General features: G+C 45.2%; 1 protein-coding gene across 3 annotated transcripts; it reads right to left on the bottom strand.

Moving 5' to 3' along the window:
• Nucleotides 1–23,344: 23,344 nt before the first annotated feature.
• Nucleotides 23,345–50,303, bottom strand: LOC144495577 (uncharacterized). Of its 3 annotated transcripts, none has more exons than XM_078215712.1 (8): nucleotides 43,250–43,709; nucleotides 40,934–41,073; nucleotides 38,954–39,027; nucleotides 38,030–38,113; nucleotides 33,541–33,634; nucleotides 30,501–30,675; nucleotides 28,743–28,837; nucleotides 23,345–27,089 (listed from the first exon to the last, which is right to left on the bottom strand). In XM_078215712.1, exons 3-8 carry the CDS (start codon nucleotides 39,025–39,027, stop codon nucleotides 26,943–26,945), a joined length of 669 nt encoding a protein of 222 aa, XP_078071838.1. In that variant the 5' UTR covers nucleotides 40,934–41,073; nucleotides 43,250–43,709; the 3' UTR covers nucleotides 23,345–26,942. The 3 variants fall into 3 exon arrangements, with proteins under 3 accessions (XP_078071838.1, XP_078071839.1, XP_078071837.1); XM_078215713.1 differs by lacking the exon at nucleotides 43,250–43,709 and adding an exon at nucleotides 41,781–41,833; XM_078215711.1 differs by lacking the exons at nucleotides 38,954–39,027; nucleotides 43,250–43,709 and adding an exon at nucleotides 50,166–50,303.
• Nucleotides 50,304–62,008: the final 11,705 nt, after the last annotated feature.

The following is a 62,008-nucleotide window of genomic DNA, read 5'->3' as shown; positions in this document are numbered from 1 at the left end:
TTTTTTAAAAATCCACAATATATTGCAGATTCCCCAGCCCCGGTAGGGGGATCACGTCGTTAGAGGTCGCAATCTCAGCTTCTCTCTGCCTTCCATTTGACACGTTTCACTAGTTACATATTCTGGATTTAGGATTTCACCGACGCATAAATTAAATTGCCCCTTTTGCCTCGTCCTGGCTGGATAAAAATCCCACGCCTGCACAGACTGTGCCTGGAAATTGCTGTGCGCTGATTTTCCTCACAGAGGGTCACGATCCGCTTTTCACCCGTCCCGCTACTTAGCGCCGACTCCCCATTTATCTGTGTGCAGCTACACCGCCGAGAGAGGGAGAGACGAACAGACACTAACCCGCCAGCAAAACACTAACCCGCCAGCAAAACACTAACCCACTAACAAAACACTAACCCACTAACAAAATACTCACCCACTAACAAAACACTAACCCACTAACAAAATACTCACCCACTAACAAAACACTAACCCGCCAGCAAAACACTAACCCGCCAGCAAAACACTAACCCACTAACAAAATACTAACCCGCCAGCAAAACACTAACCCACTAACAAAATACTAACCCGCCAGCAAAACACTAACCCGCCAGCAAAACACTAACCCACTAACAAAACACTAACCCACTAACAAAACACTAACCCACTAACAAAACACTAACCCACTAACAAAATACTCACCCACTAACAAAACACTAACCCGCCAGCATAAAAACAAACTCACTAACAAAACACTAACCCACTAACAAAATACTCACCCACTAACAAAACACTAACCCACTAACAAAATACTCACCCACTAACAAAACACTAACCCACTAACAAAACACTAACCCACTAACAAAACACTAACCCACTAACAAAATACTCACCCACTAACAAAACACTAACCCGCCAGCAAAACACTAACCCGCCAGCAAAACACTAACCCACTAACAAAATACTAACCCGCCAGCAAAACACTAACCCACTAACAAAATACTAACCCGCCAGCAAAACACTAACCCACTAACAAAATACTCACCCACTAACAAAACACTAACCCACTAACAAAACACTAACCCACTAACAAAATACTCACCCACTAACAAAACACTAACCCGCCAGCAAAACACTAACCCGCCAGCAAAACACTAACCCACTAACAAAACACTAACCCACTAACAAAACACTAACCCACTAACAAAATACTCACCCACTAACAAAACACTAACCCACTAACAAAATACTCACCCACTAACAAAACACTAACCCACTAACAAAACACTAACCCACTAACAAAATACTCACCCACTAACAAAACACTAACCCGCCAGCAAAACACTAACCCGCCAGCAAAACACTAACCCACTAACAAAACACTAACCCACTAACCCGCCAGCATAAAAACAAACTCACTAACAAAACACAAACCCACGAACAAAACACAAACATAACACTAACCCACTAACAAGCACTAACAGAACTCTAACCCAACAGCAAAACACAAACCCAATATCAAAACACAGACCCAACAGCAAACAATGTTAACACTGATCCCAGTCACAGCTCTTTAAGACACCTTTGCCCTCCTGATCCCAGAGATTTCACAGCTCTTAAATACACCCTCCCCCCCCCCCCCCTCGATCCCAGCCACAGCTCCCAAATTTTAAGTTTAAAGTTTATTTATTAGTGTCACAAGTATCTTACATTAACACTTTAGAGAGAGTGCAGAGGAGGTTTACCAGGATGTCGCCTGGTATGGAAGGGCTTAGTTATGAGGAGAGATTGGGTAAACTGGGGTTGTTCTCACTGGAAAGACGGAGGGTGAGGGGTGACCTAATAGAGGTGTATAAAATTATGAAAGGCATAGATAGGGTGAACGGTGGGAAGCTTTTTCCCAGGTCGGTGGTGACGTTCACGAGGGGTCATAGGTTCAAGGTGAGCGGGGGGAGGTTTAACACAGATATCAGAAGGATGTATTTTACACAGAGGGTGGTGGGGGCCTGGAATGCGCTGCCGGGCAAGGTGGTGGAGACGGACACACTGGGAACGTTTAAGACTTATCTAGATAGCCACATGAACGGAGTGGGAATGGAGGGATACAAAAGAATGGTCTAGTTTGGAGCAGGGAGCGGCGCGGGCTTGGAGGGCCAAAGGGCCTGTTCCTGTGCTGTATTGTTCTTTGTTCTTTGTTCTTAACACTGCAATGAAGTTACTGTGAAAATCCCATAGTCGCCATACTCTGGTGCCTGTTTGGGTATACTGAGGGAGAATTTAGCACGGCCAATGCACCTAACCAGCACGTCTTTTGGACAGTGGGAGGAAACTAGAGCACCCAAACACGGGGAGAACGTGCAGACTCAGCACAGTCACCCAAGCCAGGAATCAAGCCTGGCGCTGTGAGATAGCAGTGCTAACCACCGTGCCACCCCCTCCTCCGTGGTCCCAGCCAGTTCACAGCTCTTAAAGACATCCTGCCCCCAATTGAGCAAATCCTCTCGCCTCTCTGTACATCGATGACCTTCGTCTGGTCAGGGAGAATGAGGAGGTGATAGAGAGGATTTACAGGCAGGTGGTCACACCGGGACCACGGGAGGCAGACAAGTGGGTCACGGTTAGGAAGGGGAAGGGGAAAGGTCAGGTACTAGAGAGTACCCCAGTGGCTGTGCCCCTTAACAATAACTACTCCTGTTTGAGTGCTGTTGGAGGGGAGCAGCCTACCTGGGGGAAGCAACAGTGGCCGTGACTCCGGCACAGAGTCCGGCCCTGTAGCTCAGAAAGGTAGGGAAAGGAGGGGGAAGGCAGTAGTGATAGGGGACTCTATCATGAGGGGGTCGGACAGGCAATTCTGTGGACGCAGACAAGAAACTCGGATGGTAGTTTGCCTCCCTGGTGCCAGGATCCGGGATGTTTCTGATCGCATCCAAGATACCCTGAAGTGGGAGGGAGAAGAACCAGAGGTCGTGGTACATATTGGTACCAATGACATAGGTAGGAAAAGGGAAGAGGTCCTGAAAGGAGAATATAGGGAGTTGGGAAGGGAGTTGAGAAGAAGGACCGCAAAGGTAGTAATCTCGGGATTGCTGCCTGTGCCACGCGACAGTGAGAGTAGGAATGGAATGAGGTGGAGGATAAATGCGTGGCTGAGGGATTGGAGCAGGGGGCAGGGATTCAGGTTTCTGGATCATTGGGGCCTCTTTTGGTGCAGGTGTGACCTGTACAATAAGGACCGGTTGCACTTGAATCCCAGGGGGACCAATATCCTGGCGGGGAGGTTTGCTAAGGCTACTGGGGAGAGTTTAAACTAGAATGGTTGGGGGGTGGGAATCAAATTGAAGTGACTGGGAGAGAGGAGGTTAGCTCACAAATAGGGAAACCATGCCGACAGTGTGAGGGGGAGGATAGGCAGGTGATAGAGAAGGGGAGCGCTCAGACCGAAGGTTTGAGATGTGTCTATTTTTACGCAAGGAGTGTTGTGAACAAAGTGGATGAGCTTAGAGCGTGGATCACTACTTGGAAATATGATGTGGTGGCCATTACAGAGACTTGGATGACTCAGGGACAGGACTGGTTACTTCAAGTGCCGGGTTTCAGATGTTTCAGAAGGGACAGGGAGGGAGGCAAAAGAGGTGGGGGAGTGGCACTGTTGATCAGAGATATTGTCACGGCTGCAGAAAAGATGGGCACCATGGAGGGATTGTCTACAGAGTCTCTGTGGGTGGAGGTTAGGAACAGGAAGGGGTCAATAACTTTACTGGGTGTTTTCTATAGGCCGCCCAATAGTAACAGGGATATTGAGGAGCAGATAGGGAAACAGATCCTGGTTGTCGTGATGGGAGATTTTAATTTCCCAAATATTGATTGGAATCTCCCTCAAGTAAGGGGTGTAGATGGGGAGGAGTTTGTTCGGTGTGTTCAGGAGGGTTTCTTGACACAGTATGTAGATAAGCCTACAAGAGGAGAGGCTGTACTTGATGTGGTATTGGGAAATGAACCTGGGCAGGTGTCAGATCTCTCAGTGGGAGAGCATTTTGGAGATAGTGATCATAATTCTATCTCCTTTACAATAGTATTGGAGAGAGATAGGATCAGACAAGTTAGAAAAGTGTTTAATTGGAGTAAGGGGAATTATGAGGCTATCAGGCGGGAAATTGGAGGCTTAAATTGGAAAGAGGTTTTCTCAGGAAAATGTACGGAAGAAATGTGGCAAACTTTCAGGGAATATTTGTTCTGCATAGCAACGTTCCAATGGGACAGGGAAGTTATGGTAGGTTACAGGAACCGTGGTGTACAAAGGTTGTAATGAATCTAGTCAAGAAGAAAAGAAAAGCTTACAAAAGGTTCAGGGAGCTAGGTAATGTTAGAGATCTTGAAGAGTATACGGCTAATAGGAAGGATCTTAAGAAGGAAATTAGGAGAGCCAGAAGGGGTCATGAGAAGGCCTTGGCAGGCAGGATTAAGGAAAACCACAAGGCATTCTACAAGTATGTGAAGAGCAAGAGGATAAAACATGAAAGAATAGGACCTATCAAGTGTGGCGGTGGGAAAGTTTGTATGGAACCTTAAAAAATAACAGAGGTACTTCATGAATATTTTACTTCAGTATTCACTGTGGAAAAGGATCTTGGTGGTTGTAGTGCAGACTTGCAGTGGACTGAAAAGCTTGAGCATGTAGGTATTAAGAAAGAGGATGTGTTGGAGCTTTTGAAAAGCATCAAGTTAGATAAGTCGCCGGGTCCGGATGAGATGTACCCCAGGCTACTGTGGGAGGCAAGGGAGGAGATTGCTGAGCCTCTGGCGATGATCTTTGCATCATCAATGGAGACGGGAAAGGTTCCGGAGGATTGGAGGATTGCGGATGTTGTTCCTTTATTCAAGAAAGGGAGTAGAGATAGCCCTGGAAATTATAGACCAGTATGTCTAACCTCAGTGGTTGGTAAGTTGATGGAGAAGATCCTGAGGGGCAGGATTTATGAACATTTGGAGAGGTATAATATGATTCAGAATAGTCAGCATGGCTTTGTCAAAGGCAGATCATGCCTTACGAGCCTGATTGAATTTTTTGAGGATGTGACTAAACACATTGATGAAGGAAGAGCAGTAGATGTAGTATATATGGACTTCAGCAAGGCATTTGATAAGGTGCCCCATGCAAGGCTTATTGAGAAAGTGAGGGGGCATGGGATCCAAGGGGACATTGCTTTGTGGATCCAGAACTGGCTTGCCCACAGAAGGCAAAGAGTGGTTATGGATGGGTCATATTCTGCATGGAGGTCGGTCATCAGTGGAGTGCCCCAGGGATCTGTTCTGGGACCCTTACTCTTTGTGATTTTTATAAATGACCTGGATGAGGAAGTGGAGGAATGGGTTTGTAAGTTTGCTGATGACACAAAGGTTGGAGGTGTGGATAGTGTGGAGGGATGTCAGAAGTTGCAGCGAGACATTGATAGGATGCAAGACTGGGCGGAGAAGTGGCAGATGGAGTTTAGCCCAGATAAGTGTGAGGTGGTTCATTTTGGCAGGTCAAATAGGATGGCGGAATATAATATTAATGGTAGGACTCTTGGCAGAGTGGAAGATCAGAATGGTCTTGGGGTCCGAGTTCATAGGACGCTCAAAGCAGCTGTGCCGGTTGAGGCTGTGGTTAAGAAGGCGTATGGTGTACTGGCCTTCATCAACCGAGGAATTGAGTTTAGGAGTCGTGAGATAATGTTGCAGCTATATAAGACCCTGGTCAGACCACACTTGGAGTACTGTGCTCAGTTCTGGTTGCCTCATGACAGGAAGGATGTGGAAACCATAGAAAGGGTGCAGAGGAGATTTACAAGGATGTTGCCTGGGTTGGGGAGCATGCCTTATGAGGATAGGTTGAGTGAGCTCAGCCTTTTCTCCTTGGAGAGACGAAGGATGAGGGGTGACCTGATAGAGGTGTATAAGATGTTGAGAGGTATTGATCGAGTGGGTAGTCAGAGGCTTTTTCCCAGGGCTGAAATGGCTGCTACGAGAGGACATAAGTTTAAGGTGCTGGGGAGCAGGTACAGAGGAGATGTCAGGGGTAAGTTTTTCACTCAGAGGGTGGTGGGTGCGTGGAATGGGCTGCCAGCAACGGTGGTGGAGGCGGATTTGATAGGGTCTTTTAAGAGACTTTTAGATAAGTACATGGAACTTAGTAAGATAGAGGGTTATAGGTAAGCCTAGTAATCGCTAAGGTCGGGACACGTTCGGCACAACTTTGTGGGCTGAAGGGCCTGTATTGTGCTGTAGTTTTTCTATGTTCCTATGTTTCTATCAAATCACCAACAGACTTCAAAAAAAAACCCCCACTGTACTTCTGAAAACTTGAAAAAGGAGAAATAAGTCAAAAGCACTTACACTGCAGTTTGGTTGGTTGTGTCTTTAAATAGCCCAGGGGTCCCTTGTGCAGCGAAAGGCATGTTCTGCTGAGAGTGATCAGCACAAGTGCAGTCACAGTTACACAGCCCTGCAGGGAATCAGCTGGACAGGTACCGTTCGAGCCAGGTTCAGGAGTGGCAAGCAATTCGACTCACACCATTTTTGCTTGTCGGGGTTTCTGTAACGCCAGTGGCACCACAGAGGCCAATTATCCGGCCAAACAGTCTGTTTTCATTTTTTTGAGTCAACCTTTTGGATTAAAAATCCCTGTGTCTATAATTCTAATCCAGTTCCTCGAAACTTCCATTACCCATTCGGGTGGTTTGAGGGCAGCACAGTGGCACATTGGTTAGCACTGCTGCCTCACAGCGCCAGGGACCCAGGCTGGGTTCTGGCCTTGGGTCACTGTCTGTGTGGCGTCTCCACATTCTCCCCGTGTCTGTGTGGGTTTCCTCCAGGTGCTCCGGTTTCCTCCCACAGTCCAAAGACAAAGTTAAAGTTTATTTATTAGTCACCAGTAGGCTTACGTTCACACTGCAACAAAGTTACTGTGAAAATCCCCTAGTCGCCACACTCCGGCGCCTGTTCGGGTACACTGAGGGAGAATTTAGCACGGTCAATGCACCTAATCAGCACATCTTTCGGACTGTGGGAGGAAACCGGAGCACCCGGAGGAAATCCATGCAGACACAGGGAGAATGTGCAAACTCCACACAGACAGTGACCCAAGCCAGGAATCGAACACAGGTCCCTGGCACTGAGAGACAGCAGTGCTAACCACTGTGCTACCGTGCTGGTTAGGTGTATTGGCCATGCTGAATTCTCCCTCAGTGTACCCGAACAGGCACCGCAGTGTGGTGACTAGGGAATTTTCACAGTAACTTCATTGCAGTGTTAATGTAAGCCTACTTGTGGCACTAATAAATAAACTTGAAACTTTAAAGCTCCATGTCTTGTATCAGTGCTCACATGGTTCCCATCCTCTGCCTGGCCTACCGTGTTCGCACATTGCACTCACTTCCACTCACAATTCCACTCCAGATAATAGGTGTTGTTGTAAGGACCCTTATGGGTCCTAACAATGCCTGACCTTTACTGCAATGTTCTTCCTTTGAGTCTGACTCAGGTTTCCAATGTTACTGTTCCGGTATGTTAATGACTGTATTGGTGCCAATTTCTGGTCTTTACAGCTGGAACATTCCATTGGGGAATTAGCTCAAATAATAGAGCGCTCGCTTTGCATGTGAGAGGTAGTGGGATTGATGCCCACATTCTCCATTTTGATTTTAGGGTGGCATGTTGGCACAGTGGTTATCACTGCTGCCTCACAGCGCCAGGGACCCAGGTTCGATTCCCGACTTGAGTCACTGTCTGTACAGAGTTTACACGTTCGCCCCATGTCTGCATGGGTTTCCTCCGGGTGCTCCAGTTTCCTCCCACAGTCTGGTTCAGTGCATTGGTCTGAACAGGCGCCGGACTGAGGCGACTGGGGGAATTTCACAGTAACTTCTTTGCAATGTTAATGTAAGCCTTACTTGTGACAAATAAATAAACTTTGACTTAACTTTTACTTCCAGTTTCCACCCTTCCCTCTCCTTCACATGGTCCATCTCCGACTTGTCTTCCCTTCCTCGATTTCTGTCTCCATTTATTTGATTTGATTTGATTTGTTATTATCACATATTATCTGGAGTAAGGGGAAATATGAAGCCATCAGGCAGGAGATTAGAGGCGTAAATTGGAAGGAGGCATTCTCGAGGAAAAGTACTGAAGTAAGGTGGCAGATTTTCAAGGAATGTTTGTCTGGAGTTCTGCATGACAATGTTCCGATGAGACAGGGAGGTGCTGGTAGGTTACGGGAACTGTGGTGCACGAAAGCTGCGCTGAACCTAGTGAGAAAGAAAAGGAAAGCATACAAAAGGTTCAGAGAGCGAGGCGATGATAGGGATCTAGATGAGTATATGGCTTGTAGGAAGGGACTTAAGAAAGAAATTAAGTGAGCCAGAAGAGGTTACGAGAAGGCCTTGGCAGATAAGATTAAGGAGAACCCTAAGGCATTCTATAAATATGTGAAGAGTAAAAGGATGAGATGTGAAGGAATAGGACCTATAAAAGGTGAAGGTGAGAAAGTCTGTACAGAACCGAAAGAAATAGCAGAGGTGCTTAATGAATATTTTACCTCGGTATTCACGGTGGAAAAAGACCTGGGTGGTTGTACTACAGGATTGAGGTGGACTGAAAAGATTGAGTATGTGGACATTAAGAAAGAGGATGTGTTGGAAATTTTGAATAGCATCAAGATAGATAAGTCGCCGGGACCGGATGGGATGTACCCCAGATCACTGTGGGAGGCGAGGGAAGAGATTGCAGAGCCTCTGGCGATGATCTTTGCATCGTCGATGGAGACGGGAGAGGTTCCGGAGGATTGGAGGATTGCGGATGTGGTTCCTATATTCAAGAAAGGGAACAGGATAGCCCAGGAAATTACCGACCGGTGAGTCTAACCTCAGTGGTTGGTAAGTTGATGGAGAAGATCCTGAGGGACAGGATTTATGAACATTTAGAGAAGTTTAGTATGCTTAAAAGTAGTCAGCACGGCTTTGTCAAAGGCAAATCGTACCTTACGAGCCTGGTGGAGTTCTTTGAAAATGTGACTAAACACATTGACGAAGGAAAAGCAGTAGATGTGGTTTACATGGACTTCAGCAAGGCGTTCGATAAGGTCCCCCATGCAAGACTTCTCGAGAAAGTGAGAGGGCATGGGATCCAAAGGGCTGTTGCCTTGTGGATTCAGAACTGGCTTGCCTGCAGAAGGCAGAGAGTGGTTGTAGATGGGTCTTTTTCTGAAAGGAGGTCGGTCACCAGTGGAGTGCCCCAGGGATCTGTTCTGGGACCCTTGCTGTTTGTCATTTTCATAAATGACCTGGATGAGGAAATGGAGGGATGGGTTGGTAAGTTTGCTGACGACACGAAGGTTGGTGATGTTGTGGATAGGTTGGAGGGGTGTCAGAAGCTGCATAGATAGGACATAGATAGGTTGCAAGACTGGGCGGAGAAGTGGCAGATGGACTTCAACCCGGATAAATGTGTAGTGGTCCATTTTGGCAGGTCAAATGGGATGAAAGAATATAATATCAAGAGTAAGACTCTTCACAGTGTAGAGGATCAGAAGGACCTTGGGGTCCGGGTCCATAGGACTCTAAAATCGGCCTCGCAGGTAGAGGAGGTGGTTAAGAAGGTGTATGGTGTTCTGGCCTTCATCAATCAAGGGATTGAGTTTAGGAGTTGGGAGATAATGATGCAGCTTTATAAGACCCTTGTCAGACCCCACTTGGAGTACTGTGCTCAGTTCTGGTCGCCTCATTACAGGAGGGATGTGGAAATGATTGAAAGGGTGCAGAGAAGATTTACAAGGATGTTGCCTGGATTGGTTGGCATGCCTTATGAGGATAGGCTGAGGGAGCTCGGTCTTTTCTCCTTGGAGAGACGAAGGATGAGAGGTGACCTGATAGAGGTGTACAAGATGTTGAGAGGTATAGATCGGGTGGATTCTCGGAGGCTTTTTCCCAGGGCTGAAATGGCTGCTACGAGAGGACACAGGTTTAAGGTGCTGGGGAGTAGGTACAGAGGAGATGTCAGGGGTACGTTTTTCACTCAGTGGGCGGTGGGTGAGTGGAATCGGCTGCCGTCAGTGGTGGTGGAGGCAAACTCGATAGGGTCTTTTAAGAGACTTCTGGATGAGTACATGGGGCTTAATACGATTGAGGGTTATAGGTAAGCCTATATATAAGCCTAGGTAGGTAGGGACATGACCGGCGCAACTTGTGGGCCGAAGGGCCTGTTTGTGCTGTATTTTTTCTATCTTCTATGTTCTATGTATTAGTATACAGTGAAAAGTATTGTTTCTTGCACGAGGTACAGACAAAGCATACCAAACATCGAGAAGGAAAGGAGAGAGTGCAGAATGTAGTGTTACAGTCATAGCTAGGGTGTAGAGAAAGATCAACTCAGTGCAAGGTAGGTGCATTCAAAAGTCTGATGGCATCAGTGAAGAAGCTGTTCTTGAGTCAGTTGGTACATGACCTCAGACTTTTGTATCTTTTTCCCAATGGAAGAAGGTGGAAGAGAGAATGTCCGGGGTGCGTGGGATCCTTGATTATGCTGGCTGCTTTTCCGAGACAGTGGGAAGTGTAGACAGAGTGAATGAATGGGAGGTTTGTTTGCGTGATGGACTGGGCTACATTCACAATCCTTTGTAATTTCTTGCAGTCTTGATGTGATGTTAGTGTATCTTGAATAAATGTTTATTTTTGAATCAGTTGTTCTCTGCAGTTGTAAGCATTCCTTTTCAGTTTTATTTTGCTCATTGCTGCGGGGTTGTCTACTAGATGTCCTTTTATTGCTACTTCAATGGCTTAAAAATATATTTTTACTCTGGGATCTTTTATGACCTTGTATTGTGAGAGGGAAGATTGATTAACAAGTCAAAGCTAGGTGGTTCCCCCAGGAAAAAAAAAATCTAAGGTTTGATTTTCAGTTTTAGTTTAGAAGGGGGTGGACATTAAGCTGGAAAGCAGTGTTTCTCGCTCTCTCCCAGGTTTTGGAAATTCTGCTAATGGCTGGAAGCAAGGTTCCTGGTCTTCCTGGAGGAGAAGAACTGCTGTTGGTGGTTGGTCAGCCGAAAGTCTCTCTCTCCCTGGTGTTTTGGGAAGCTGTTCTGACTTCAAGCTGCTTTGGGAAAGGTTGAATAGAGCAGGTGAATTGGCTGGACAACATTTAAAAGTGGCACAGCACGTGATGAGACCGGAAGCGGATAAAAAATTAAAAATTTGTAGTTTTGCTAGTGAGGATAAAGTCTTAGTATTGCTACCAATGGTAGGTGAACCTTTAAAAGCAAGGTATAGTGGGTCTTATCAAATTGACAGGAAAGTCAGTGAAGTGAATTATTTGATAAGAATGCCAGATAGAAGGAAAACTCACAGAGTGTGTCATGTGAATGTGCTTAAAAGGTATTTTGATAGGGAAGGAGAGCGGAAAGAGAAGGTTTTAATGGTTATAACTCAGAGTGAAAAACTGAATCCAGATGACTCTGAATTTGACATTCCTCAAATTAAATTGGATAACGAGGACATTATTAGAAATTGGGATAAATTATAGAGTTATCTTCCAGAGGAAAATCGAACTGGCCTGAAAGAGTTACTAATATCACGTGGACAGGTATGTGGGAATAACTTGGGAAGTACTAAAATAATTAGGAGTGGGATAGTTGTAGAAAGTGCTGTTCCAATTAAACAATATCGTTGCAAACATGACTTTCAAACTGAACGTAAATTGCAGGACTGTCAAAAACAGCTCATCATCTATGCAAAGAAAAGTGTGGATGAATCAACAGTCATGCGTAAAAAAAGGAAATTGAGGAGTGGAAGTATTGTACTAATGTGGATCAAAGAAAGGACAACAATCAGGCTCAGGAATCAGGCTGTTTGCCAAAATTGTACCATCATCTAAAATGGACTGCTGGCATAATGATTCTGTACAGTGTGCAGAAATGTGGACATCCAGTGAAATTGTACTGTACACAGATGGTGTTCAAATACATGATGTGGAGACGCTGGCGTTGGACTGGGGTAAACTCAGTAAGAAGTCTAACAACACCAGGTTAAAGTCCAACAGGTTTATTTGGTAGCAAATGCCACTAGCTTTCGGAGCGTGCTGCTCCTTCATCAGGTGGAGTGGGAGATGTGCTCAAAAACAGGGCATACAGAGACACAAACTCAATTTACCGAATAATTATCCTGTAAATTGAGTTTGTGTCTCTGTATGCCCTGTTTGTGAGCACATCTACTCCACCTGACGAAGGAGCAGCACGCTCCGAAAGCTAGTGGCATTTGCTACCAAATAAACCTGTTCAAATACATTACAGTGGTTTTCACATCAGCGTAATTGCCAAAGTGATCTTTGGAGTCATGGTTAAAATGGGCTCTGTCACCAAGGAAGACAATCTGCCATGTTTCTTTGCCAAAGATTGTGCAGAAAGTAATGGTGCAGATTGCAGATCTAGAGCAAACAAAGGAGTCGAATTGCTTGACAGAAGAGGAGCTAAGGCCAATTAGCAAGAAAGGGGACAGAGCTAAAGTGACTGTTCTGAATGGCCCTGACTATACACGAACAACGTGTTATCCTGCTGATCCTGCCTAGTTCTCCGAGTTCGTTGCTGGAACTAACTTATCATCGTAACAACAGAAGTGAATTCTAATTTGGAACCAATGCAGGATTAAGGATTGAAGGAGAATTTTGGAGATGAAGCAGTATGTCACAAATGTGATAAAAAGAGTGTTCGATGGTGGAAGACAAGAATTGAAATGTACTATATTACTGTTATGTTTGTATGTTTTGATATTGTAAACTGCATGTACACTTATTTTAGAGTACTAGTAGTATGAAAGTGAAAGGGTTTGAAAAATTAAACCATCTTTGAATGTTGTTTGTTCATTTTTTTCTTAATGGGGGAAGTGTGATGTTAATGTACCTTTGAGAATTTCTTTTTGAATCATGTTCCCTGCAGTTGTAAGCAGACCTTTTCAGTTTTTTTTCCTCATTGTTTCGGGTCGTCTGCTAGAAGTCCTTTTATTGCTACGTCAATGGCTTAAATGGGGTTTTGTTTATTTTTACTCTGGGATCTTTTATGACCTTGCATTGTGAGGTGGAGGTTTGATTGACAAGTCAAAGTCAGGTGGTTCCTCCCCAGGATAAAAATTCTAAGGATTCATTTTCAATTTTAGTTTAGAAGGGGGTGGACATCAAGCTGGAAAGCAGGGTTTCTCACTCTCTCCCTGGTTTTGGAAATTCTGCTGTCGGCTGGAAGCAAGGTTCCTGGCCCTCCTGGAGTAGAAAATCTGCTATTGGTGGTTGGCCAGCCTAAAGTCTCTCTCTCCCTGGTGTTTGGGAAGATGTTCTGACTTCAATCTGTTCTGGGTGTATATCCAGGGGACTGCTAGAAGCAACAAGACTGGGAAGTCAGAGTTTCAATTCTCCACCCAAAGAACATTTCAGCATCACATGAGCTTTTGTACTTTCTGTACTGAACCTGTGGAAAGGGTTTATAGATAGAGATGCTTTGTTTGATTGGAATGTTTTAGATATATTTGTTAAGGGTCATACAATATCACAGTTGCTTTGTTATCATTTGTAATTGGTAAAAGTTATTGCTAAGTTTCTTTTTATACATGTTAACTGTATACTTACATAAACTTTATTTGATAAAAGCTCCCTAGTGGGTCAGGTGAATCATATCTGAAGTGGAGCATCTCATGCTTACCCTAGCCAAATTCAAATTGCAAAACTTATGATCCAGGCAGACTTCATAAAATACTCTGGAGTTTCTGACCTGAATTATAACATTGGTCAGAGCAGGAGCCATACCAAGCTGTGATACAACCAGAATGAATGCTTTCTAGGGTGCATCTGTAAAAGTTGGTGATAGTCGTAGTGGACATGCCAAATTTCCTTAGTCTCCTGAGAAAGTAGAGGCGTTGGTGGGCCAGACTATTGACCAATACTGCCCACTGACTACCACAGACTGATTCCAGGGATGGCAGGACTGACATATGAGGAGATATTAAACCGGTTAGGATTATACTCACTGGAGTTTAGAAGAACGAGGGGGGGGATCCAATAGACACCTATAAAATTCTAACAGGATTAGACAGGGTAGATGCAGGGAAGATGTTTCAATTCTGGGGGAGTTCAGAATGCAGGGTCATGGATATGGGTTAGATCATTTAGGACTGAGATGAGGAGAAATTTCTTCACCAGAGGCTGGTGAATGTGTTGAATGTGTGACACAGCAAGGAGCTGAGGCCAAAACATTGTTTTCAAGGAGTTAGGTCTAGCTCTTGCATGATCAGCTGGTAGATAAATTCCAACATAAATAAACGAACCTCCCTGATTTTCAATTTGAACGTTCACAAATTAAGGAAATTATCAGTTTGAAAGTTTATTTATTAGTGTCACAAGTAGGCTTACATTAACACTGCAATGAAGTTACTGTGAAAATCCCCTACTTGCCTCACTCCGGCGCCTGTTCGGGTACACTGAGGGAGAATTTAGCATAACCAATACACCTAACCAGCACGTCTTTTGGACTGTGGGAGGAAACTGGAGCACCCGGAGGAAACCCACACAGACACGGGGAGAACATGCAGACTCCACACAGACAGTGACCAAAACCGTCCTTGCTTGTGGCTGGGATTCTCCGGTGTAGCTGGGAGTGAATGGAGTTTTGTCTGGGATGCCATATTCTCCATTGTCACTGACAGCGGGGCGGGGGGACGGACGAGATCGGAGAATCCCGCCTGCTATGAGCAACATCTCACCAACAACATGACTGTGACACCGCGCCTACCTCTAAGAAAAGAATCTCTCGATGCAGGAAGGAACTGATGACAGGGACACTTGTAGGTCTTTGTCCACTGACAGGCTCTCCCTCCTTTTGTTTTCTACAGAAGCCAGTGTTGAGAACGCTAACTCCCGCAGGACGGTGTGGGAAATGGTAAGGACACTGCAAAAGAATGGTCTGAGATAAATGGATATTCTTGTCCCAAAGCAATCAAAATGTATCCAGCGGCGTTTCTGCAAACCTCAGTTTCAGTGTACGATCCATCCTGAGCAAATTCCTCTTGTTCTTTTAATGACAGTGGCCGGGAATTGGAGCAGGCGAGGGGCAGAGCATGGAAAGGTCCATGACCTCAAGCGGGACTTTATAGTTTTTGGATGAGCGAGGCCATAAAATCCCGCCCAGTGCCTTTGATGATCCAAAAGAAAGTGAATAAAATGGATCAAAGTGTTCCATGCTCAGTAAGAAGTCTCACAACACCAGGTTAAAGTCCAACAGGTTTATATGGAATCACGAGCTTTTGGAGCGCTGCCCCTTCATGAGGTGATGAAGACTTCCCGCATTTTGGAATTGCGAGCATACGATAAGAGCTTGAGGTTGACTCTTAACTGCCCTCTGAAATGGCCCAGTAAGCCACTCATTTCAAGGGCAATTAGGGATGGGCAGTAGATGTTTGCCCAGCCAGTGACGCCCACATCCCATGAATGAATAAAAAAACTTGGAAAATGTCCTTGTGGTCTGTGACACATTTTCAATCTTCGCCTGCATTCACTTCCTTGTAACACATTCCAGCGTATGTAATAAGAAGCAGAAAATTCTGGATAAACTCAGCATCTGCGGAGAGAGAAACAGAGTTAACACTTCAAGTCCGTGTGACACATCTTCAGAGTGTGTATGTGGTTAGTTTTAAGCAAGTCTGAAGTAACAGTTAAATCCAGTGGCTCATTCCCTCCGCTGTGGACTTCTGGGGCAGGGTGGAGTTTGACATTATCGGATTACATTATTCATTTTCTGAGATTGTGGTTTATTCTTCTCCGTCCTCAAAAGCAGCGACAGTTAATGAACTGAAAATAAACTATCAATCCTGCACGCTATACCAAGTGTTACCTTGTTGGTACATATATTAGCTTGACTTGTGTCCCTGCATTCAAATATTTTAAATCCTGTTATGGCATTTAAGTCTTTATTCTCTTTAGCATTTTAGAAAGTTCTTCCAAACCTTTGGCTATAATGCTGGCTATAAATTCTGCACTGCGATTGGAGCTGTGCTTATAAACCCTTTGTTTTCTTTGAAGGGACACAACAATTTCACGCTTATATTTAATGTGACGCTGCATGGGTTTCCTCCGGGTGCTCCGGTTTCCACCCACAGTCCAAAGATGTGAGGGTTAGGTGGATTGGCCATGCTAAAATGACCCTGGTGTCAGGGGGATTAGCAAGGTAAATGTGTGGGGTTGCGGGAATGGGGCCTGAGTGGGATTGTGGTCGGTACAGACTCGATGGGCCAAATGGCCTCCTTCTGTACTGTAGGGATTCTATGATAATGGCAGAATTTGAATTCTGCCATTCAATAAAAATCTGGAATTAAAGGTCAAGAGGTGACAATGAAACCATAGTTAATTGTCGTAAAAACCCATCTGGTTCACTAATGTCCTTTAGGGAAGGAAAGCATTAAGTCTCTACAGTGCAGAAAGAGGCCATTCGGCCCATCGAGTTCACATCGACTCTCTGGAAGAGCATCTTACCCAGACCCACCCGATCCCTGTAACCCCATGCATTTACCATGGCCAATCCAGCTAACCTACACAAGTTGGGACACTAAGGAGTAATTTAGCTTGGACAATCCACCGAACCAGCACATCCTACTTCTTATGTTCTTATCGGTAAGGGAATTAAGGGTTATGGGGATCAGGCGGGTAAGTGGTACTGATCCACGTCAGATCAGCCATGATCTTATTGAATGGCGGGGCAGGCTCGAGGGGCTAGATGGCCTACTCCTGCTCCTATTTCTTATGTTCTTATGTTCTTATCTGCTGTTTGTCATTTTCATAAATGACCTGGATGAGGAAGTGGAGGGATGGGTTGATACGTTTGCCGACGACACAAAGGTTGGTGGGGTTGTGGATAGTCTGGAGGGATGTCAGAAGTTACAGAGGGACATAGATAGGATGCAAGACTGGGCGGACAACTGGCAGCTGGACTTCAACCCAAATAAATGCATTGTGGTCCATTTTGGCAGGTCAAATGGAATGAAGGAGTACAATATAAAGGGAAAGACTCTCAGTACGGTAGAGGATCAGAAGGACCTTGGGGTCCGGGTCCATAGGACTCTAAAATCGGCCCCACAGGTGGAGAAGGTGGTTAAGAAGGCATATGGTGCGCTGGCCTTTATCAATCGAGGGATTGAGTTTAGGAGTCCGGGGATAATGATGCAGCTGTATAAGACCCTCGTCAGACCCCACTTACCCCTAACATCTCCCCTGTACCTACCCCCCAGCACCTTAAACCTGTGTCCTCTCGTAGCAGACATTTCCACCCTGGGAAATAACCTCTGAGAGTCCACCCGATCTATGCCTCTCAACATCTTATACATCTCTATTAGGTCTCCTCTCATCCTTCGTCTCTCCAAGGAGAAAAGACCGAGCTCCCTCAGTCTATCCTCATAAGGCATGCCATTCAATCCAGGCAACATCCTTGTAAATCTCCTCTGCACCCTTTCAATCTTTTCCACATCCTTCCTGTAATGAGGCGACCAGAACTGAGCACAGTACTCCAAGTGGGGTCTGACGAGGGTCTTATATAGCTGCATCATTATCCCCAGACTCCTAAACTCAATCCCTCGATTGATAAAGGCCAGCACACCATATGCCTTCTTAACCACCTCCTCCACCTGCGGGGCCGATTTTAGAGTCCTATGGACCCGGACCCCAAGGTCCTTCTGATCCTCTACAGTACTAAGAGTCTTTCCCTTTATATTGTACTCCTTCATCCCATTCGACCTGCCAAAATGGACCACTATGCATTTATCTGGGTTGAAGTCCATCTGCCACTTCTCCGCCCAGTCTTGCATCCTATCTATGTCCCTCTGTAACTTCTGACATTCCTCCAGACTATCCACAACCCCACCAACCTTCGTGTCGTCGGCAAACTTACCAACCCATCCCTCCACTTCCTCATCCAGGTCATTTATGAAAATGACAAACAGCAAGGGTCCCAGAACAGATCCCTGGGGCACACCACTGGTGACCGACCTCCAATTAGAAATTTATATAGTAGCATTATGTGAGACCTTGTCAAAAACCTTCTGAATGTCTAAATAAATCACATCCACTGGTTCTCCTTGGTCAACTTTACTAGTTACATCCTCAAAGAATTTCAATAGATTTGTCAAGCATGATTTCCCTTGGGTAAATTCACTCTGACTTTATCTGATTATATCACTGCTTCAAAATGCCGAGTTATGAAATCCTTGATAATAGACTCTAGCAACTTCCCCAGTATCAACATTAGGCTCATTGGACTATAGTTCATTGTTTTCTCTCTACCTTCTTTTTTGAATAGCGGGCTTACATTAGCTACTCTCCAATCCGTAGGAACCAGTCTAGAGTCCAAGGGATTTTGGAAAATTAGCACTAATGGATCTACTATTTTCAGAGTGTTGTGGAGGATATGCCCCTGTCTACATCAACGGGGACAAAGTAGAAATGGTTGAGAGCTTCAAGTTTCTAGGTGTCCAGATCACCAACAACATGTCCTGGTCCCTCCATGCCAATGCTATAGTTAAGAAAGCTCACCAACGTCTCTACTTTCTCAGAAGACTAAGGAAATTTGGCATGTCAGCTACGACTCTCACCAACTTTTACAGATGCACACTGGAAAGTATTCTTTCAGTGTGTATCACAGCTTGGTGTGGCTCCTGCTCTGTCCAAGACCGCAAAAAACTACAAAGGGTCTGAATGAAGCACAGCCCATCACGCAAACCAGCCTCCCATCCATCAACTCTGTCTATACTTCCCGCTGCCTCAGAAAAGGATCCCACGTGCCCCAGAGATACTCTCTTCCGCCTTCTTCCATCGGGAAAAAGATACAAAAGTCTGAAGATACGTATCAACCGACTCAAGAACAGCTTCTTCCCTGCTATCACCAGACTTTTGAATGGACCTACCTCATATTAAGTTGATCTTTCTCTCCACCCTAGCTATGACTGTAACACTACGTTCTACGCTCACTCTTTTCCTTCTCTATGAACAGTATGTTTTGTCTGTATAGCGTGCAAGAAACAATAATTTTCACTGTATACCCAATACATGTGACAATAATAAATCAAGTCAAACCACTTCTTTAAATACTCTGGGATGAAGATTATCAGGACCTGGAGATTTATTCACCTTCAACCTATCAATTTCTCCAAAACCATTTCTTTACTAATGCTGATTTCCTTCATCTCCTCACTAAAACTTGTTTCTCTCAGAAGTTCTATTATTCATGTCTTCCTTTGTGAAGACTGAAGCAAAGTATGAATTTAATTCCTCAGCCATGTATTCCCCATTACAAAGTCTCCCATTTCTGACTGTAAATGGCCTACCTTCGTTTTAGTCAATCTTTTTCTATTTACATAGAAACTTTTACACTTTTTATGTTCCCCGCTAGCTTACTTTCAAACTCTATTTTTCTCTTAATCAATTCCTTGGTCCTCCTTTGCTGAAATTTAAACTGCTCTCAACCCTCAGGCCTATTGCTTTTTCTTGTCAATTTGTATGCTTCTTCCTTGAGTCTGAAACCATCTCTAATTTCTTGTAAGCAATGGTTTGGCCACAATTCCCCTACCACTCTTGCACCAAACAGGAATACCAGCACAGTTATCTTTATTGAGATTCAGGACCCTGGTCTCAGAATCAACTACATCACTATCCACCTTGACAAAGAATTCCCCCATATTGTGGTCACTCGTCCCCAAGGGTTCTCATCAGCAAGATTCACAGCTGGTCCAAATATACTACATCTACTGATTCCCCTTTGTCCACCCTGCTTGTCACATCCTCAAAGAACTCAAATAGGTTTTTCATTAACAATTTCCCTTTCATAGAAGCTGAGGAACAAGACATATGAAAACACTAGCCTACCATTCCTCTGCCAAACATAAAAAAACTTGCATCAATTTACCTTTCACAACATCCCAAAATGTTGTGAACCTTATGAAGTACTTCCTGAAGCATAGATACTGGGACATATAGCAACCAGATTGTGCACAGCAAGATCTCCAGATTGCAATGAAATGCATAGGTGTTAATTCAGGGATAAATGCTGGTCAGAAAAGCCTTAGAAATCCTCAGCTCTTCTTCAATACTGTCATGAGATCTTTTATGTCCACCTGAGAGAGCAGATAAGGTCTTGGTTCATCATCATTTGAGAAAGACAGCATCTCAGACAGTGCAGCACTCTCACTCAAGTTCCAGCCAACATCACATGCTCAAATCTCTAGAGCAGGATTTCTGACTTGGAGTTGAGATTGATAGCACTGGATCAAGGCTGACATATTTGCCTGTTTGAGAGCAGATTTCCACTCCATCCGACGAAGGAGCAGCGCTCCGAAAGCTAATGGCATTTGCTACCAAATAAACCTGTTGGACTTTAACCTGGTGTTGTTAAAACTCTTACTGTGTTCACTCCAGTCCAACGCCGGCATCTCCACATCATATTTGCCTAGTCCCAGCACATTAATCTAATTTAGATAAATCAGCCTCACTGGGAACCCTTGTACACCTTTTCATATTGCCTCAAATTTGATTAATTTTCTTTTATAACGTTCTCAATTTCATCAATAAAAATAAGAAACAAAACATCAAGCACAGAGCCCCAGAGAACTACACTTTGAACCTTTACTGTAAATAACCATTTTTTACTTACACAACTGAAACTACTTCTCAATCCATCTCACCATTTCTTCAATAAAACCAAGAATCTCACAAATTAAACTTAAATTGGGTTGTGTGGTTGCATCTAAAGTGCAACCATAAAAGCTAATAGCATTTAGAATATTCTGTTCAATTCTGGTCACCACACTACCAGAAGGATGTGGATGCTTTAGAGTGCTTTGGACAGAAGAGGTTTACCAGGATATTGCTTGGTCTGAAGGGTATTAGCTTTGAGGAGAGATTGGATAAACTTGGCTTGTTCTTGCTGGAACGACGGAGGTTGAGGGGTGACCTGATTGAGGACTACAAGATTGAGAGGAATGAACAGGGTGGATAGTCAGATGCTCTTTCCTAGGGTAGGAAAGTCAAGTATTAGGGGGCATAGGTTTAAGATGCATGGGGAAAAGTTTAGAGGAGATGTGCGAGCACGTGTTTTACACAGAGGATGGTGAATGTCTGGAACGCGCTGCCTGGGGAGGCGGTGGGAGCAGGTATGATAGCGGCATTTAAGGGACGACGACTAGACAAATACATGAATAGGATGGCAATGGAAGGATACGGACTCTGTAAGTGCATATGGTTTAGTTTAAGCAGGCATCGTGATCGGTGCAGGCTTGGAGGGCCAAAGGGCCAGTTCCTGTGCTGTACTTTTCTTTGTTCTATCAGATTTGATCTATCACTCTGTCAAGCTCAGCCACACTATTGTGGGAATGTGAAATGGAAGCCAAGTGCCGTTGATAATTGTAGAATAAGAAGGCAATATCGTTAACTTTGAATCAGAAGGCTTGGGTCAAATCCCACACCATAGATGTTTAGATAATCTAGGATGACACCCAGTGCAGTCCTGGGTAAGTGAAGCACTGTTGGAGGTGCCATCATTTGGATAAGGCATTGTTCGTCCTCTTGGATCAACATAAAAGATCCCATGGCACTTTTCAAATTGGAGCAGGGGAGTTCTCCCGACATATATTTCTCTCAGCTAACACCATTAAGCAGGTTATCAGGTTAGTTAACTTTTTGCCTTTTCCTTGGAGCTTTTTGTGCCCAAATTGGCTGCATTTGCCCACATTTTACAAGTGACTACACTTTAGAAGAGACATCCTGAGTTTGTGAAAGGTGCACTAAAAATGCAAATTCTGTCCCTTTCATAGAAGAGAGAAAAGAGGTTCCTCTCTCTGCGACAGGATCCTAGATTTCCTAACCCACGGACCCCAATCAGTAAGGACAAGCAATGACACCTCCTCCACGATCATCCTCAACATCGGTGCCCTGCCAGGCTAAGTCCTTAGCCCCTTATTATACTCCCTATACACCTATGACTATGTGGCCAAATTCTCCTCCAATTCGATTTTCAAGTTTGCTGATGACACCGCTGTAGTGGGTCGAGTCTCAAACAATGAAATGGAGTGCAGGAAAGAGATAGAGAATCTGGTGAACTGGTGCGACAATTATCTCTCCCTCAATGTCAATAAAACGAAGGAGATAGTCATCGACCTCAAGAAGCATAAAGGAGAACATGCCCCTGTCTACATCAATGGGGATGAAGTGGAAATGGTCATCAACTTCAAATTTCTAGGTATCCAGGTCACCAACTACCTGTCCTGGTCCCCCCATGCCAACACTATAGTTAAGAAAGCCCACCAACACCTCTACTTTCTCAGGTGACTAAGGAAATTTGGCATGTCTGCTACAACTCTTTAACCAAGTTTTACGGGTGTAGCACAGAAAGCATCCTTTCTGGTTGTATCACAGCTTGGTATGGCTCCTGCTCTGTCCAAGACCGCAAGAAACCACAAAGGGTCATGAACGAAGCCCAGTCCAATCCGTAAATCAGCCTCCCATCCATTGACTCTGTCTACACTTCCCGCTGCCTCAGAAAAACAGCCAGCATAATTAAGGACCCCGCACACCCCGGACATTCTTCTTCCACCTCCATCCGGAAAAAGACATTAAAGTCTGAGGTCACGTGCCAACCGACTCAAGAACAGCTTCTTCCCTGCTGTCATCAGACTTTTGAATGGACCTACCCGTATTAAGTTGATCTTTCTCTACACCCTAGCTATGACTGCAACACTATATTCTGCACTCGCTCCTTTCCTTCTCTATGTGCGGGTATGCTTTGTCTGCATAGCATGCAAGAAACAATACTATTCACTGTATACAAATACACGTGACAATAATAAATCAAATGCCTCACTAGGTGACAGCTATTCCGGTGGCACAGTAGCACAGTGGTTAGCACTGCTGCCTCACAGCGCTAAGGACCTAGGTTTGATTCCCGGCTTGGGTCATGTCTGTGTGGAGTTTGCACGTTCTCCCCATGTCTAAGTTTCCTCCCACAGACCAAAAATGTGCAGGTTAGGTGGATTGGCTATGCTAAATTGTCCCTTAGTGTTAGGGGTACTCACTAGGGTAAATGTATGGGGTTATGGGGATAGGGCCTGGATGGGATTGTGGTCAGTGCAGACTCGATGGGCCGAATGGCCTTCTTATGCACTGTAGGGATTCTATGATTCTCGCGTTTGCTATCTTTTGCATTTTTAAGCTGGAGTTAGAAGGCATGTAATGTTGAGAATACGGCAATAATGAACTTGACTATTTCAATTGAAAAATAGGAAGTAACATGTTTTCTACATAAAACATAACAAATAATTAAATATTTTATTAGAAAAACACAAAATTCTTCCAAATTTGCTGTAGACTGCATATAGAGACATCACAAGTCACACCCTAGAGTTGAGATGATTGGGTAATTCACTCATCAATCACTCCTGGACAATTCACAGTGTAAGTGACTGGGATTGATTCAGTTCATGTCATTTGCATTGTCGAACTATCCTCCACGCACTGCATGTTGCTGGAGAAATAATCCTTGTGTCGGGTGATTCTGCTGCAGAATCGGTTCTGTTTGCTGTTGTGCGTAAAGACTCTTTAAATGGATAAATAAATTAATGAATAAATAGATGCTGTTTGCTATAAAACAGATTCAGCCTGCTTAAGTCTTGCCTGCATCCAACTCATTTCCTGATTCTGTTTGTTTAGTTTGGTTCCTCTACATACTTCCCTACAAGAGCGGGAAATGTAGTCACATGCTTTTACCAATGTTTCAATGAAGTACCCAACCACAAGCCAGCATAATTATGGACCTCCACGCACCCCGGACATTCTCTCTTCCACCTTCTTCCGTCGGGAAAAAGATACAAAAGTCTGAGGTCACTTACCAACCGGTTCAAGAACAGATTCTTCCCTGCTGCTGTCAGACTTTTGAACTCACCTGCCACGCACTAAGTTGATCTTTTTCTACACCCTAGCTATGACTGTAACATTACATTCTGCACTCTCTCATTTCCTTCTCTATGAACAGTATGCTTTGTCTGTATAATGCGCAAGAAACAATACTTTTCACTGCTAATACATGTGACAATAATAAATCAAATCAAAGTGGATAAATTGTCTCCTCCTCCAATATGGAGAAAGATTTAGTTTGTGTTTGGTGTCCACTTGTATTCCAGCCATTGGTGTAATTGTTCTTACTGCTCGATGGAGGGGTACAAGTTAGCAAGAAATGAGCTGAAAAAGAGGCTTAGGAGAGCTAGGAGGGGGCATGAGAAGTCCTTGGCGGGTCGGATCAAGGAAAACCCCAAGGCCTTTTACTCTTATGTGAGGAATAAAAGAATGACCAGGGTGAGGCTGGGGCCGGTCAAGGACGGCAGTGGGAATTTGTGTATGGAGTCAGAAGAGATAGGAGAGGTGATGAATGAATACTTTTCTTCGGTGTTCACCAAGGAGAGGGGCCATGTTTTTGAGGAAGAGAGGGTGTCACAGGCTGATAGGCTGGAGGAAGTATATGTTCGGAGGGAAGATGTCCTAGCAATTTTGAATAAACTGAAAGTTGATAAGTCCCCTGGGCCTGATGAAATATATCCTAGGATTCTTTGGGAGGCAAGGGATGAGAGAGCAGAGCCTTTGGCTTTTATCTTTGCGTCCTCACTGTCCACGGGGGTGGTGCCAGAGGACTGGAGAGTGGCGAATGTTGTTCCTCTGTTTAAGAAAGGGAATAGAAATGACCCTGGTAATTATAGGCCGGTGAGTCTTACTTCGGTGGTCGGTAAGTTGATGGAAAGTCCTTATGATAGGATTTACGACCATTTAGAAAGATGCAGCTTAATCCGGGATAGTCAGCACGGATTTGTGAAGGGCAAGTCTTGCCTCACAAATTTGATAGAATTTTTTGAGGAGGTAACTAAGTGTGTAGATGAAGGTAGTGCAGTTGATGTCATATACATGGATTTTAGTAAGGCGTTTGATAAAGTCCCCCACGGTCGGCTTATGAAGAAAGTAAGGATGTGTGGGATAGAGGGATGTTTGGCCAACTGGATAGGTAACTGGCTATCTAACAGAAGACAGAGGGTGGTGGTGGATGGAAAATTTTCGGACTGGAAACCGGTTACCAGCGGAGTGCCACAGGGATCAGTGCTTGGTCCTCTGCTATTTGTAATTCTTATAAATGACTTGGAGGAGGGGGCTGAAGGGTGGATCAGTAAATTTGCTGATGACACCAAGATTGGTGGGGTAGTGGATGAGGTGGAGGGCTGTTGTAAGGCATTTGATAAAGTCCCCCACGGTCGGCTTATGAAGAAAGTAAGGATGTGTGGGATAGAGGGAAGTTTGGCCGATTGGATAGGTAACTGGCTATCTAACAGATATAGATAGGATGCAAAGAGATATAGGTAGGATGCAGAACTGGGCTGAAAAATGGCAAATGGAGTTTAACCCTGACAAATGCGAGGTGATTCATTTTGGTAGGACAAATTTAAATGTGGATTACAGGGTCAAAGGTAGGGTTCTGAAGAATGTGGAGGAACAGAGAGATCTTGGGGTTCATGTCCATAGATCTCTGAAGGTTGCCACACAAGTGGATAGAGCCGTGAAGAAGGCCTATAGTGTGTTGGCGTTCATTAACAGGGGGTTTGAGTTTAAGAGCCGTGGGGTTATGCTGCAACTGTACAGGACCTTGGTGAGACCACATTTGGAATATTGTGTGCAGTTCTGGTCACCTCACTACAAGAAGGATGTGGAGACATTGGAAAGAGTGCAAAGGAGATTTACCAGGATGCTGCCTGGTTTGGAGGGTAGGTCTTATGAGGAAAGGTTGAGGGAACTTGGGCTTTTCTCTTTGGAGCAGAGGAGGTTGAGAGGAGACTTGATAGACGTTTATAAGATGATGAGGGGGATGGATAGAGTGAACGTTCAAAGAGTATTTCCTCAGGTGAATGGAGCAGTAACTAGGGGGCATAACTATAGGGTTCATGGTGGGAGATATAGGAAGGATGTCCGAGGTGGGTTTTTTACTCAGAGAGTGGTTGGGGTATGGAATGGACTGCCTGCAGGGATAGTGGAGTCAGAAACTTTAGGAACATTTAAGAAGCTATTGGATAGGCACATGGAGTACTTTGGGATGTTAGGGAGGAAATAGCTTGATCTGGGTTTCAGACAAAGCTCGGCACAACATCGTGGGCCGAAGGGCCTGTTCTGTGCTGTACTGTTCTATGTTCTATAACCCTATGCTACTCACCTTCCCCCACAACAATCGGGAGAAAATTGGGATTCGAGTATAAATTGCACTCAGTTTCTTCTCAAATTAATTTGCACAAGTAAAGTCTACCATGAACTAATTCATTTGGGCAAGGGTTTAAAATTTCATACTTTTGAACTGCGGTAAAAATAAATCCCTTGCAATATTTAAGAGTGGTAACTTGGTAAAATTGGCTTTGTATTAATTATTTTAAATCAGTGTTTATCCACCACCTGTGGGTCAGCCAAGCTTTAAAAAAAAATAAACAAAACTGTTTCCTAGTTAGATTGGGGTGGCCAGCTCCTTAGTAAATTCAAATAAAACATTCTGACCCTTTCCAAATATGCTTATTACTATCCTTGTACCCAAAAGATCATCTTGGATTCTGGAGCTTCCTCAAAGGCTTGTGAGCGATTGTGATTTGCGGAAACTCCCACTGGTGACTAATGCAACGAGGGGCACGGCCAGATTTCTGGATAGCAACGGCTGCTAACTACAATTTGTGCTTAAATTTCTCGATCTTTTGCATCTTGGTACTGGGTGAGTCACGCTGAAAACAACAGAGCAGCAATACCAAGCTCTTAACTTAGAAATGGAAAAATTCTAAAAATATGATCATTCTTGTACATGAAAAAGAGCTGATCTCAGGCGCAATGAACTCATTCCCTTTTCAGTCTACGGCCACTGGACGCAATGCTTGTGGAAACGGAAGTCCATATTTTTGACACATTTTTCGTAGGCACTTTTCATACTCTTTATTCAGTTTAGCAGATTCTTGCAGAGCGTACTTTAAATCTTCAATTTCTTCAAAGAAACCCTATAATAAACATACAATCATCAAATTAGTATGATGTAGTAACCATAAAATCACATTCAAACGTATGTCGTAACATTTATTGCACTTTACATGAAGGAACAAAAGACTATCCAATAGCGAAATGCCAGCATAATACTGCTTTGAATATTCAATGGGACTATATCCTGACTCCACGTTGGATGAAATGTAAAGGAAACTCTATAGGGATCAATGTGCACTGAAATTTGATCAGTATTCATAAATAGGTAACGAACTCTAACCCCACAAAATCTCCTTGCCCCATTGAATGCAATAAAATCCTGGCAATTTATCACAACATCTAGATTACAAAGAGAGGTATTACTGGATTAGATGCAGTGTTAAATGCTCAACAGGGTACTTATTTCATCACGCACACCTCCAGGACGGCACGGTGGCACAGTGGTTAGCGCTGCTGCCTCACAGCTCCAGGGACCCGGGTTCAATTCCGGCCTCGGGTCACTCTCTGTGTGGTGTCTGCACTTTCTCCCCGTGTCTGAGTGGGTTTCCTCCGGGTGCTCCGGTTTCCTCCCACAGTCCAAAGATGTGCAGGTTTGGTTGATTGGCCATGCTAAATTGACCCGAGTGTCAGGGGGATTGACAGGGTAAATGTGTGGGGTTAGGGGAATAGGGCCTGGGTGGGATGTGGTCGGTGCAGACTTGATGGGCCGAATGGCCTCCTTCTGCACTGTAGGGATTCTCTCTCTCTCTCTGAAAGCAGTCAGCCAAAAGTTGCTTTTCAAAGTTGAGAAGCTTAGGAATGCAGAAAACAATGGAAGGGTTAAGTTAGTGATTCCATGATGCCAAGCTTGTGTTCTAAGAACAAAAGTATAAAAGTTGGAGTGTTATGGTAAGGTTATATAAGGCATTGGTGAGGCCGAATTTGGAGTATTGTGTACAGTTTTGGTCACCTAGTTACAGGAAGGATGTAAATAAGATTGAAAGAGTGCAGAGAAGGTTCACAAGGATGTTGCCGGGACTTGAGAAGCTGAGTTACAGAGAGAGATTGAATAGGTTGGGACTTTATTCCCTGGAGCGTAGAATATTGAGGGGAGATTTGATAGAGGTGTACAAGATTTTGATGGGTATAGATAGAGTGAATGCAAGCAGGCTTTTTCCGCTGAGGCTCGGGGAGAAAAAAACCAGAGGGCATGGGTTAAGGGTGAAAGGAGAAAAGTTTAAAGGGAATATTAGGGGGGGCTTCTTCACGCAGAGAGTGGTGGGAGTGTGGAATGAGCTGCCGGATAAAGTGGTAAATGCAGGGTCACTTTTAACATTTAAGAAAAACTTGGACGGGTTCATGGATGAGAGGGGTGTGGAGGGATATGGTCCAAGTGCAGGTCAGTGGGTCTAGGCATAAAATGGTTCGGCACAGACAAGAAGGGCCAAAAGGCCTGTTTCTGAGCTGTAATTTTCTATGGTTCTAAGGCAGGGAAATATAATGGTTAGTTATACAGACTGCAGGAGCACTAGATCACGGAGAGCTGGAACGGTGGTCATTGCACATGTATGGATTGGTACAAAGCCCTGTACATGCACCATTGATCAATCTAATTATTAAAATAAATTAACCAGACATGGAAGATGGCTAAGCTAAATACTGCTTACAACAAGTCACGAGTAAAACAACAATACCTTGTCCAATCCAGCCAGCTCATTTTTCAGGTTTCTTCTCTCCTTTGTGAGTTTATCCTTTTCCTTTTGCAGCCTTTCTATCTCAAACAACAACTCTGCAGAAAACCACAAAAATTACAGAATTGCAAATGTGAAAATAACAACATGCTGAAACAGGCTATAATGTTTTTTTTTGTCATCAGTAGAAGTCTTTGTTGATGGTTTCAAGCACATTGATTGTATTTTTTTGTGGTGTCCATTTTGTAATTGTTTTGCTCTGTTCTTTCACTGGTAGCTGTCAATCCACAGAGCATGAGAGCAAATCCACTCCGAGATGGTCAAGGAAACACAACAGCATCCCATGAATGAGTCTCCCTCAGATCACTTCTCTGAACATCCATGTCTGACCACTTCTTGGAGCTCCGCTATGGCAAAGTTGGGATTGGGAATTCAGAAATGGGAAAATTTAATTTTATATCCCACTTTAGTTTCTAAACTTTTGTAGAAGGTGAAGTATATCAGAGTTGAATGAAAAAACACAATGTCAACATCAGCCCCTCATTCACAAGCTAGCTTCACATGAAACTTTAGCCCAAAAGACGTGCTGGTTAGGTGCATCGGCCGTGCTAAATTTTCCCTTAGTGTACCCGAACAGGCGCTGGAGTGCGACGACTAGGGAATTTTCACAGTAACTCCATTGCAGTGTTAATGTAAGCCTACTTGTGACACTCAGAAATAAACTTTAAAACAATATGTCTTTAACTCCACAACCTCTTGAAGTGGAGCTGCCGGTGTTGGACTGGGGTGGACAAGATGAGAAGTCACACGACACCAGATTTCAAATAAACCTGTTGGACTATAACCTGGTGTCATGTGACCTCACATCTCAACCTCTCGAAGACAACATTTCCAATTCCCAAGCTATATATCCTTCTAAACTGTTTGAATACTAGAGCCCATTTACAGTAGATCTGTGTTCATGTAAAATGTTAAGAACTGGTTTCAAAACATCCCAAAATGTTGTTTCTTTTAGGCAAAAAAGGGAATTCCATCCCCCCCTTGTGTAGTAGATTCATTCACATCTCAGAGATTGTAGACAGTGTTCTAACAGAATGCACCACTCGTAAGTGGAAAAAATGGGGACATATGAATGGATACATTTTCTGTAACTTTAAGTTACTGCTGTTAATAAGGGAGAAATGATATAGAACCGTCCCTCAGGTGAAAGGGGGGGGGAATCAGACACACATCTTACAGGATGGACCTTGATAGGCTAAACAATTTTATTTCATTCCACCGTTTGTTATGCTTTCATGGAATATTAAATCTGCAAGTCAGCACATATTACACTGTGGCCTTAGAAAAGTTCAATACAGCTTGTTCAGTGGATTAATGTACTTCTGAGCTACATAGATCAGAAGAGGTCCAAGGCTCAGTCCATGGTCTGTGCTAAGTTAGTTGATCTCAGCCTAGATGATAATATGGTACAAATGGCCTCAGTGTCTCTGAAGCTTGAGGTTGGGGAAGGGGTTGGTGGATGGGATGGGATTCGCAGCTAGACTTCCCATTCCTGATCACCAGACAAATGAATCCCGTCAGAAGATGTGGATGTCATCAGGCAAGGTCAGGAGGGGGGCCTGGTCTGTGATACTTCCTTCCCCTTTTCACAGTCGGAAAGTTTGCCGGATGAAGAATGGCCACTTGAGCCAGTGCATGAGGAACCACATCTCAATATGAGTTAACATCCGCAAGAAGATAAACATTCAGTTAAAGTCTCACCAATGTGAATGCAGTCAGGTGAGCAACATTTCCTGCCCCCAGACCTGTGTTTGTGAGATGCAGAGTCTGCTGTCAGAGTCCTTCGCCTCCTCCGCGTGGGAGTGTGTTCACATTCCAGTTGCTGAATCCTTTGCTTTGATGTCACAAGCTGTAATTCTAACTCATGAATGTTCATCTGGAAGGTGCAAGAGTGAAGAACCAAAACATTTTTTAAGATGTCTAAACCGTAAGTATAATTGAGGGATCTAGGTAATTGTGACTAAAAGGTAAGCTTTCTGTCTACAGAATATCATTTTACGTTTCTTCAATTGCAACACACTTCAGATCAAAATCACAAAAAATAAAAATAATGCAGGTTTTTAAATGCAAACCATTTCCAGGATCAGAAATTGTCTGATACATGTTTAAGCTGAAACTGTTATGATCCAATCTGGTGTTAATACTGGACAAGTCATATCCTCGGGTAGAACCTGGCTTGACAGATGCCAGAAACCGTGGAGGGCAGTCACTGAACACATTCACAGGAGTCTGGTGGAGCAGTTTTTACACAAGGAATAAAACATTCATTGAGAAAAAAGAACTATATTAACAAGGTTGGAAAGATTTAAATACAAACACCAGTAAATGATCAAATCACACTGCTCCTTTATACCTTTACAAATGCATACAAATCTGTAAAAATAACACAATTTACAATATCTATCTTACACTCTAATACTCATGGTAAGTATGTGGTACTTGTAAACCAGTAGGCGAACTGTGACCAGACACACCACACTCTAAACCAAATGATAAAAGTTACGAAAGCAGGTTGAAAGGATTTCTTGTTATCCTCCCCAGACAGGAACCAACTGAACTCTGTCTTTCTCATAAAGGTTTCCAATCTCCACACTCGAAGAGATTGCCTTCTCTCCCAAATGATGCTTCCACACGGACAACTTCAAGGATCCACCTCCAGAGTTTCAGCTTCACCTCCCGATGTTCCTTTCCCTTGGATCTCCGCTTATACCCAAGATTCATTTTCCATGCACACTCTCAGGTTATTAGGCAGTGCCAAGAAGAACACTACTGCTCCAAAGATACTTCTGTTCTCTTGGCCCACAGCGCAAAGTTACCAGCATTTTGGCTGCCTCCTCGGATCTTCAGGCTTCGCCTTAGCACTCTTTGCTCCAACTCTGCTCTTTGCAGCTCTTTCTCTTTAATTTAGAGCCTTTTCCTCTGCTCCTTACTTTTAACCTCACTCAACAGGGCCTGTTTCCTGTCCTTGTCCCTTAACTAGACTGTTGCCTTTTTCTTTCACTCCCTGGTTTGGGGCCTTCTCCCTGTCCGCCTCATGAGTCTTGTTCCTTGGGTCACACTCTCTACAATGGCACTTGCCTTACAGATCACCTGACCTTTTTTGCACACTGTTCACTCTTGTTCTTTTTCTTCTTCTGCGCAGGCACAGGGCTGGTCTCTGATCTGAAGTTGTAAAAGAAGTGAACTGTGTATGTGCACATGGCGGGTCCCCGGATTGGAGACAAGACATTAACAAACTGGGCATGTGCGGCCATTCTCTGACCAGCACGTGCGTGAAATCAATGAACTGGGCATGTGCGATCATTCTTTGGCCAGTGCATGTGCAGTAGTCCCAAGAACGTGAAGAAACACTATGTGCACGTGAGGTCATTCTACGGCCGGCATATGTGCAGAGACCCAGAGGCCTGCTGGGAACTGGAGTTTCCAGGCTCTGAATTCCCGACATAAGGCAAGTCTTGTTTTTTCATCGGAAACTTCATCACAAAACTTATTACTTGTTTGTCTGGTTTACTGTTTTCACAATGTTTTTAATGATATATATTCAGATGCCAAGCCATTAAATGTATATTAGACATATTTTGTACCTTTTCTTTTGTATGATGGATTGGCACCCCGAGCCGAAATCAACAGATGTATATATACTTTTAATTTCTTTTAAACTAAACTTCAAAAGAACTTCAATTGTCTTTCTGAGGCTGACTTCCTGAGAGAAAACAGTTATTCTGAAAGCAATATAAAGCAGGCCAGAGATCACCTGTGGTGCAGTCGACTATAATTTGCCACTCAGGTTTAGTCTGAGACTGAGTTTCTGGTAGTTTAGTCTGACAGATAGCACAGGAGAATGCTTTTATTTTCAATTTTCCATGCAACTAGAATTGTCAGTGTTTTTTTGTTGTAAATTTACTATTTATATTTGAAACCCGTTCATTTATCTGGTTAATAGTCAGTTAACCTGCCCAATAGGCTGACAGGCTATGATCTGAAGAGATAACAACATAGTGGTCAAACTACAATGACAGAAGCCTTCTGCTTGACCACTAGGTTCACTACATTTACCCAGATACAAGATGAATTAAAGCATGCTCTCGGCAACTTCCACACCCAAAGCCCCGGCCTATCCAATTTTGGCTTCAGTGCAACCCAGATTTTATTTGCTCAACATCGATGGGTTTGCCTTCAGCTTTTAGGCCATTAACTCTGGAATTTCCTATCGAAAGCTTTCTGTTTCTCCACCTCTCTCTCTGCTTTTAAAGCCCTCCTTAAAATCTACCTCTTTGAGCAAGCGTTTGGTGACATGTCCCAGTATCTCGGTGTAATATATTCTTTGAAAACACCTTGGGACATCTTACTACTTCATAGGCATGATGTAATCGCAAGCCGTTACTGAGTGAGGGCTCACAGGAATGGTGTGTGATGTTTAACCTGAATAAAGTGCTCTAATGTGAACAGATAACTGAGGCACAAGAAAAGAAAACCTCTAAGTTTCCTTGAATGGGTCAATTTTTTTATCCATAAGCAAAACAAAAGGCGAGCTTAAATAAGCTTGCAGCCCTGTTTTAGATCAAATCCAGTACAGACCCCAAATGCCTTCCACTTAACTCACAGACACTGAACCTAGGTTACTCTTACAGATCAAGTGTTGTCAATTCTAATTCATTCTAAACCAACAATATTTCACGTATACACATCTACTCAACAAAGCAGAAATGAAACAGTCCTAACACAAAAATACCAAACTTACAGTGAGTTTAGAGATGGTTTCACTCTGTTCCTTGTTGGTTTTAATTTCTTTATCGTAACGTTTCTGTAAGGTATTGTACATCTGTAGCAGTCGACTAGATAAACAAAAACAACAGATTTAGTTCCAGAACATGGAAACATAGAAAATAGGAGTAGGTTATTCAGCCGTTCGAGTCTGCTCAGCCATTCAATATGATCACTGGCATGTGGGAGTCTTTTAAGGAACAGTTGTTAGGGCTGCAGGACAGGCATGTGCCTGTAAAAAAGAAGGATAGGAAGGATAGGATTCAAGAACCGTGGATAACCAGGGAAATTGAGGGATTGGTCAAAAAGAAAAGAGTGGCGTACGTTAGGTCCAGGCAGCTAAAAACGGAGGGAGCTCTGGAGGAATACAAAGAAAGTAGGAAAGAACTCAAATGAGGAATTAGAAGGGCAAAAAGGGGTCACGAAATATCCTTGGCAGACAGGATTAAGGAGAATCCCAAGGCATTTTATTCATACGTTAGGAACAAAAGGGTTGTCAGGGAAAAAAATCGGACCTCTCAGGGACAAAAGTGGGGAATTATGCTTAGAGCCCAAAGAAGTAGGGGAGATCCTAAATGAATACTTTGCATCGGTATTCACAAAGGAGAGGGATGTGTTGACTGGGAGTGTCTCGGAGGTGAGTGTTGACCCGTTAGAGAAAATCTCCATTACAAGGGAGGAAGTGTTAGGTTTTTTAGGGAATATAAAGACTGACAAATCCCCAGGGCCTGATGGAATCTATCCAAGGCTGCTCAGGGAGACGAGAGATGAAATCGCTGGGCCTCTGACGCAATTCTTTGTCTCGTCACTGGACACAGGTGAGGTCCGAGGATTGGAGGATAGCTAATGTGGTCCCATTATTTAAGAAGGGTAGGAAGGATAACCCGGGAAATTATAGGCCGGTGAGCTTGACGTCCATGGTAGGGAAGCTGTTGGAGAGGATTCTTAGAGATAGGATGTATGCGCATTTAGAAAGGAATAAACTCATTAACGTTAGTCAGCATGGTTTTGTGAGAGGGAGGTCCTGCCTCATTAACCTGGTGGAGTTTTTTGAAGAAGTGACTAGAATGGTTGACGAGGGAAGGGCCGTGGATGTCATCTATATGGACTTTAGTAAAGCGTTTGACAAAGATTGGTGCAAAAGGTTGGATCTCATGGGATAAAGAGGGAGGTGGCTAGATGGGTGGAGAACTGGCTTGGTCACAGAAGACAGAGGGTGGTAGTGGAAGGGTCTTTTTCCGGCTGGATGCCTGTGACTAGTGGTGTTCCGCAGGGCTCTGTATTGGGACCTCTGCTGTTTGTGATTTACATAAACGATCTGGAAGAAGGTGTAACTGGGGTGATCAGTAAGTTTGCAGACGACACAAAAATGGCTGGACTTGCAGATAGTGAGGAACATTGTCAGAGGCTACAGAAGGATATAGAAAGGCTGGAAATTTGGACAAAGAAATGGCAGATGGAGTTCAATCCAGATAAATGCAAAGTGATGCATTTTGATAGAACTAACGTAGGGGGGAGCTATACGATAAATGGCAGAACCATAAAGGGTGTAGATACGCAGAGGGACCTGGGTGTGCAAGTCCACAGATCCTTGAAGGTGACGTCACAGGTGGAGAAGGTAGTGAATAAGGCATATGGCATGCTTGCCTTTATAGGACGGGGCATAGAGTATAAAAGTTGGGGTCTGATGTTGCAGTTGTATAGAACGTTGGTTCGGCCACATTTGGAATACTGCGCCGAGTTCTGGTCGCCACACTACCAGAAGGACGTGGAGGCTTTAGAGAGAGTGCAGAGGAGGTTTACCAGGATTTTGCCTGGTATGGAAGGGCTTAGTTATGAGGAGAGATTGGGTAAACTGGGGTTGTTCTCACTGGAAAGATGGAGGATGAGGGGTGACCTAATAGAGGTGTATAAAATTATGAAAGGCATAGATAGGGTGAACGGTGGGAAGCTTTTTCCCAGGTCGGTGGTGACGTTCACGAAGGATCATAGGTTCAAGGTGAGGAGGGGAAGGTTTAACACGGATATCAGAAGGACGTATTTTACACAGAGGGTGGTGGGGGCCTGGAATGCGCTGCCAGGCAAGGTGGTGGAGGCAGACACACTGGGAACATTTAAGACTTATCTAGATAGCCATATGAACGGAGTGGGAATGGAGGGATACAAAAGAATGGTCTAGTTGGGACCAGGGAGCGGCGCGGGCTTGGAGAGCCAAAGGGCCTGTTCCTGTGCTGTATTGTTCTTTGTATCACAGCTGACCCTCTATCCCAACGCCATACCCCTGCTCTCTCTCTCTATCTCCCTTGACACCTGTAGAGTCTAGAAATCTATTTATTTCCTTCTTAAATGTATTCAGTGACTTGTCTCTACAGCCTTCTTTAATAGAGAATTCCACAGGTTCACTGCCCTGAGTGAAAAGGTTTCTCCTCATCTTAGTCCTAAATGGCTTACTTGAGGCTGTGAAACCTTGTTCTAGGTCCCCAGCCAGAGGAAACAATATCCCTGAAACCAGTCTGCCCAATCCTGTCATAATTTTATACATTTCAATGAGATCCACTCTCATTCTTCTAAACTCCAGTGAATACAGGCTTAGTCAACCCAATCTCTCCTCATACGACAATCCTATCATCCCATGAATCAGTCTTGCTTCACTCCCTCTATGGCAAGTATATCCTTTCTTAGATAAGGAGACCAAAACTGCACACAATCCTCCAGGTGTGGTCTCACCAAGGCCACATACAGCTGCAGTAAGACTTGTTTCTGTGAGAAAGTCCTCTTGCAATGAGGGCCAGCATACCATTTCCCTTCCTGCCCGCTTGCTTTCAGTGACTGATGTACGAGGACATCCAAAAGGATCACCATTTCTGAAATAACGCATTGGATTACCCTGAGGGCAGTAAGATTCAGCAATGTAATATGGAACTGGTGTCACATGTTGGCACACTAGGTAGGACTGGCGGGATATTGTCAATAGATTGCCAGATTCTTTGTTTTAATTCTACAACAGATTAACATGGGCTACTTGGAGAGTGCCATAACCATGGGGCTATCCACGTTTGTTCCAGTAGTTTGTGTGTATCCTAACGTTCCCATGACACAACTCAAACAGGTAGCTCACCAGCTCTCCTGACCAACACCTCATGCAGTTCATTGGCCATTCATAGAATAGAAGAGTATCATAGAATCCCTACCGTGCAGGAGGCGGCCATTCGGCCCATCAAGCCTGCACCGACAACAATCCCACCCAGGCCCTATCCCCATAGCCCCAAGTATTTACCCTAGCTAGCCCCCCTGACACGAAGGGGCAATTTAGCATGGCCAATCAACCTAACCAGCACATCTTTGGAGTGTGTGAGGAAACCAGAGCACCCAGAGGAAACCCATGCAGACATGGGGAGAAAGTGCAAACTCCACGCAGACTGTGACCCGAGGCCGGAATTGAATCCGAGTCCCTGGCGCTGTGAGGCAGCACTGCAAACCACTGTGCCACCGTGCCATCCTTAAGTCATCTCATTGCTGAGATGCTGGTGGTGTGAAATAGCTGCAGTATTTCCCTAGTCACAACTCTTCAAGATAGCTAAATATGTTTTCAGTAATTTGAGACACTACTGAGGGACCATGCAACACAATGGGTGGAATTTTAGGAGATTGATTCTAAGTGTCCAGCTAGTGTGAAAATGGGAGAGTTCCTGATTCATTTTTTGGGTGCGTTTTCACGCCCAATCTTATGCACTTAGTCATTGAAAAAAATGGTCTAGACAGTTTCTAGTTGCTGCAGGCAGTGGGCTGGGCTTAATTCGTCAGCCAGCTCTCCACATCATCTCATTTTTCCTCAATGACTACTTGTCTGGAACCAACGATCACTTAAACAGGACCTCATGGGCATAGATCCAGATAGACTTCCATTTATTTAGTGACTATCAGCGTTAGTTCTATAAAGGTTTGGCCTTTCTCTTAGAAATTTCTTCCAAATTCAGAGACCAATAAAAAATTGTCACTGTGATTTATTGAGGCAGGAGCAAACAAGGTTACTGAGGACGAGGTGATGATGGTGGTGGTTGGGGCAAGGAAAATAAATGCTGGGTTACAACATGAATTTGGAGCAGTTGTGGCCTGACATAATGGTCAAAACTCCTTTAATGCTTTAATTCTTTTTGCTTCAAGTTCATTTGCTCTAATTTGAGACAAAGTTTCGTTATCTCTTTCTGCTCAAGGCATAACTATCTTTGAAAATGATGTGGAGATGCCGGCATTGGACTGGGGAAGGTACAGGAAGTAGTCTCACAACACCAGGTTAAAGTCCAACAGGTTTATTTGATAACACGAGCTTTCTGAGCGTTGCCCCTTCATCATGTTGAATGGGCAGTGCTCCGAAAGCTCGTGCTACCAAATAAACCTGCTGGACTTTAACCTGGTGTTGTGAGACTTCTTATTGTATCTTTGAAAACAACAACTAAAATACGTACTTGCTCCTTTCATCGGTTTTTGAAATGCTGCTCTCTTTGACACCTGTTCTGTGCCATGGTTGAGGTTCTGTCTGTATTTGAGCACTTGAAAAACATTCAAAATTGTGACAATTAGTATTTGTTTGTAATGTCTTTGACATCAATTTACCAATTATCCCCAACAATTATTACAGTAAGCCTGTACCCAACCTTCTTCCATTAACACTTGTAAACAGCTAGTAACTAGTGCACACAAGTAGAGGTGATATACCCTCTAATTCATGTTGTATGAATATATTCTCGGTCTATTCCTACTAAATTTGGCATTGTAGAGTGCTCTGTGCGAGAACTCAAGGTAGACAAGCTGTCCCTTGTCACTTTAGGCACTTACATATTTTGTTGAACCTAAATTTTACGAAAGGATTAAAAAGGAAATTGCTGCAACATCATTAGTTGCAGACTCAAGACCTTCAGCTGAGAGGTTAACTATAATGTCAACTAAACGTCATTTAAAGCAATCAATAACTTTTTTTATTCATTCATGAGATGTGGGTGTCACTAACTAGGCCAGCATTTATTGGCCATCCCTAGTTGCCCTTGAACTGAGTGCCTTGCCAGGTCATTTCAGAGGGCATTTAAGAGTCAACCTCATTGCTGTGGATCTGAAGTCACATGTAGGCCAGACCAGGTAAGGATGGCATGAGTGAACCAGATGGGTTTTTATGACAATCGACAATGGTTTCATGGTCCGCATTATACCTTTAATTCCAGATTGTTACTGAATTCAAATTTCACCATCTGCAGTGGTGGGATTCGAACTGCATTTCCAGAACTTTACCCTGGGTCTCTGGATTACTGGTCCAGTGACAATATCATTACAGCCACAGCTTCCCCGAAATATGAAAGCACTGCTTGGCAGCGAGAAATAACAGAACAAAAACAAACCTGTGGATCCAGTCAACAGTAAATGTAAGCCAAAAACAGAAAATGCTGGAAAATCTCAGCAGGTCTGACAGCATCTGTGGAGACAGAGTACAGTTGATGTTTCAAGTCAGGATGACCCTTCATCAGAGCTCCAATTCATTCACTGGATGTGGGCATCACTGGTAAGGCCAGCATTTATTGCCCATCCCTAATTGCTCTTGAGAAGGTGGTGGTGAGTGACTTGCTAGGCAGTTATGAGACAAGTACAGTGTGTAGATCTGGAATCATACACAGGCAGCGGACCAGCTAAGAACGGCAGGTTTCCTTCTCTAAAGGACATCAGGGGGTATTTCTGATGATTTTGCAGTTATTTTGTTTTGCAGCTAATTTGATGAATTAGCCACCATTACCGATACTAGCTTTACTCCAGGTTTATTTAACTGAGTTTAAATTTGAGTATTGCTGCAAAAAAGAGACATGCTGTTGATGCTTTATGTCTTGTACTCATCAGGACAAGATGTAAGAATGTCAAATTTCAAAGGGAACAACAATTTAAGCTACATGAGGAAAAGGGGTGCTGATTGGTTGGCAGTCAGCTCTGAGAAGTCAAGATGTTGCCATGGTGAATGCGCCAGGAAGCTATTGTTCTTCCACCTTGCTGGGAAATCTCTTTGTCCCCTGCTGTTGTGTTCTCCAGGGTGTGGCAGGTGACATTCATCAACTTTAGCAGTTGTACAGTAAATGGTGCTCGAGCCATTGACTTGTTAAAGTAATATACTCGCACAGTAGCATCCCTGTTCTGATGTGAATAACATGAGTCCAGAACCAGGGGGTCACAGTCTGAGGATTCGGGGTAGACCATTTAGGACGGAGGTGAGGAGACATTTCTTCACCCAAAGAGTGGTGAGCCTGTGGAATTTATTACCACAGGAAGTAGTTGATGCCAAAACATTGAATGTATTCAAGAGGCGGCTGGATATAGCACTTGGGGCGAATGGAATCAAAGGTTATGGGGAGAAAGCAGGATTAGGCTATTGAGTTGGACGATCAGCCATGATCGTGATGAATGGCGGAGCAGGCTCGAAGGGCCAAATGGCCTCCTCCTGCTCCTATCATCTATGTTTCTATGTAACTCCAGGCTGTTTCTGCTATCAGGTCTTTGCTGTTGTGTGGTTACGTTTATCAAAATCCATCTGGTTTACATATTACAAAGAAATGTTTTTTGTCACAATGCTTTTGTTTATTCAAAAAAGGTGTCACATCTGGACATATTCCTTTTGTCTGCAGAGGGCAGGATATTAATTTATGTAGCTCCTAGCAAGAAAAGCTCAGAACATAATGTCTAACATTAGATGTGATCCCACAATTGGGCAGCATTTGCTGAAAAATCCCAGATTCACAGAATCATAGAGTGCAGAAGAGGCCCTTCAGCCCATCAAGTCTACACTGACATGTGAGAAACACCTGAACTCCCACCTAACCCCATCTGCCAGCACTTGCCCCATAGCCTTGAATGTTATGACATGTCAAGTGCTCATCCAGATATTTTTTAAGGGATGTGAGGCAACCCACCTCTATCAGTCCCCAGGCAGCGCATTCCAGACCATCACCACCCTCTGGGTAAAAAAGGTTTTCCCTCACATCCCCTCTAAACCTCCTTCCCCTCACCTTGAACCTCATGTCCCCTTGTGACTGACCCTTCAACTAAGGGGAGCAACTGCTCCTTATCCACTCTGTCCATGTTCCTCATAATCTTGTACACCTCGATCAGGCCGCCCCCTCAGTCTTCTCTGCTCCAACGAAAACAACCCAAGCCTATCCAACCTCTTTTCATAGCTTCAATGTTTGCAAAGAATTACACTAACAACCAAGTTAAAATTATCAGTCAGGATTGCAATGTAGCTCACTTTCGCTCACTAGAAGGCAATGCTGTGGGATTCCTAAGTACTGTATGTTTGCGCAGCTTCAGGAAGCGCTAAGTTTTTCTTGGATGACACTTACTCTCTGGTAGTTACAAAGTCCCTCATCAGCTGTTGCATTTGCAGTTTTCCCTGGATCTCTGAAAGTTCACTCTCCAACTGCTCATTCTTCAGCCGAAGTTTCTTCAACTTTCTCTGTGCGTGCTCATTTTCCGCACAAAGCTGCAGAAACACGTGGAAGCGGAATTAGCACGGTTCACAAATAACATTCCTAAAACTCATTTCTAATGACTCCTTTGTGACCTTTCTATTATCAGGGAAAGGAATCTGCACTTTTCAGCTGTGTATTTGTACCTTCTTATTTATCTTTATGAAAGTATCTAATTTTTCTTCTCACTTAATCCGCATCTCCCCGAGCTACATCCTGCCTCTGACTGAGATGACGGGCAAGTCTACTCCTGTAGCTCTTCATTGATGGCATCTTGAGACAACTCATTGAAAATTAATAGCCATGGGACACCTCTCACTCTCAACTCTCCTACTTTTGTAAGGTTAGTGATTCAGCATTAGGGGCCAATTAAATCTGTGGTTTGTTTTCCTCCACCATAACTTAACATTAGTGCTCTAACATTCTGCCAGCGCCATTTTACTCAACCAACCCCCACAAATTTAAACACATCCTCAGTTTTAAAGTTAACAAATGATCTCGGATCAGTTGTTGTTTGTGGAAGAGAGTTCCCAATTTCTGTCTTTGTTCATTTGAGGCCATTTGACCCTTTGAGTATTTCCTAATTTTACCCCTAGGTGAAGTGAGAATGCCTGCCCTTGATGCAGCTTCAAGGCAGCATTTGACCAAGTGTGGCATCGAGGAGCCCGAGCAAAACTAGAGTCAATGGAAATCAGAGGGAAACTCTGCCAGTTAGCTTTACCTAGTGCAGAGAAAAATGGTTGTGGTTGTTGGATGTCAATCAACGCAATCCCAGGACATCACTGCAGGAGATCCTCAAGCGTAGTGTCCTAGGCTCAACAATCTTCAATTACTTTCCTTCCAACATAATGTCAGAAGTGAGGATGGTCACTGAATAATGTTGAGCAATATTCTTGACTCCTCAGATTCCATGTCCATATGCAGCGAGACCGAAACAACATCCAGGCTTAGGCTGATAAGTAGCCAGTAACATTTGTGCCACACAAGCGCCAGGCAATGACCATTGCAAAAAAAAGACAATCTAACCATCTCTCCTTGACATTCAATGGCATTACCATCACTGAATCCCCCATTATCGCCATCCTGGGGGGTTACCATTGGTCCAGTTCAGTTTCTGGTCAGCCATTTCAATACTGTGAGTATACCGTGGGCAGCACGGTGGCACAGTATACAGCGCCAGGGACCCGGGTTCGATTCCCGGCTTGGGTCATTGTCTGTGTGGAGTTTGCACATTCTCCCCGTGTCTGCGTGGGTTTCCTCCGGGCGTTCCGGTTTCCTCCCACATTCTGAAAGACGTGCTGGTTAGGTGCATTGACCCAAACAGGCGTCAGAATGTGGTAACTAGGGGAATTTCACAGTAACTTCATTGCAGTGTTAATGTAAGCCTTACTTGTGACTAATAAACAAACTTTTATTTTATAAGGTCAGGTCAGAGGCTAGCAATTCTGCGGCGAGCAATTTACATAGAACATAGAAAAATTACAGCACAAACAGGCCCTTCGGCCCACAAGTTGCGCCGGTCATGTCCCTACCTACCTAGGCTTATATATAGGCTTACCTATAACCCTCAATCCTATTAAGTCCCACGCACTCATCCAGAAGTCTCTTAAAAGACCCTATCGAGTTTGCCTCCACCACCATGACGGCAGCCGATTCCACTCACCCACCACCCTCTGAGTGAAAAACTTACGCCTGACATCTCCTCTGTACCTACTCCCCAGCACCTTAAACCTGTGTCCTCTTGTAGCAGCCATTTCAGCCCTGGGAAAAAGCCTCCGAGAATCCACCCGATATATACCTCTCAACATCTTGTACACCTCTATCAGGCCACCTTTCATCTTCCATCTCTCCAAGGAGAAAAGACTGAGCTCCCTCACCTATCCTCATAAGGCATTCCACCCAATCCAGGCAACACCCTTGTAAATCTTCTCTGCACCCTTTCAATAATTTCTACATCCTTCCTGTAATGAGGTGACCAGAACTGAGCACAGTACTCTAAGTGGAGTCTGACGAGGGTCTTATATAGCTGCATCGTTATCTCCCGACTCCTAAATGCAATCCCTCGATTGATAAAGGCCAGCACACCATACGCCTTCTTAACCACCTCCTCTACCTGCGAGGCCGATTTAAGAGTCCTATGGACCCGGACCCCAAGGTCCTTCTGATCCTCTACACGGCTAAGAGTCTTACCTCCTGTCTCCCCAAAGCCTGTCCACCATTTACAAGGCTTGAGTCAGGAGTGTGATGGAATACTCTTCACTTGCCTGGATATGTGCAGCTCCAACATAAGGAACTCAATTGGCACTCCATCCACCACCTTAAAACGTCACTCCTTCCACCATCAATGCACAGTGGCTGCAGTTTGTACCATTTCCAAGATGCACTGCAGCAACTCACCAAGGCTCCTTTGACAGCACCTTCCAAACCTTTGACTTCCACCAACCAAGGGTGCAAGGGCAGTGGTCGCGTAGCAACACCACCCAAGTTCCCCTCTGCACACTATACTGACTTGAAACTATATCGTCATTCCTTCACTGTCACCTGGTCAAAACCCTTCCTATCTTTATTGTGGGCATAACTAAACCACATGGACTGCAGTGGCTCAAACTGGCAGCTCACCACCATCTTCTCAAGGGCAATTAGGGATGGGCAATAAATGCTGGCCTGGCCAGCGACACCCACATCCTGTGAATGAATACATTTTTTAACAATCTGGCTGTAAACTTTAGACTAGACCCCTAGTCCTAGATTCTCAAAGCAGTAGAAATAGTTTCTATCTATCCAATCTATTCCCGTAATAGCATAAAAACCTTGATTAAATCACTCCTTATCTTTCTAAATTCTGGGCATAGCAAGCAGAGTTTATGCAATCCCTTCAGGGATCGTTCTAGTAAATCTACGTTCCAATGAAAGCCAATTGGATGATTTTTTACTTGATTGAACACAATAATTTTGCTGTCTTCAATATTTTTATAACTAATAAGGAAAATTTGTAAGATTTTTTAAACCCTTGCATCCTAATCTTTTAGATGTAAAGGTCAGTATTCATCAGCTTTTTTGGTTATTTTCTGTGATCCAGGTATCCTGACTCTCCCTCAAGTCTCTTTTGGATCTCCACTGCTCCCAGCTTTTCAAATTTTGAAAGTACTCTCTCTCTTCTATCCTTTTTAGGCCCTCACATTTGCCAACGCTGAATTTTTTTCTAATCTAGGCTGAGAAAGTTTGAACAGGCGACAGAAGCTTCCAGTGTCAATATGAAGCAATGGAAACAGAGCAGTCACGGGCAGGGTTTAAAGGTCCTGCTGTTTGTTCTTTGACCTGTGGGCTGAATCCAAAGAAAATTACATCACAGGAACTGGCCCTTCGGCCCCCCAAGCCTGCACCAAACATGCTGCCCATTCATTGCCACGTTAGACAATCCCGGCTTTCATTAAAAGGGACAAAATAATCTAAACTTTATCACTTGCTTTGATAAACCAAGCTATGAAATTGGTGTTGTCACGAGTACTTTAATTAAGCATAGTAGTCAATATGTAAAATTTATACAATATCAATGATTAGCACTGCTACCTCACAATTCAATTCCGACCTCGGGTCCCTGTCTGTGCGGAGTCTGCACGTTCTCCCCATGTCTGGGTGGGTTTCCTCCGGTTTCCTCCCACAGTCCAATGATGTGCAGGTTAGGTTGATTGGCTAAATTAACCCTAATGTCAGGGGGATTACCAGGGTAAATGTATGGGGTTACGTAAATAGGGATCTGGGTGGGATTGTGGTCAACGCAGACTCGATGGACTGAATGGCCTCCTTCTGCACTGTAGGGATGCTATGATTCTATCTATTTAGAATCATAGAATCCCTGCAGTACAGCAAGGGGCCATTTGGCCCATCGAGCCTGCACTGACAACCATCCCACCCAGGCCCTATTTCAGTAGCCCCACGTATTTACCCTGCTAATTCCCTGACACTAAGGGACAATCTAGCATGGCCAATCAACCTAACCTGCACATCATTGGACTGCGGGAGGAAACCAGAGCACCCGGAGGAAACCCACGTAAACACAGGGAGAACGTGCAAACTCCACAGTCATCCAAGACCTGAATTGAACCCAGGTCCCTGGCGCTGTGAGGCAGCAGTGCTAACCACAGTGTCACCATGCAGCCAAGTGTAATTATAGAATTGACTTTCTAAATTTGGATTGTAGCAGGGAGTACATTTGCACTGTGAAGTAGTTCAACACTGACTATATAGGTATATGCTAAGCTTCCATGGAGTTGTTCAATGTAACTCAAAGTATGCACTGTATTTACTATCACACATTGTGACCATTCCTCCAATATTCCTTCTTAACCTCTCTGTAGCTTTGGACATGGCTGACTACGCTATCCCTTCGAAGAGACAACTCTGGGGACTACTCAGTGTCTGGTTTCACTGCTACCTCTCCTTGACTGACCTCTCAGTTTAAATCTCAGCAATGTGTTTGATTCCCAAACTGGAGCTTCTGAAACTATATCCTCACCACCACAAACATTGCCACTCAGCTCAGCTGCTCATTCGTCCTTACCTCAGCGCCAGACTGGACAATTCCAATGCTCTCCTAGCCAACCTCTCATCCCTCATCATCTTTAAAGTTCAGTTTCTATTGCACACCAAGTTCTTACTCACTGATCACTCTCACCTTTGCTGAGCTAAGGAAGCTGGTCGCCAGCACCTTCATAGAATCCCTACGTTGCAGAAAAAGGCCATCCGGTCCATCTAGTCTGCACTGACTCTCCAGAAGAGCATCCCAGCCAGGCCCTCCCTTCCACCCTGTCCCCCTAATCCCATGCATTTAGAAGAAAGAAAAGTACAGCACAGGAACAGGCCCTTCAGCCCTCCAAGCCTGTGCCGATCATTATGCCCTAACTAAACTAAAACAAATCTCCTGCCCTTGCTCGGTCCATATCCCTCTATTCCCTCCCTATTCATGCACCCAGATGCCTCTTAAACGTTGCTAATGTGCCTGCTTCCACCACGGTGGCTAGCACAATTCCCTCACAGCGCCAGGGACCCAGGTTCGATTCCGGCCTCGGGTGACTGTCTGTGTAGAGTTTGCACGTTCTCCCCATGTCTGCATGAGTTTCCTCCTACAGTCCAAAGATGTGAGGGTTAGGTTGATTGGCCATGATAAATTGCCCCTTAGTGTCAAGGTGATTAGGAGGGTAAATACATGGGGTTACGGGGTTGAGATTGTTCGGTGCAGGCTCGATGGCCTCCTTCTGCACTGTAGATTCTATGATTCTACCTCCTCTGGTAGCACATTCCATGCACCCACCACTCTCTGCGTGAAAACCTTCTCCTGCACACCTCCCTTAAACTTCCCCCTCTCACCTTGAACCTGTGCCCCATTGTAATTGATACTTACACCCTGAGAAAAAACCCTCTAGACTATCCACCCTGTCTGTGCCTCTCATAGTTTTGTAGACCTCTATCAGGTCTCCCCTCAGCCTCCGTCTTTCCAGTGAAAACAATCCTAGTTTATTCAACCTCTCCTCATAGCCAACACCCTCGAGACCAGGCAACATCCTGATGAACCTTATTTGCACTGTTTCCAAAGCTTCCCCGTCCTTCTGGTAGTGTGGTGACCAGAACTGCACGGAATACTCCAAATGCAGCCTAGCCAAGGTTTTATATAGCTGCAACAGGATTTCCCAACTCTTGTACTCAATGCCCCAGCCAACGAAGGCAGGTAAGCTATATGCCTTCTTAATCACCTTCGCCACCTGTGTTGCCACTTTTTGGGAATTGTGGATCTGCGCACCCAAATTCCTCTGTATGTTAATGAATTTACCATGGCTAATCTACCTAACCTACACATCTTTGGACCCAGAACTTAAAATTCTCAGCCTTGTGTTTAAAACCTTTCCTAACTATATAATATTCTCCAGACATTCAACTCCTTTTCAAATCAATTTCCCTGACTCTACCCACCCTTTGCCACACTCTGGCTGGCCTGACCCATAGCTCAATAATTCACTGCCTTTAACAGCAGCTACACTCCAAAAGCACTTCATTGTCTGTGAACAGTTTTGATTTCCTTATCCAGGAACATTGTGGCATTGGAGAGAAGGTTCTCTAGGTTGATCCAGGGTATGGAGGGATTTTCTTATGACGAGAGGTTGAGACAGTTTGGCCTGTGCTCACTGGAGTCTAGAAGAATGAGAGAAGACCTTATTGAGACATATAGGATTCTCAGGGGGCTTGCCAGGGTGAGATTCAGAAAGGTTGCTTCCCCTTATGGGAGAGTCTCGGACCAGAGGACATAATCTCAGAGTAAGGGGTCGCCCATTTAAGACAGAGATGAGGAGGAATTTCTTCTCTCAGAGGGTGGTGAAGCTGTGGAATTCTTTACCACAGAGGGCTGTAGAGGCTGGGTGGTTAAGTATGTTCAAGGCTCAGATAGACAGATTTTTAATCAGTAAGGGAATCATGGGAAAGTGGAATTGAGCATATCATCTCATTGAATGGCAGAGCAGACTTGATGGGCCAAATGGTCTGCTTCTACTCCTACGTCTTATTGTCCATAAAACTTTGAGGTGCCCTAAGGTGTGAAAGACTCCATAAATATAAAAGTTTTGTCTTTCTGTTTAACCACCGCTGCTTCTCAATCTAATTTACCTTTGAACCAATCTCTTTGGTCAAAATTATAGTCATCCCTCCTCATATCACCTTTTGCTCAACATTCATTTCCTAAATTACACCTGATATTCTATGAAGGAATTTATGGATTCAGAAATCTTCCCAACCTCAATCCTCATCTTACTAAGGAACACATAGAATCATAGAAACCCTACAGTGCAGAAGGAGGCCATTCGGCCCATCGAGTCTGCACCGACCACAATCCCACCCAGGCCCTACCCCCACATATTTACCCGCGAATCCCTCTAACCTATACATCCCAGGACTCTAAGGGGCAATTTTTTTTTTTTAACCTGGCCAATCAACCTAACCCGCACATCTTTGGACATAGAATCATACAGCAGTAGAGGAGGCCCTTCAGCCCATTGGGCTGTGCCAGCTCTTTGAGTTATCCAATTAATCCCATTCACATGCTCTTTTCTCATTATCCCAATGCATGTGACAGTAAGATATCAAGTCAATTCAATCAATCCAATGCTTTTCTTTTGCAAGTATAGATCCAATTGCCTTTTTAAAGTTACTATTGAATCTGCTTCCATTACCATTTCGAGGAACACAACTCAGAGCGTAAAAAGAATTCTCCTCTTTCCCTCTGATTCTTTTGTCCAATTTTATCTGTCCTTTACTTACCTACCTTCCTGCCTGTGTAAACAGTTTCGCCTTGTACATCAAAACCCTTCATAATCTTTTTTATGCATTCGTGGGACATGGGCGTCACTGGCTGGCCAGCATTTATAGCCCATCTTTAATTGCCCGAGGGCAGTTCAATGTCAACCACATTGCTGTAGGTCTGGAGTCACATGTAAGGCCAGACCAGATAAGGATGGCAGATTTCCTTCCCTAAAGGACATTAGTGAACCAGATGGGTTTTTTCCAACAATCACCAATGGTTTCATGATCATCAGTAGATTCTTAATTCCAGACATTTTTTATTGAATTCAAATTCCACCATCTGCCATGGCGGGATTCAAACCCAGGTCCCCAGAACATTAGCTGAGTTTCTGGATTAATAGTCTAGCGATAATACCACTAGGCCATCTTCTCCCACGAAGAAATCTCTCCTCAACCTTCTCTGCTCTAAGCAAAAGAGTCCCAGATTTCTCGACTTGCAATCATATTTTCCAGCTTGGATCAGTCTGCTACTGATTCACTTGCCTATCCGTTCTCCCAACAGAACTTGGGAAATTGTTTCTTAAACTACATTTGGTTTGCCACTTCTCTTTCCTAATCTTCAAATGTCCCATAAAATCATCCCTTGAATTTTGTCTATGGCCTTTTTCTTAAATTAATTCAGTCCCTGCTTCAAGCCTATCTCTCTCTCTCTAAACCCCCTCTCCCCACCTATGACTGGGGACAAAGGAGGCCATTCAGCCCCTTGAGCCCATTCTTGATTTGATTTGTCACATGTATTAACATACAGTGAAAAGTATTGTTTCTTGCATGCTATAGACAAAACATACCATTCATAGAGAAGGAAATCAGAGAGTGCAGAATGTAGTGTTACAGTCATAGCTAGGGTGTAGAGAAAGATCAACTTAATGCGAGGTAAGTCCATTCAAAAGTCTGACAGCAGCAGGGAAGAAGCTGTTCTTGAGTCGGTTGGTATGTGACCTCAAACTTTTGTATCTTTTTCCCAAAGGAAGAAGGTGGAAGAGAGAATGTCCGGGGTGCGTGGGGTCCTTAATTATGCTGGCTGCTTTGCTGAGGCACCAGAAAGTGTAGACAGAGTCAATGGATGGGAGGCTGGTTTGCGTGATGGACTGGGCTACGTTCATGACATTTTGTACTTTCTTCCATTCTGTCATTCAATGAAGGCTTATTGATTTATTCATGTCACAAGTAGGCTTACATTAACACTGCAATGAAGTTACTGTGAAAATCCCCTAGTCGCCACACTCCGGCGGTGCCTGTTCGGGTACACTGAGGGAGAATTTAGCCTGGCCAATGCACCCTAACCAGCACGTCTTTTGGACCGTGGGAGGAAACCGGAGCACCCAGAGGAAACCCACACAGACACGGGGAGAATGTGCAGACTCCAAACAGACTGTGACCCAAGCCGGGAATCGAACCCGGGTTCCTGGCGCTGTGAGGCAGCAGCACACATTAACTGAATCTATTAACCTTTGTTCTATAACCATTAACCCTTACAAAATTACATCCGAGTTATTAGTTTACCTGATGAACACACTACAGCTACAGCACTATTGCAGAACTGTCCAACACTCCACTCTAACACAGTGTTGAGAGTCCACATTGAGATTGTGACTGTTACAAACTCTTTTCAATTCCCCAGTTGTTATCAGGGAGATGGCGGGGTGGCAGTGTGTGTGTGGGGAGTATAACTCTGCTCCAGACAGCTGCTCTCAGGCCTCGGGCGGTACAGAAAGCTCGCTCTCAGTTTCGGAAAAGCCCCGACACCGACTTTACTCACTTGGAAGCACCTGTGTATCGGCGGGAAGTCCATAACAACCGGCACTGAGTAAGTTCACACTGCAGGCGGCAGCTTGACTCAGAGCACCGGGAGCCCCCTCTCCCACCTGGAAGACCAACACAGCGCCCCCTCCCGCCTGGAAGACCAACACAGCGCCCCCTCCCGCCTGGAAGACCAACACAGCGCCCCCTCCCGCTTGGAAGACCAACACAGCGCCCCCTCCCGCCTGGAAGACCAACACAGCGCCCCCTCCCGCCTGGAAGACCAACACAGCGCCCCCTCCCGCCTGGAAGACCAACACAGCGCCCCCTCCCGCTTGGAAGACCAACACAGCGCCCCCTCCCGCCTGGAAGACCAACACAGCGCCCCCTCCCGCCTGGAAGACCAACACAGCGCCCCCTCCCGCCTGGAAGACCAACACAGCGCCCCCTCCCGCCTGGAAGACCAACACAGCGCCACCTCCCGCCTGGAGGACCAACACAGCGCCCCCTCTCGCCTGGAGGACCAACATAGCGCCCCCTCTCGCCGGGATGACCAACACAGCGCCCCCTCTCGCCTGGAGGACCAACATAGCGCCCCCTCTCGCCGGGATGACCAACACAGCGCCCCCTCCCGCCTGGAGGACCAACACAGCGCCCCATCGCGCCTGGAGGACTAACAGAGCGCCCCCTCTCGGCCGGAAGACCAACACAGCGCCCCCTCCCGCCTGGAGGACCAACACAGCGCCCCCTCCCGCCTGGAGGACCAACACAGCGCCCCCTCCCGTCTGGAAGACCAGCAGAGCGCCCCCTCTCGCCTGGAGGACCAACACAGCGCCCCCTCTCGCCTGGAGGACCACCATAGCGCCCCTCTCGTCTGGAGGACCAACACAGCGCCCCCTCTCGCCTGGAGGACCAACAGAGCGCCCCCTCTCGCCTGGAGGACCAACACAATGCCCCCCCCCTCCTATCGCCGGGATAACCGACAGCGCGCCTCCTCTCGCCGGGAGGATCAACGCAGCGCCCCCTCTCGCCGGGAAGAGCGACAGCCATCGCCTCCCTTGCCGGGACGACCGATAGCGCGCCCCCTTTCGCCGGGAGGACCAACACAGCCTCTCGCCTGGAAGACCAGCAGAGCGCCCCCTCTCGCCGGGCGAACCGAGAGCGCCACCTGTCGCCGGGAGGACCAACAACCCCGGCTGCTCCCAGACGGGCGCCACCTGTCGGTGCGGAGGATTAAGTGATTATAACAGCTGTGCGCCATCTGCTGTTGGGAGGAGCACACTGCAGCCTGCAGCGCCATTGCTGGAGAGAGGGGGAAGGTCAAGGACAACTTTTCACCTAATTGAACATTTGGGAAAGGAAAGTGTTTAATTAAAATCAGAAAATTGCTGGAAATGCTCAGCAAGGCCGGCAGCATCTGTGGAGAGAGAAACAAAGTTATTGGGCCTTGGTTTACCATTTTGATTCCACCCAGCACGGGTGGATTTGAACCTGGGAGTGTTTCAGATCCTACTTTCAGACCCGTTCTGAGGCGTCCCCCATACTCACTCTGCCTGAACAAATATCACCGATTCCGAATCGCGCTGCAGAACCCTGTGGGCGGGGCTTAACGCGCCCAAAACCCTGCAGCGCCGATCGGCGCCTCCACCGCGCATGCGCAGAAACAAAATGATAGAATGCGGCTCCCGTGCCACATCGCTCCCGGGCCGGATAATGCCTCCCCCCGACCCATACAGACATTGCCTCAGCCCCACAACAGTACTGACCCCCTTATCCCCCATCCCCCCGCCACCCAGACTGATCGCGGGCCCCTCCTCCCCCACTGATCTCAAGCAGAGAGCCATCGGACGCTCGGCACCTACCTCCTCACTAACTGGAGCGTCCGACGTGGGGTTTTGTGGAGCATGTCTGTTTTGCACCAAATCTGGATGGGGTGGTAAAGGGGGAAGTGCCGGTAAGGTTGGCCATGCAGCCCATTTAGTCAATTTAAATGCATGCAAATGCATTTAAATGGCCGGCTCGCCCGTTTTGGGCGCGGTCCTGATCGCGGCTATTTTTGGGCTTTGGTAAAGGGGGAGCCAGCGCGGAGGCGGGCGCGGATCGCGCTACTCACCTCATGCCCCATTTTACCAATTTTTCGCACCCAAAAACGGGGGCAACTTGATGGTAAAATCAGGCCCAATGTTTCCAATCAATGACCTTTTGTCGTTCATTATAATTTTACATTTTTGGCTTTCCAGCATTGGTGGTAATTTTATTTTTAATATGGGATGTTTGGGTGCCACTCTGACTTTATCCCCCACATTACTCTCCACTAAATGTAAAACAGGATGTAAAATTGTGGAGTTCAGACAAATCTTGTGGGTTTTCTTGTCTGATTAAATTACTCCCATCGAATCTACAGAACAGGAAACAGGAGATTTGCAGCTGCGGGGGGAGGGGCAAGTCTCAGATACTAAATTAATACTTTGCATCTGTCTTTACTGAGTCATAAGGAATATTTGATGGGTTTAAAGGTGAGGTATTAAAAAGGCTGGCTGTGCTTGAAATCGCCACCTCCCCTGGACCATGTGAGATCTAAGCTCAAGAGCTGCATCCAGGGCTACTGAGCAAAGTGAGAGTGGATTTGGGGCGGCACGATAGCACAGTGGTTAGCACTGCTGTCTCACAGCGCCAGGGACCTGGGTTCGATTCCCAGCTCGGGTCACTGTGTGGAGTCTGCATGTTCTCTCCGTGCCTTGAGTGGGTTTTCTCCGGTTTCCTCGCACAGTCCAAAAGATGTGCTGGTTAGGTGCATTGGCCATGCAGGGTTGCGGGAATGGGCCTTAGGTAGAATGCACTTTTGGAGAGTCAGTGCAGACTTGATGGGCCAAATGGCCTCTTTCTGCACTATAGGAATTCTATGGATAATTTTCCAATCTTTCTTAGACTCAGGGATAGTGCCAGAGGACTGATAAATGTGAGGTGATTCATTTTGGTAGGACTAATTTAAATGTGGATTACAGGGTCAAAGGTAGGGTTCTGAAGACTGTGGAGGAACAGAGAGATCTTGGGGTCCATATCCACAGATCTCTAAAGGTTGCCACTCAAGTAGATAGAGCTGTGAAGATGGCCTATTTTTTTTTATACTTTTCCAATTCAATCAAATCAAATCCAATTCAGAGTCTCAACAAGTTGAGAGATCTCAGATCCAGGCTGACAAGACAGGGCGAGCGACCAAACCACCCTGTCCTGGGCCTGATCTACATGAGCCAAGCTGATTGGAGAAGGGGGAGGTTCCTCCTCCAAGACTTGAGCTCATTTGCATCTTAGCCAAAAGGCTGAGATGCCGCTTTTAAAAATTGCTTCATATGAAACATATGAAGCCTCAGCGTAACCTAATGACCTCAACCAAGTGCGGCCGACCATGGGCTGCCGACCATACTACACTTGATCTTAGCCAAAAGGCCGAAGAAGGCCTATAGTGTGTTAGCTTTTATTAACAGGGGGTTGGAGTTTAAGAGCCGTGGGGTTATGCTGCAACTGTACAGGACCTTGGTGAGACCGCATTTGGAATATTGTGTGCAGTTCTGGTCACCTCACTATAAGAAGGATGTGGAAGCGCTGGAAAGAGTGCAGAGGAGATTTACCAGGATGCTGCCTGGTTTGGAGGGTAGGTCTTATGAGGAAAGGTTGAGGGAGCTAGGGCTGTTCTCTCTGGAGCGGAGGAGGCTGAGGGGAGACTTAATAGAGGTTTATAAAATGATGAAGGGGATAGATAGAGTGAATGTTCAAAGACTATTTCCTCGGGTGGATGGAGCTATTACAAGGGGGCATAACTATAGGGTTCGTGGTGGGAGATATAGGAAGGATGTCAGAGGTAGGTTCTTTACGCAGAGAGTGGTTGGGGTGTGGAATGGACTGCCTGCAGTGATAGTGGAGTCAGACACTTTAGGAACATTTAAGCGGTTATTGGATAGGCACATGGAGCACACCAGGATGATAGGGAGTGGGATAGCTTGATCTTGGTTTCAGATAAAGCTCGGCACAACATCGTGGGCCGAAGGGCCAGTTCTGTGCTGTACTGTTCTATGTTCTATGTTCTAGGACTGGAGAATTGCAAATATTACAGCCTTGTGGAAAAAATGGTATAAAAATAAGCCCAGCAACATCAGGACAGTCAGGTTAACCTCAATGGTAGGGAATCTTTCAGAAGTAATAATTTAGGACAAAATTAATAGTCTTAATTAATAGTAAAATTAATATTCAAAGTTAATTATCTCTGAAGAAGCGTCATAGACTCAGAGAATCCCTACGGTGCAGTGCTGGTCATTTGGCCCATCAAGTCTGCATCAATTCTCCAAAAGAGCATCTTAGCCAGCTCCACTCCCTCCCTTCCTATCCCCATAACCCCATGCACTTAGCATGGCTAATCCATATGACCTACACATCTGTAGACATTAAGGGGTAATTTAGCAGGGCCAATTCATCAAACGTGCACCTCTTTGAGCTGTGGGAGGAAACCGGAGCACCCGGAGGAAACCCACGCAGACACGGGGAGAACATGCAAACTCCGCACAGTGACCCAAGCTGGGAATGGCCTCCTTCTGCACAGTAGGGATTCTATAACTCTATGGACACCCCTGCTGTTTGCAGGTAACATCAGTCTTTCTTTCTGATTGCTGGAAGCAGATCAGGGCAGCAAAGCCACAGTTGAAAAGGAAGCAGGACACCATCTTTCAGCCGACCTGCGGAACCAAGAATCTCGAGTCCAACTGTTCATCTGCCGAAGTCAGCGCTACCAGAATCACCCAACTTAACAGCCACAATAGAGTCATAGAGGTTTACAGCATGGAAACAGGCCCTTTGGCCCAACTTGTCCCTGCCACCCTTTTTTTTTTAAACCCGTAAGCTAATCCCAATTACCCGCATTTGTCCTCACAGACAAGACAAAGACTGATTCATTTTTTAAAAAGCTTTTAATTTTGGACTCACTTCTCATTTCTAAATTTTCTGTGAGCACTTTTGTTTAGTAGCTATAAAAATATCAGAGGTGGGAGAAAAAGACAGTTGAGAATCATCTAATCAGATAATGAACGGTCTTGTTAGTTTTCCAATTGGTGCAGGAAGGCAATTTGTACAGAGGATGTATGTGTTGTCAACTGTTATCAGTGGTGTACAGTCTGGGCCATTGGAGATAGGAGTTAATGTAGCAAAGCACTCTTGGACTGCATCCGCTCAGAGTTGGTTATCGTATCCTTGGGGCGGCACAGTGGTTAGCACTGCTGCCGCACAGCGCCAGGGATCCGGGTTCGATTTCCGGCTTGGGTCACTGTCTGTGAGGAGTCTGCACATTCTCCCGTGTCTGCATGGGTTTCCGCCGGGTGCTCCGGTTTCCTCCCACACTCCAAAGATGTGCGGGTTAGGTGGATTGGCCATGCTAAATTGTTCCCTTGTGTCAGGAGGACTAGTTAGGATAAATGCATGGGGTTATGGGGATAGGGTCTGGGTGGGATCGTGGTCGGTACAGACTCGATGGGCCGAATGGTCTCCTTCTGCACTGATTCTAGTGCCAGTGAGCCTGCTAATTATCTCTTGTTGCAATATTGTAAGATGCCATCTATGCTAATTGCTAGGGAAATGTTTTCAATATTCTAATACTAAAGTTGAACAACTATATAGAATTACTGAAAAACTACAGCACCAGAAATAGGCCATTCAGCCTAACTGGACTAGTTATACTCCACACCAGTCTACTTCCACTCCTCCTCTTCCCACCCAATCCAGACCTCCATTTATTCTTTCTCCTTGAGACATAATGGCCGTGATTCTCCCATTGCGGCCCACAACTTTTCTGGTGGGTCGCGGTGGGAGACGCGCGTCTGCGGCCTTGAACGGGGATTTGCGCGTGTGCCAGGAACGCATGCGCATCTCCCAGAACCGGCGAACAGTCGCTGGCCAGACCGCGCGGGAAGGCAGGTAGGTCATTTAAATCTGTTTTTAATCTATTTTAAATGTGTATATTAGTTCATTATCAGGAACTTTCAGGTCCCAATAGTATCTCCCACCCCGCCAGGAGTACTTAATTCCAGCGGGGTTCAGACTAGCTCCCCACATTCGGGGAACTAGCGGGAGACCCCGCCGGAATGAGGGGGGGGGGCAACCGGGGCACCCCAGGAGGTCGGGCGGCAGGGGTGGTGGTGCCCCCTGGGCATGGGCAACCTGGCAGCGCCAGCCTGTGCCCCCTGACACTGCCCAAGGGGCAAAGTGCCCATACCTAGGGGGCACCTTGGCACTACCCATTGGGCATTGGGCAGTGCCAAGGAGGCGGGGCCTATTGTTGGCGGGGCCTAGGTGCGATTGGTGGGGGTGAGGGAGTCCTGCTGCCACTCTGCATTGGGATTGGTCTGGGATGGAGGGCAGCAATTGGGGTGGGTTGGGGAGGGGTGGTCAGCCGGGGTGGGGGGGGGGGGCCTCTGGGGGGGTCTGGCCCCGGGGGGGGGGGGGGGGGGCTGTCGGGGTGAGGGGGGGGGGGCTGTCGGGGTGAGGGGGGTGGGGGGATTGCCACTGCTTGGGAATTGCCACTGCTGGGGGGTGGGGTCTGGACATCGGGGCGCTCCAGGCCGGTGGGAGGTGGGGGGGGGGGGGGGAGGCGTCAGGGCTGGCCTGGGAATTGTTGAGGGGCTGCGATCGGGCTGTGGGGGGGCTGGAGGGGCAGCACTATGGTGGTCCCGGGCTGGCCAGCGATCGAGCTGGCCAGAAAATGGGAGATTGACAGTTTGGGGCCACTGCGCATGCGCGGAGGTCCAGAACTATCAAACCCCGGCACGAATAGGCCCTACCCCCTGGGTATTTAATGAGATTCACGACTGGGACCTCTTCAGTGCTCAGAGTGCGGAGATTCAGGTGAGAAGCTGAATTGTCAGAACAGTCAGGATTTAGAACAGTTTTCCCGCCAATTCAGCACTTTTGGGAGAATCGCCCCCAATATTTCCAAATAGACATGCATGAAAGTGCAATGCCTGTTATGTGAGGGAGAAAATGTCTGTCACACGCAAGGGCCGTATTTTCCCAGCAGAGGTGGGAATCGCCTGAGTCGCAATCCCACCTCTGTCTTGAGGAGCAATTTTCACAGGAACAGGGTCTTAATGACCCTAGTGATGGGTCTGTCACCCAATTAGTGGGTGGGGAGCAGGAACTGAGGTGACACGCCAGGGAACGGGCCCACTTTCTGATTCAATTGGCCATCACTGCTGTGGCTGCCACTGTGCAGAAGGATGACAGAATGCTTCTTATCAAAGTGGCCGGGGGAAAATTGGAGGGTGCGGATTTCCGATCAGGGAAGGGTGAGATTTCAGGCAGTATCTGGCACATGTCAAAAGAGTGAAAGCTTTGCTGTACAGCTGGGCTCGTTTAAAAAAAAATACATCGGGCGAAATTATATCGGTTCGCCCTGCCCATCGAAGGGGGGAGTGAGCTGGTAAAATCGCGGGTGAGCCGAGAAATCAGGGTCACGTCCGATTTCTCCGCTCTCACGATCTTACCAAAGTCGCATTTCTGGTGTTGTCGGGGTACCCCGAGGTGACCAGTGCTGTCAGGAAAACTCAAAGACAATACAAGACTCATGAAGCCAGGGCTTCCGAATCAAAGACTTAACTTTATTTGACCAGCAGCTGCTAGGAGATCATCAGAGGGTCGAGTCAGCTCCCAGGTCGAGCAGCCAGACAGCTCCGAATAGATCTGACGTTTATATGGAGTCATAGAGGTTTACAGCATGGAAACAGGCCCTTCGGCCCAACTTGTCCATGCCGCCCTTATTTTTTTTTAAAAAACCCTAAACTAATCCCAATTGCCCGCATTTGGCCCATATCCCTCTATATCCATCTTATCCATGTAACTATCTAAATGCTTTTTAAAAGATAAAATTGTACCCGCCTCTACTACTACCTCTGGCAGCTTGTTCCAGACACTTACCACCCTCTATGTGAAAAAATTGCCCCTCTGGACACTTTTGTATCTCTCCCCTTAAACCTATGCCCTCTAGTTTTAGACTCCCTTACCTTTGGGAAAAGATATTGACTATCTACCTTGTCTATGCCCCTCATTATTTTATAGACCTCTATAAGGTCACCCTTCAGTCTCCTATGCTCCAGAGAAAAAAGTCCCAGTCTATTCAGCCTCTCCTTATAACTCAATCCATCAAGTCCCGGTAGCATCCTAGAAAATCTTTTCTGCACTCTTTCTAGTTTAATAATATCCTTTCTATAATAGGGTGACCAGAATTGCACACAGTATTCCAAGTGTGGCCTTACCAATGTCTTACCAACTTCTCTACTTTTATACTCCAGTCCCTTTGCAATAAATGCCAACATCCCATTTGCCTTTTTTATTACAAGCTGCACCTGCACACCGACTTTCTGCGATTCATGAACTGAGACACCCAGATCCCTCTGCCTGGACGCATTTTGAATCTGCTTTCTATTTAGGTAATAATTTACCTTTCTATTTTTCCTGCCAAAATGGATAACCTCACACTTATCCACATTAAACTCTATCTGCCAAATTTTGGAACATTCTCCTAGCCTATCTATATCCATCTGTAAGATCTTTATATTCTCTTCACTGCCTGCTTTCCCACCTATTTTAGTATCATCCACAAATGTTGCTACATTACACTCTGTTTAAAGTTTATTCATTAATGTCACACGTATTTTTCATTAACACTGCAATGAAGTTACTGTGAAAATCCCCTAGTCGCCACACTCCGGCACCTGTTTGGGTACACTGAGGGAGAATTTAGAATGGCCAATGCATGTCTTTCGGACTGTGGGAGGAAACCAGAGCACCCGGAGGAAACCCACGCAGACACAGGGAGAACACGCAAACTCCTCACAGACAGTGACCCAAGCCGGGAACCGAACCCAGGTCCCTGTTAACAATTCAAAACAGATAAATTATAGGTTTTCTTATCAATCATTCCCGCCTTACATTAGCTAAAAATCAATCACCTTTAGTATACACATATCAATAATAATCCCTGTCATGCACCTCAACCAATTGCATTTAGCCATCCACCATAATGATATCTCATTTGTCTATTAAATCCGGACGCTGACTCCCACCTTGGCTGAAGCCACTTCCCCGTTGCCAGGTTATCTTAGACACTCACTACAGGGGTCAAAGTAGCTGTTCCCACTGGATCATTGCCAAACTGGATAGACACATGATCCCACATCCGGGCACGTTTCCATACTAAGCCTGGACAATGAATACATCTATTCATAAATGTTGCAATATGTGTTCCCGCATAAGAAACTTACTGACATGGAATTTGCTAACTACAGGGTTCCCAGGATTTGGTTCTGAACTACTCGCCTTTACCATCATACCTTGCAGTAACTTGCCTTCGGCTGAAGTGAACAATAATTCATACAATACTTAAAATACATTTACAATATCAGCATATATGTTTTAAATCATAATTACTTGTTTAATTCTCTTACCGCATTCACATGAGTGTAACCTATTCTCTCGTTAGCTTACAGTCTTGCTTTAAGAATCATTCAACCCTTTGCTAGTAATCCTGTCAGTGTTTAAATGTCTGCTGTCTAAAAACCTTATTGATTTGTTAGAAACTTCCTACTTCAATCCCCCCTCCTGGCCCTTGGTTAGCCCAATACTAGGCCGGTAAATAAAAATAACTAAAATCCTAAAAAATGATTGGTTTCTTGATTTCTTCCTTCTTAAGCCTGATTGTCATCACTGGTACTGTATTGGTTGTATGTAACTGCATTTGAATCATAGTCCTCTCTAATACTAAAAATCATAAGGAAAAGTAGTGTTAGCTTATGTAGTGCATTAGATAGATGTCTGACAATACATATTCTCATATGCTGGAGGAGCGTTTGGTAATAGGGACATCTCCTTGTCCTCCTGGATCAACGCCACTGCTGCTATGCCTCCTATGGACTTTGCTGCTGAAGAAAAGCAGCATTTAAACATTTGTATAATTACAATGAGCGCTAAGATAATGATGAAGAAAAACATTATCCCTTGCATTAGGTTTGATCCCAGAGAATCCATCCAGCCAGCTGCTCAATTCCACAAAGAACAAAATGTTGGTTGTTTAAGTTTTTCGACCTCCCTTCAAATGTGTGTGACCAAATTAGTTATGTTCTCTGAGGTGTCTGGTATATATGTACAACGCCTCAGTCCAATCAAAGCACATGTTCCACTCTTGGCTGCCAAAATAAAGTCTAATGCCATCCAATTCTGTAACGCATTGCAACCATCTCAACACTGATCTCGGTGAGGCCTCCAGCTGTATCATCGGCAACCTGTTCCAAAACCGACTTAACAGCTTCAATCTTGATTGACAATCTTGCATAAATCATTATACCAAGGAAATGGTCTATACCTACAAGGGCATGTTGATGTCTCCCAGACGGAAGCCGATAAGAATGATGCATATAGGGAATTACATATCCAAGGTGACGCAATCCTTTCTATCCAATATTTAGTCATGAATATGCCTTGTTCCCTCAAATCCAATAAGTGCCAGTGAGAGTCGGATAAGTGTGTTTCCCCTTAAAGCAATATGGAATGTTGCAGGATTGATCATTACTGGGTGGATTCAAACAAATCTGGTTGGTTACATCTACTGAGTGTTGACACTTGCTTGTGCCCAAGTTGCCACCAAGGCCTCTTTTATTCTCCACACACAATATTCCTTTGGGTTTTGATTCTGCTTCATTTAGAATAAGGCTTGGTGCTGGACTGGATGTGTTAAAAATAGTTGAACACCTATTCATGTGACCTGGCACACCTGTACAGGATCTATTTCTATAAAAGTCTACTCCATCACAATCTCTAGAAAAACCTGATGCTTATGATCTCTAAAAGACTGAGTAAGCTGATCCCACACAATTAAATCTGACCATGATAAAGGCACTGGATGTAAGGGTATTCCCCCCCTCAGCGTGTATAGAAATGTGTGAACAAACCCAACATTTTGATATAGAAGTCCACAAGATTATGAGGGGCGTGGATAGTCAGAAGCTTTTTCCCAACGTGGAAGAGTCAATTACTAGGGGGCATAGGTTTAAGGTGAGAGGGGCAAGGTTTAAAGGAGATGTACGAGGCAAGTGTTTTACACAGAGGGTGATGGATGCCTGGAACTCGCTGCCAGGGGAGGGAATGGAAGCAGATACAATAGTGACTTCTAAGGGGCTTCTTGACAAATACATGAATAGGATGGGAATAGAGGGATATGGTCCCCAGAAGAGTAGGGGGTTTTAGTTCAGTTGGGCAGTATGATCAGTGTAGGCTTGGAGGGCCGAAGGGCCTGTTCCTGTGCTCATAGAAAGAATCATAGAAACCCTACAGTGCAGAAGGAGGCCATTCGGCCCTTCGAGTCTGCACCGACCACAATCCCACCCAGGCCCTACCCCCACATATTTACCCGCTAATCCCGCTAACCTACGCATCTCAGGACTCTAAGGGGCAATTTTTAACCTGGCCAATCAACCTAACCCGCACATCTTTGGACTGTGGGAGGAAACCGGAGCACCCGGAGGAAACCCACGCAGACACGAGGAGAATGTGCAAACTCCACACAGACAGTGACCCGAGCTGAAATTGTCTTTGTTCTTTGTTCTTATCTTAGCAGTTCTAATATAGGTGTATGCCATATACAGATAGGTATGCAGTTCCTGAGGGACTGTCTGTATCAAACGTAGTGAATGCAACAACAAAAGAACAGAAAAGCTTACAATCATTACGGTAATTATCAACTAACAGTCACGATATTATCTTTTATATTTCCCAGCTACTGGTCAATATTAAAAAGATAAAAATTCAATTACAAAGCTGCGTCACCAGTAT

Source organism: Mustelus asterias, chromosome 7 (assembly GCF_964213995.1).
Source record: "Mustelus asterias chromosome 7, sMusAst1.hap1.1, whole genome shotgun sequence".
Lineage (NCBI taxonomy): Eukaryota > Metazoa > Chordata > Chondrichthyes > Carcharhiniformes > Triakidae > Mustelus > Mustelus asterias.
Note: the sequence above shows the minus strand (reverse complement) of the source record. Positions and strands in the feature narration are given on the sequence as shown.

Bases quoted from the DNA above. Each gene is read 5' to 3' on its own strand.
- LOC144495577 (XM_078215711.1), bottom strand. From the start codon at position 50,198: ATGGACTTCCCGCCGATACACAGGTGCTTCCAA. The intron at 33,635-38,029 runs GTACGTATTTTA...TTGTTTATCTAG, and splicing joins AAAACCGATGAAAGGAGCAA to TCGACTGCTACAGATGTACA. The intron at 28,838-30,500 runs GTGAGACTTTAA...GGTTTTCTGCAG, and splicing joins ACCTGACTGCATTCACATTG to AGTTGTTGTTTGAGATAGAA.